Here is a 72,089-nt window from a genome sequence, read left to right as displayed (position 1 = left end):
ATTGCTATTTATAACTAATGTTTAAGATGAATTACCATCCCATCATGGTGCCTGATGTGTTTACATGAAATGAGGCTACAAGCGCATTAATGGCGTGTTTTTATACCCAGGTGTGCCTGATGTTTAATAGTAGGTCAGACTATTAATGACGGTTACCTTAGATAGTACAACTCAGGCCCAACCTTGAGATGAGCACACGTATGATTTATTGTTCACAAAGAGATAAGAACATTTACATTCTGTCACTCTTTATAAACCTCCGGACCCAAAGTAATATTTCAGTTTCTTTATCACAACTAATCTAATATTTAAGTTTATTTATATTCAGAACATGAAAGGGGAACAAAAAACTTTATACCTCTCTGCATGGCTTCCAGAAATTTTATAACTCACATTTATATAAACTTGTATTTATAAACATTAAACCCTATTTGCCAATATGTTTTTGCAAAGTGGCAGCATCCTACATGGAACAGTTTTGCACATTTTAGTATTATCAGCAATACCAAACTTAAACTGAAAAAGAAAAGGGCCATGGACAGACTCCTGCATTACTCCAGAAGAAAATGTTCCATTTACCAACTCTCTTTGTAATCTATCTTACAGCCAGTTCTCTATTCAAGTACAAATATTGTTTCAGACATCCATTAATTTAATCAGTAACCTTCTGTGCGGTACTGTATTAAATTATTTTCCATAATATAAGTAGATCACATTTACTGCCACCCTAATGTCAAGCTTTTTGCTCCCCTTCTTCATAAAAGGTAATTACATTTATCTGACAAGATCTAATGCATATAAAACCATGCTGACACACAATAGTGTAACTATTGAGTAAGCAAATCATGGGAACGGGGGGACAGGGGGGCCTGGACCACAGGGTCAGCTTCCTCTATAGCCACTTTTCTTCTGAGAGCATGTGTGCACCCACTCGCTAAGGCAGCGGCACGCACATGCGAGTGGGGGACAAAGGGAGGACCATAGAGTTTGCAGTGCGCGCTGGGCCTCTCCCAAGATTCTTTGCGTGGGGGCCAGGCAGCACTTTGGTATACCCCAGCTGATACATACCTACAGTATTGTGAATTGAAATGTAGTCCTGCCTGTTATCCCTTATTACCCCCTTCAAAAGCTTTCCTACCACCAATGTCAAACTAATAGACCTATAGTTTTCCTGTGAAAATGGGATCCCTTTTTTGATAATGGCACTGCATTAGCAATTTGCAACCATCTTGGTGCCAATCCAAATGACAAATTATTGTATAAAAATTAAATAAAATGGTTTGGCAATCACAGATCTGAGCTCTCTCAGGTACCCTTGGATGAATACTGGTCCTAGACTATTGATGAGCTTCTTTGTGAGTCAACCAGCCATCAATAGTTACATTATTAGAACTGTGTTTATTAAAAAAACAAAGCTTCATTAACTGGTTGCTCAGTTGTATATACAAATGTAATCTTAGGTTAAAGGTGCATGGGCTGTTGTCTCCACTGGTGTAGATTTTTCTGGTGCAGAAAAATTGATCCACTGCCTTCTAACCCCCTCTATTTGTATGCATTGTCAGCCACAAGATCTGGCTGTTTCAGTGCCAAAATCTACTCTGTGTTTGTAATAGGCATATTCTGTGCCAGTCAGTACACACAGAGGGGAAAAGGCAGCAGGCCTTGTACCACAAGCCTATCAGTTTAAGCTTTCTTCCTGCACTCATCATCTAGTTTACCTCCCTTTAAAACATAGTGGCACATTTATCAAAATGAGATTAGAACTTACCACAAAAAAATTCACCCACTTTCTGTTCACTCCTATGGGATTTTTATATGTGTATTTATCAGTGGGGGAAAGTTAGAGTTCACCATTTAATAAATACGCTTCTAAAAATCCCAACGAATAGAAAGTGGGTGAGATTCTCTGTGGTGAGCTCTAATCTCACATTTTCATAAATCTGCTTCTCTGCATTACAGTGAGGTAAACTGGATGATCTGCAGCTATGGATCCCACTTCTTGCTTAATTATTTTTACTGTTTACATATTTTAAGCCTATTGTTATCTTTGTGCCTAATAAATATCTCAGCTAACTGGAAAGCCCTAAATGCATGTTGTTTCTTACCAACTTCATTGCTAACCTTTCTATCAAACCATAGTGGCATTGCTTTGCTACTTTTTCCTTGCTTATAAGGCCAATATGTTGATCAGGCCCAGACTACCAATCTATGCAATTGGCCAATGCCCCAAGGGCTTCTGTAAGATGCCATAGACAGTCACTTTTATTGAGCTAGTGGGTTTTTTTTGGGCCTCTGTTTACTTAGAATGCCAGGGCGTATTTTGAATACCACTCCAGGCCTGATGCTGATACATTCATTTGTTAAGCAGGATTTTAAAAACATTCCATTTTTTTCTGTGTTTAACCCTGTGAAAAGCTTTTCCTATTTAATTGAAGAAATGTCCTTACTCTTCCAAAGTCTGTACGTCTAAAATTTAGTGTCTAAGTTACCCACTTATACAGTTTTCCCTGCAACATAATCTCAATGAAGACCATGTTATGTTCCCAAAATGCTCGCCAACACTAGTGCTGGATATATATTTGTTATTATTAGTTAATACAAGATCCAAATAAGCATCTTTCCTCGTAGATTCCTGACCTACCTGAAATAAATAGTTATCATTTAGCATATTTACAGACATGGCTACCCCATTACTTCAGTCAATGCCTGGATAACTGAAGTCGCATATAATAACAATGAGCTAGTTGTGAGGCCTTTTCCATTTGTAAAAGTATGTGGGCTTCATTCTCATTACTTTAACTTGGAGATTTGTAGCATACACCAATTATAATTTTCTTTGTAACCTTAAGTCCAGCTAAATTCTTTTCCCACAGGATGTTCACATACCACCCAGTTCTATCATTGTGTACTATAATTGGAAACGTCTTCAGTGCATGGCTTGAATTCTAACCAACTCCTATGCATTTCTGCATCCCTCTCTCCCCACTACAAAAGGGTGAAACCATTTAAATCCATGACCCAGTCACAGATTTCAACCCACTAGGTCTCTGTAATACCAATTACATCTTACATTTCTGTGCACAGACCCTCTTCCATTGAGATGCAATCTGGCATGGCTATATATATTGTCCCCCTGGGAAATTTCAGAACCGGTGCTCTGGGAACCAAAATCTTTCTTTCCTTACCCAAAACGTTAGAGACATTTAGCTCTCTAAGCTCCAGCTGTCTTGCTAAAGCTGCAAAATTTCTAAAAATTACATTTGAAGGTCTTTCCTCAAAGCAATACTCTCATAGGAAAACATGTTTATCTCAAAATGCATCAGTTAATAGAGCTTCTCCAGCAGACTCCTGCATTGAAATCCATTTTTCAAACGCACAGACAGATTTCTTTATATTTGATTTTGAAATTTCACATGGAGCTAGCCATATTCCTCATTTCCCAGGGTGCCACAGCCATGTGACCTGTGCTTTGATAAGCTTCAGTCACACTTTACTGCTGCGCTGCAAGTTAGAGCGATATCCCCCCCTCCCAGCAGCGGATTAGCAGAACAATGGGAAGGTAGCAAGATAGCAGCTCCCAGTAGATATCAGAATAGCTCTCAATAGTAAGGAATCCAAGTCTGGCTTGGGACTCCTCCAGTTACATGGGAGTAGAAGAAACAATAGGTTACCTGAAAGCAGTTCTAATGTGTAGCACTGGCTCCTTCTGAAAGCTCAGACTCAGGCACAATGCACTGAGATTGCTGCCTACACACCAATATTACAGCTAAAAAATATATACATTTGTTGGTTCAAGAATAACATTTTAAATGGTAGAGTGAATTATTTGCTATGTAAACTATGTAATTTAGAAATAAAAAGTACACCATAAAAATCATGACTCCCTTTAAGCATAGATCTCTGAACTCGGTCTGAAAGGCCTTCCATTTACCATTAGACAGAATGGTAGACTCATCATTTGCCATGTCTTAATTAATTTTAACATTCTTCACTCATACAGTATTTAAATGAAATTCTTATTTATTATGTAGGGAATCTATAACAAAAGAAGCATTAGACACACTTTGAATGCATGCCTATTATGTTTAGCCAATGAATACACACAGTAGCTTAATTAGATGAAAATATCCTGCTTTGTTGTTTAATTTATAACAGCAGCACAGCACTGGCTTGTTTATGAACGTAACCCTGAGTTGTTTCTGTAATTTTTATTGCAGCTACCCTTCTCTAGAAATTTCACATTCATCTCCTTCAGATGGGACTGACATGTTCATTTATCAAATCCTACCCTCTAAACATTTGTGTATTGACTTCTAAATCAAGTTTGTGTGCTTATAAAAGCTCTATATGATTTCCTTCTTAGGAAGGTCTATCTCAGAGCTCTTATTATAAAAAGTATTGTTTGGAGCATAAAAATAGGATTACTGGGTATAGTAAATCTCACAAGGCTTGAGCTTGTCAAACTAATGGACCTCCAACTGAAGGAGGGTAGATCCCAGTAAATCTACTTGGGAATGCTGGGATGTATACGGTAATTTACAGTTACAGGCATAATTACAATAATAAATTCAAATAAATGCAAAGTACAGTTACATTAAAGATTAAGTGAAAAGTGTCAAAGAGACAAGAGGAAGGAGGTCCCTGCCCATAGAGCTTACAATCTGTGGGTGGGTAACAGACACAAATAAAAGGATATTAAGTGCTGCAGTTTACAGTGGTTGACACTGCACTATAAGTGCCGGAATTAGAAGATGGATTCTGGAACTCTTCATTTCATACTGGGTGGTTCACAGATTTTTTTGTTGGGTTAGGAAATGGTTCGTACTAGTATCATGCACTTTCAAAGATATGAAAATATACATGCGTTAACATAAGAATGTCTCTACATTATCTGTGAAACCCATTCATTACATGACTAAACTTTCTGCTTATGCTATTGATAATGATAATACTTTGGCTACATTTGGCTCACTGGCTGAGAACTGCATAGCATTTTTTTAAGACAATATATATAAACTGTTATATATTACATACACCCAATAGGGTTGTTTTGCCACCAATATGGATTAATGCAGCCTAGTTACCATCAAGTACAAGGTATTATAATTACAGAAAAAAGGAATCATTGTAAAAAATGTTGAATTATTTGCTTAATATGGACTCTGTGGGAGATGGCCTTCCTGTAATAAGGCACTTTCTGGATATTGAGTTTCCAGATAAAAGATCCCATACCTGTATTTTGATTCTTTTTTCATTTCAAAATTTGATATTTAACGTTTGAGAATATAATCAATCTAAAGATGGAGCCTAACTATGAGAACAGCTGTCATCCCTGCCTACGCTTATGGTCTATGGATCCTGCAGAGCACAAAGTATTTATGCTAATTTTATATTTATGCCATATGGTGACACCTGGTGGCATTAGCCTGAAAATAGCTTTGTCTGTAGAAGTAAGGTTTAACAATTTAGCTTTTGTACCTGCTGCAAGTTCCTAACCTGTCTTTATTATCTTCTCTTTAACTCACATTTACCAAGGTTCTTTGTATTCTGCGGATAAGAGGAAGACAGGAATTCTTTAAATGGGGATTACTGTGAAAATAAGTTAATATAAGTTCTCATGAAAATAAGAAACTTTATAAATATAATCAGATAAAAACTTTGTACAGCTTCTGAAATAATAAAGTTACTCTTCACTATCCCACTCCCAGTAATCTGTCTCTCTACATGCAGCTTAAGGTGGCCATACACGGACCGATTTTTTACTTACAAACGACCGATTCCCGAACAATCCGATGCTATCGTTAAGTTATCGTATAGTTGGTGGTGTACGAACGATCGTCGGCCCACTAAACGAGCCGACATTATCGTCCCCAAAATCGATCGGCCAGGTTTAAAAATTTTGGTCGTTTAACGATAAAATCTGCCAGTTGGTGTGAGTGTCAGACATTTGTCTTTCAACGATTGTTCTCTGCGCATGTCACGATTGCCAGCAGCGGAAGTCAACGACATTCGATCGTACGTAGATGTACGATCGTACGTATTTTACGATAATGATGCGACGAAATCTTTCCCGAATTATCGTTGCCCGTGGATGGCATATCGTATGGGAACTCGATCGCCATACGATCGTTTGTCGATATAATCGTTCATCGCACAACGAGCGAAATCGCCTCGTGTATGGCCACCTTTAGTGTTTAAAAGTCAGTTAGCGTTAATACATTGTCTAGGGCTCTAGGCAGAGAGAGCACACAATGTATTTGCCAAAATGCCACAATGAAATCTATTGGGACTTTGGCTGTAAGGAAGAGACAGGTGGTAAAATGATTCTGGTAACAGAATAAACTTTTATTCTAAAATGCATTACTGTTAAGCTGTTTATTTTACTTCTTTTTTGTGTATATATTTCTTTGTCTTTCATAGGGTGAATAGCATTTGGTAGTATTGATTTTATGTAGCAAGCACCTGCCTATTGTGACAATCGCCTGATTTATTTCTGTTATCTCTCTTCGGGGAAAAGATATTGATTCCCTTTCACTATATGGAATTAAGGGATGATTACATCCTAATTGAAAAGTTTTCCTTTAGGAATAAGAAAATTGCCTTTGTTAATCAGAAGAATTGGGCCTGTTGTGTACATTCCTGTATAGCAATGCCTATAGCTGAAGGCATACTGAAGGATGGAAAGCATGGCGTGTGGCATTTGTTAAGGGATAATTAGTTTTTCCCATGGGCTGTTGCTTCCATAAGTGTATCCTCATGGGGGTGGGGGCAATGTTGGATAACATTTCAGTACCCTTCATTTGTGGGGAAAAAAGGATCTTGAGACTTTAGTTATTATGCAATATTTGTCTATAGTGGCTCAATAAAAACAGGTTGAAACTTTGCGGTCACCATATCATCCATATAAAGGAACTGATATATACAAACTTGCCACATCAAAAGTGGCAGGTAGTATTTGCCCCTCACTATAGGAAACAGACAATAACATCTGAACCCTGCCCTTACTGCCTGCTACAGGGCAGGCAGTTAATACAGGGCTCTGTTGCAAACTGTGCAAGTTAGGGGATGGGTAGGTGAGGAAGTATTCCTATGTGCCACCCCCCTGATGAATACTGCACCCAATTTGTGTACCTTAGTACGCAGCCCTCCTATTATTTCTAAGCTAGGAAGTACAAATTGCCGTCAATATTGCAACATATTTACTGCTTAGAATCAGAACAATGGCTATGCCTGAATTATTAAGTAGAAGACTGCTGTGCATATTGATGCCGCCCCCCAGCATTCTGCTGTGCCCAGTTCAGAATAGGAGGCTGGACAGACCCACTGTTGGTGTGGAAACTATTAGGTATCAACTACAATAAAACTGGCACACTAAGCACTGTTTTTTTGCCCAGCCCCCCTGGGAGTTGCACCTGGCAGTCATATTGTAAAAAAAGAGAATGCTTAGTGACTGTGTTTTGCACTTTACACTATTTCCCCTATTGAAAATCAGGTCCCTATTTGCCTTCATACATATGTGTGTGGGTGAGTGTGAATGTACACAGTCTTGCATCAAATATATTTTACAAGCTTTAGAAACAGGTTTCCTTATGTAGTCTGCAGGTTTATTTTTTCCTCTGTTGCAAAGCTCTTCTGCATGAATGTTTGGCTTAATTGCAGAACCATGAGAAGGACAGCAAATAAATGAAAGGGGCTGGAGGCAAAAGTTGACGCATTCATCATTTTTTCCCCTGTAATAACACAGTGCTTCAGATTCATTAATAGCTGGGTGTCATTGAAAAACACATGATTTAAGCAATGTGCTAAGGATACAATTTACTGAAATGATAAGAACACTCATTAAAATGGTGGCTCATATCTGAATTCAATGGAAATACATTATTTCAACTAAATGAGGCACACTTTGTTTCACATCATCTTCAATGTGCTAGAAATCAATTAAAATGATAATAAATCCACTAAACTATAGTGGATCCATAGTAATTCTTTTTTACACATGTTTATCTTTTTTTTTTTTTTTGCAGTTTTTGAGTTATAAAAAGCATTATTCCTCAGCTTTCTCAAACTAAGATCTTTTCCAATTGGACATGGCTGACTGATGCTTTAAATAAGCCAATCAAAGCATAGGAAATGTGACATTGACTGGAGTGCGTTGGTTGCTGCTAAATACAAATGTTAGGTTAAGCAACCCACAAATTAGTTGTTAACTATATAATCAACTACGATAAAATAACATTATAAACTATTTGTGAAACTGCTTTATTAATCATCCATTACAGTTTAGTTTACTGAGCTCTGCGCCTTTGTAAAACTATGTTGTATGTTACAAGAGAAAAATGTGCAATGCATGGTAACATGATAAATCTACCATGCAAGAGAGTAAAATAGCTCATAAACAATTGCAATGGATCATTTTTGACATATAAATGTTGCAGAAACCCCACCTCCAAATGACAAATAACCCCCTTAGCTTCAAGGGCTGAGCAAATAGAGTTACACTTCTGCAAGTGGCATGGTTGTTCTAATTCTTTGCATCTTTGGACAAAGATGTTAAATGCATTTCCCATATAGTTTTAATTTCAAAATGCTTTTCTTATAGTTTTAAATATGTATTGTTATCAAAAGCAGTATTGGTCTGGCTGGTTACATTTTATGAACTCCTGACTTGTGAAACAGTGATAGTGATAAAAGCTGATAACCTAGAGGACACCTGACACTTGCTACATTGTTAAAAGGTTTTTTTTTGCCTTAGTATGATGTAGCCATTGACATTATGAGACAATTTGCAATTGGTTTTCATTTTTTATTATCTATGATTTTTCTGTTCAGTAGCTTTCCAGTTTGGAATTTCAGCAGCTATCTGGTTGCTAGGGTCTTGTTTACCTTAGCAACCAGGCAGTGGTTTGCATGAGAGACTGGAATATGAATAGGAGTTGGCCTAAAAAGAAAGATAAGTAATAAAAAGCAACAATAAAATATTAAGCTCACGTAACAATCATTTTTAATCTACTGGGGTCAGTGACCCTCAATGGAAGGCTGGAAAAAAATGCAGTGCGGAAGGCTAATAATTAAAAAAGTATACAAAATAAATAATGAAGACCAATTGCAAAGTTGCTAGGATTGGAATATTTTATAACATTTGAAAAGTTAACTTAAAGGTTAACAGCCCTTGAAGACCCAGACCCACAGAACAGAAAGGGAAGAGAAAAAATTCTGCTCACAATGGTAATTACATTTACAAATACAAATAAAATAGAAACATTGTAAATTTAAATGTGTAATGTGCATATGTAATATAAATGTTTGATAAACATATACTGAAAAGTTGCTCAAAATTTTATTTTCTTCATTGTTTATTAAGCAAAAAAATCTATTTTTGGGAGTAGGACCCCTTTAACTGGTACTTGTAAACGTTCACTTTTGTGCCAAAAAATTAACACTTTTTTTGACAGCCAGCAACATGAAGCTCCCAGGGTTGTTTTTACCATATAGACATCCTAACGCCTAGGATGGTGCCAGGCCTAAATATAGCCCTGGAAGTTACTCCTCATGTCTTCAGCCAAAGCAATTGGTGGCTCTTATGTTGTGATTGACAACAGTTCCTATCAATCAGGATCACTATGATAAGAGGTGACCACACCATTCCCATATGATGTCACTGTGGCATTGGAAGGAATAAAGATGCCAGAGAACAGACAAAGAAAACCAAAGAGTATTCCATACCTTTCGTATAGCTTGTGCAGAGATATTGTTCCCAGCACATGCACTGCCCTGGACAGGAACATTAAAAATATTTGAGGTTAAGGCCTCATGGATCAGACTCACACAGCAAGCAAAAACTCACTTTTCATAGTTGAAATGAATGTTAAAAGTATATAAAGATATACATTCATGGATGTGCCTGTGGTTGAGAATGCAGCATACTCTATGCTGAAGCAACTCTCCTATTACAGCCTTAAGCAGTTCTGCTCAGTTACACTAATGCATTCCCAGTTCCTAATAGAACTGTGTACTGATTAAAAAGATTTGAATTCATCTGAGTTCCCTTTTACCGGGCTACTGTTAGGGTAATTTATCAAGGCAGTTCAATGGAAATATTCAAACAAAAAAACTGACATTTTCATTAACACCATGTATTCAACAAACAGTTCTGTATTTTCCTTTGCAATGTTATATCTTTGCAGGGTCTGGGAGCCCTTTGCAGCAGCTAACAGTGGCTGTGCCCATCAGGTGCAAAGTGGCAACTAATAAATAGGTATACTGTATGCAGCAGTGGGTTTTGCATAAATTGATGTTATTTTTCTAACTGTGTATTTTGCATCTGTCCAACCAGAATGCAGGCAAGTCAGCAACTGCCTTGTACTTACTGTAATGGAAAAGCCATATAAAAAACCGCAGTCAACAAAATGTGTGTGATATTATTAAATGAATTCTCTCTGGATCTGCCGGTCAGGTCCTCATTTTTTTAATTTCTCCCACACACATTTTGAAGAAGTGGTTTATATAATAATTCCTCAGAGGCCATGCATTTGCTGGCAGGGTGAAACTATGCTGTCCTTGTTATTTATATATAGCAAGGAAACCTGTGACATCAATATGCATCATTTATGGGTTTTTGTGAGACTGACCCTCTGTGAAAATAAGATTTACTGAGAGATATGTTTCTGTTAAGCAGCCTGGTGCCAGAAGGAAATTGCCATCACAACAGAAAAAATAAATTTATTAGGCAGTTAGGGATTAAATGCTACGGGGCTAATACCACTGCCTCTAGCTAATGGAAGGATTCATGTAACTATATCAGTGTGTCAGAATTAAAAATGAACACTACAGAAACCCCAAAATTACACTTCTCAGTATACACACAAAATTATTTTTCACACCAGTTCTGATTTTCATCTGACTTTTTAGAATGTATAATTTGCACCAAAACAGACACAGGGGACAGACACTAGAAATCAAGATACAAGCCTTGATTTACACCTTCATTGTTCATTACAATCACAGAAAAATCATTTCTGAGAATAAATATACATTTTCTGCCAGTGATTAAGTTGATGGTGAAGAATGTAAACATCTCAGCTTCCCCAAGCAGAACCCTGATCTCTCAGAGGCAGCTAATGATTAGATTCACAGACTCATAACTGGTACATCAAAAGCTTCAACTGTACAAAATAAACAGCCAGAATGACTCATTTTCTGGGCATGTGGATACTGAATGCGCAGGATTTCTTCTTTCTCCTGCCCTAGGGTCAGAGTTTAGATATGGTAGGAGATGAAAAAGGAATATATAGTAATTATATCATGAAAAAAATAATGTTGTTCAGTTGTGGAACTAGAGCAAGACTATGGTTTAAGACAGGTGATTCATGAAGAAGGGTAGCTGGTCCCCTAATCCACCAGAGCTTTATTAGATGCAGCATAGGTAGTATACCTGCTACCTATGCCATACTGATTTCTGTTAATATAGTTATACATGTTAAAAGGACTCTTTTTATGTTGCCTTTTGAAGAAAGAATGCCCTTCCTATATTTTTTATAGTTGAATAAAGCAAAAGCAAAGCCTTATTTTAAGGCCTTTTTTTGTCCCTGACTGTTTTCTGTTTTCTGCATAATAAACCGCTTTGCCTACTATTATAACAGCTAATACTACCACAATATACTGTATATACTATGGGAAAAAATCTGCCAACAATTTGGCAATGTTACAATCAGCAAACAAGATTTTCCACCTAATCTGTATTTATATAAATCTGAACAGTTATGAAACTGGAAATGTCATTGTTTTATCCCCATATATGGATACATGGTCTGCAAAAGTTGTAGAAAATTTAAAAGAAACTATGTGGGCATTACACAAAAATGTTATGCTAATAGTAAAGCCCTCAGACACACATTATTTTTTACCTCCTTAGACAATGGAATTTGGCTAGCACTTGCTTTCCCCTATTATAATCATTTCAGTGGCAATAACCAGAGTGCAGCAGACATGGGGTGCCAGTAAGAATCCTCATCCCCTGCTTCCTTCCTCCTGCCAGAGAGTGCTTCTTGATGTTTTTGCAAGTGAGGAGAGTGGTGGACAGGGCGTAGAGCATTGTGGCAGGAGGCCCTGATATCAATTTTGCTGTTGCTGTTGTGCAAGGATTCTTCAGCTACAGTTTGTTTTAATTGTGGGCTATGGGAGGACGGTTTCCTGAGTGGGAGCACACAATCAATTATAATCCAAACATCTAAAAATGGATATTCTGCTCTTTACATGATCTTTATATGAACACAAGATTCTTAACTGATCCAATACCATGGATGAAAATAAAGCAAGGAAGCACCCTAAATAAATAAGGGAAAGGGAACTCATGGAGGCTAAAATTGTACTAATATTTGAAATCATTCCCAATAAAGAGGGAAAGACATTATGATACATATGGCTATACCATTTCCCTACTAAAATGAGTAGTGTGCAGAATGCAATGTGTATACCAGATGCTTTGGTAGTACATGCTCCACAGATCCAGACAAAACTGGTGGGTTTATTTCTGCTGCACCTCTAATAAAGGTTGGTTAGATTCAAATGCGGCCAAACAAATAGACAAAGAAAAGGCTCTAGTTTACTTTGTTGACATAGCAATTTGATTTTTTTTTGTTCCATGTGTGCCTTTTGTTTCTTCTTTATTTTCCAGACTGCTACCCCTTAACTTATAGAAACACTGCTTCATACATGTTCTATTTTTGGTCATGTATGGCTCTAGAGCCATTAACAGCCTTTGCAGAAGAGTTTCTTCATGGGACCCTATTACTCACGCATGCATAACAACTGCCTCCAGCAGACTTCTCCCTGCTTTAAGTTCTCCCAAAAGTGTATTTTGGATCTCACCTCTCAAATTAGGATAGCCACCCCAGTATTTCTACAAATAAAATTTCCATATGCGGTATTCATTTGCATGTTTATTTAGTTTCAGCAGTGAAAATTCTCTTCAATATAATGTTAAGACTTGCAACTGACATAGAAAGAGAGTGATTTATTCACTATTTCAGGCCCCAGGAGATATTTATGCAGCACTACTTTAGGTTACAAATAAGATTACATGATTGCTCCGCCCCCAAAGACATTAAGATTTATCCCCCTGACAACCGGTAGGACTCTGTACTGTAGTCAAGCTGGTTCCCATGTTTACAGTTTGTATGGTCTCTAGCTCTGCTAAGCATAACATTTCCCTGGAGCTATTACCAACACATTCAGAAAGAAATGAAATCAAGCACATGTTGCCAAGTAACCATCTGTAGAAATTAGAAATACATCGGTATTTCATTATTTTTCCATGGTGGTTGGCTATTTATTACATTTATCAAATAAGATGCATTTATATGTTTGAAATGTTATGCTATAGGCGTGGTTTGCTAGTTCATTAAATCACTAACAAAATCTATACTCAATTAAAAAAGATTTTATTTGAACAAATCTATCTCTTATTTATTATTTATAGTTATTTTATTAATTTATATATTTTACCTCAACCCATAATTTAAAGTTAAAAATAGATTCTCCATCCAAAAAAGTGCCAAGGCTAATTCAAGCAATAACTGGAGGAGAAATTTAATAAGAGCTTGAAAACAAGAAACTAACTAGACAGTGTCAATTAAAATTCTGTACCATTTCTGAAATAATCAAGTTACTCTTCCCTATCTCCCCTCACAGAAATATGTCTCTCTGCATGCAGGAGGCAGAGTTTCTTACAAATAACGGTAAAACTATGAGGTATATTCTGCATGGAAGCGCTGGCTACCTGACTTTTATGTCAGCCAGCCATGTGTTGGTGCTATTTAAAATTATATATATATACAGTGGCTTGCAAAAGTATTCGGCCCCCTTGAACTTTTCCACATTTTGTCACATTACAGCCACAAACATGAATCAATTTTATTGGAATTCCACGTGAAAGACCAATACAAAGTGGTGTACACGTGAGAAGAGGAACGCACATTATACATGATTCCAAACATTTTTTACAAATAAATAACTGCAAAGTGGGGTGTGCGTAATTATTCAGCCCCCTGAGTCAATACTTTGTAGAACCACCTTTTGCTGCAATTACAGCTGCCAGTCTTTTAGGGTATGTCTCTACCAGCTTTGCACATCTAGAGACTGAAATCCTTGCCCATTCTTCTTTGCAAAACAGCTCCAGCTCAGTCAGATTAGATGGACAGCGTTTGTGAACAGTAGTTTTCAGATCTTGCCACAGATTCTCGATTGGATTTAGATCTGGACTTTGACTGGGCCATTCTAACACATGGATATGTTTTGTTTTAAACCATTCCATTGTTGCCCTGGCTTTATGTTTAGGGTCGTTGTCCTGCTGGAAGGTGAACCTCTGCCCTAGTCTCAAGTCTTTTGCAGACTCCAAGAGGTTTTCTTCCAAGATTGCCCTGTATTTGGCTCCATCCATCTTCCCATCAACTCTGACCAGCTTCCCTGTCCCTGCTGAAGAGAAGCACCCCCAGAGCATGATGCTGCCACCACCATATTTGACAGTGGGGATGGTGTGTTCAGAGTGATGTGCAGTGTTAGTTTTCCGCCACACATAGCGTTTTGCATTTTGGCCAAAAAGTTCCATTTTGGTCTCATCTGACCAGAGCACCTTCTTCCACATGTTTGCTGTGTCCCCCACATGGCTTGTGGCAAACTGCAAACGGGACTTCTTATGGTTTTCTGTTAACAATGGCTTTCTTCTTGCCACTCTTCCATAAAGGCCAACTTTGTGCAGTACACGACTAATAGTTGTCCTATGGACAGATTCCCCCACCTGAGCTGTAGATCTCTGCAGCTCGTCCAGAGTCACCATGGGCCTCTTGGCTGCATTTCTGATCAGCGCTCTCCTTGTTCGGCCTGTGAGTTTAGGTGGACGGCCTTGTCTTGGTAGGTTTACAGTTGTTCCATACTCCTTCCATTTCTGAATGATCGCATGAACAGTGCTACGTGGGATGTTCAAGGCTTTGGAAATCTTTTTGTAGCCTAAGCCTGCTTTAAATTTCTCAATAACTTTATCCCTGACCTGTCTGGTGTGTTCTTTGGACTTCATGGTGTTGTTGCTCCCAATATTCTCGTAGACAACCTCTGAGGCCGTCACAGAGCAACTGTATTTGTAGTGACATTAGATTACACACAGGTGCACTCTATTTAGTCATAAGCACTCATCAGGCAATGTCTATGGGCAACTGACTGCACTCAGACCAAAGGGGGCTGAATAATTACGCACACCCCACTTTGCAGTTATTTATTTGTTAAAAATGTTTGGAATCATGTATGATTTTCGTTCCACTTCTCACGTGTACACCACTTTGTATTGGTCTTTCACGTGGAATTCCAATAAAATTGATTCATGTTTGTGGCTGTAATGTGACAAAATGTGGAAAAGTTCAAGGGGGCCGAATACTTTTGCAAGCCACTGTATATATATATATATATATATATATATATGAATATATGCTACAAGTTTAAACCAAAGATTGGTTTAATTGGTTGCTATGGATACTGCAATTTAACACCAATATAATTCAGGAGTGTTGTATCTTTATATAGCTATACTGTACAGTTTGTTTTTGTTTAGTTATACTAATGGCACTTGCTTTGCGAAAACCTGTAACCTGGTACTTATAGAGGACTCTTTGCCCAGGGGTTTATTGCATATCCTTTTTTCTGTTCCATTATTTATCATATAATGTTTGTGATAATAAAACTGATAAATATTATATGTGTATTCATTTATTTGTTGAAAGCATTATTTATAATAAAGACATTTTTATATCTTTATTTTTAGACGAGTGCTGTCTGCCTAATCTATACATTCTGCTGGTCTTCACCACCATCTGCTAATGGTGTGTTTGGCTGATTCCTGCAGGGTTTGTGAGCACTCCAATCTGTTCCCTGACTGTGTATAAATGGAGGTCACTCAACTGACTGAGGCAGCTCCTCTAATCAAAGTTTGTAACTACATTGTAATAAATTTTTGCTTTGCCTAGTACTGTTGAGTATACTAGAGTTTTATAAATAAAGACTGGGATTATAATAATAGCGATCCACTTCAATCCAGACAAGAAAAGCACAAAAGAAAATACTAGTCCATTAAAGGCTTAAAGAGAAGGGATTAACTAGATCCCTAGATGACCTGCAATAAACTACCAGTGTCCATAGCATGCAGCATTATGCATTCTCTCTTTTGCTGTGTGGACATATAGATGAACCTTCTAGATAATGAATATCTAATGCTGCACGTTACCTTTTACCATAAATACTCTCATCTCATCTTTGTATATCTAGGCTATCTCATGTCATAACTACTGTTTATTGCCAGAAAGTAAATACAGTCACTCGAGTACCATGGAAAATACTAATTAAATCCAAAAAGCTTAATAAGAAAATACTTTTTTATTTTTACCACAGCACCTTTCACAAAGTATAAAAACTAAACACCAATGATGTATCATATTATAGTATATCAGTACCTAATGTTTTTCTGCACCACCATTTGATTTTTAATTCAGAGTGACAGATATGTTGCCCTCTTCCTGCACTGTGCTATAAAAGAATTCTATTCAAGTAGCAGAGACTCATTTTTCATGGAACTGTATTTGATTTATATTTGGTGCTACAGTTTCTATTGCATTTTTTGGGCCAGGCTATTCTTAATGCAGGGGCACTACATTAATTAAAACATTTAGTAGTTAAATGCACTGACAGGATGCCACCTGCTCCATATTCCTGCAAGCAAACATACGGCTGGCCATGGAGCTGTACACTGAAACGCAGACTAATTCTCACTGTGTCTGCCCACTTATATGTCCTCTCTTTGCTTCCTTTAGGTCATGCTCATCCAGTCAACAGTAGGAAATGACAGACATGGTAAGTTATTGGGCTATATCTGCGTGTGTGGGTGTTGGTTAAAAATGAGGATTACAGATGGCTATAGGGAGAGAAGATAGGTAGGGCAGGAAACTATAACTAGGAATACTGGTAGACTATATATTGCACTGTATAGTGTGAACTGGGGGCTATGTAATGAAAGGCACTATGTTTGTCAGGTGCAGTTGCCCATAGCAACCAATCAACTTGTAGAATTTACTGGTCACCTGTTTAAAAGCAAACATCTTATTGGTTGCTATAGGTTACTGCTACTGGGCAAACTTAGTGCCTTTTATTACATATGGGGGATTAGATTTTGTTGATTCACCATCCCGTTCAGGAGCAGGAGGCATACATTTTCCTGACAGGAACAAGCCTTGGGCTACAAATTCCCAGTAGATGTAAGGCTGAAGAGAAACATCACAGGCACAACTCCAAAAAAGCAACATCAGAGGCTTATTCTGAACTGGGATGGAGCAGTATCAGAAGTTGCTGACCTACAACTTCCTACAACCAGGGACATATGGGGATCCTCATAGGAGAATAAATTGCAAATGGAAAGTTAGCCCTTTCACTTCCATTAAAGTAGAAGGAAAGGTAAAAATCACTGGGGGGGGGGTCAAATGTAAGGCGCACCCCCCCCCCAGTGACTGTAATTGCTTACCTTTTACCCTGGGCTGGTGCTCCTGTCAGTTCTTCTGTCTATCTTCATTCTTCTGGGGCCAACATATGCGCAGCAGGGTGAAAATGCTGGCTTTTTTGTTAAAGTTCAGCTTTTCACTCTACCGCGCATGCACATGTGGCATGAAGACAGAAGAAGGAAGAGGATCACTATCTCTCGCAGCTACCCTGGACTAGTGCAGTTTTCTTACAGGAGCACCAGCCCAGGCTATAAAGTAAGTGATTACAATCAATGGGGGTGGGTGCCTAACATTTGGCACCCCCCAGTGAATTTTACCTTTCCTTCTCCTTTAAAGCACCAAAGGTGGCCTTACATCTAATCGGTACACAATCATTTGATGATCAGTTTGCCATACGATATGCCATCCATGGACAACGATTATTTGAAAACATGTCATTGTATTGTTGACATAAAATCCAAAAAAGATCATACATCTACGTATGATCCGTTATCCTGCAGAAGCAGTATTTACCCCGTCTGTCCTAAGCTCTGGGGGTGCCTTACTCCTGCCTACCCCATGCCCCCATGTGTGCAATACCCTACTATACCAGTAGTTCTGGGGAGATTTGCCAGCATTTTGGAAATGGTTGCAACTTGCTGCACTATTCAAAAAACATGTGTTATTAAAGGTAATGTAATATGCAGTATTCACATATGAGCGAACCCTGCAATAAGCAAATTAAGGTTCCACAAAGAACGTTTGTGTACTTCAGTATACAGTATGTTTGTTGATTGCCGCTGGCAATCATGACATGTGCAGGGAACAATTGTTCAACAACAAATGTCTGGCATTCACACCAACTGGCAGATTTTATCGCTGAACGACAAAAATTTTTTAACCCAGTCGATCAATTTTTTGGTGGGGCCCAATGATCATTCGTACACCATCAACTATACCTATGAGTTAACGATATTATCGGATCGTTTTGCATTCGGACGTATTAAAGTAAAAAATCGACTTGTGTATGGCCACCCGAAGAAGCAGATGTAGGGCTTGAGAAGATCAGGGTAAAAAAAAATATTTTTGTCTCTAGCTAACAGAAACTGGGTGAATATTTAGGTTCTGACAGGAGTGTTAACATAAGGCGGAGTTTCTGTTAACTGAAACTCCTAGCATCACTCACAGAGTAGATGTAGTAGTAGACAGTAGGCAGGGATATGTTCCTATACCACAAATTCTATCAAGCCCTGCAGGGAGAAGGTAGTACCAGAAAGTGCTCAGTGTGGATAGTGTACCTGAGAGGAGCAAGCACAACTTTATCAGTAGGTCTGGGAGATTTAAAGATTTAAATATTAAATAAATATTGGTGCTCAAATCTATGATTTCCAAGAAGAAAGAAAAAGGAATATGGCCTCAGTCAAAGCTTTCGCTAGGTCAGACTCTCATTTATGTCATTTATGCCTTACTGGAATTCAAAGTCTTCTTAAACTTGGAGACCCAAGATTCCATTTGATGCAGTAATGCTAACAATATGCAGTATAAAAAAATCTTATTGCAAAATCACCATAGGGGTCATTTACTTTAGAGAAGGGAAATAAGTGAAGAGCACTAAGGGACGAAAGAGCATGCTCAGTCAGGCAACATTTCTATCACCTGTGTGGCTACGGTTTGCACCTTTTGTCAATTGGAGAAATTGGGTACAGATCGCAGAACATTCCATCAGGTGGGCAACAGGCCAGCCCTATCCTTACCACCACCCTAGTGCCTCCCACCCCTCTTGAATACATCGCTGTAGACCGCACTCAGCATTATATTGGGGGGCAGGGGGGGGGGGGAGCCACTGGTCCATGATGTTGTAAAAGGCCCCTTATGTATTTATTCACATAAAGATATGCTGCATTTCTGTGGCTGAACACTGATTATAAAGGAGTATAGCTAATGTCAGCAGATGCATGACAGACAATAAATGTCAAATATAACATTAACTGTATGTGGTTTTCTGGATACCAAAAATGATTCCAAATAAAATGAAGTTCACTACTGGGACTGGAACTAGCTTTTGATGTGAAAGATCTCATTAAAAGGCATAGAGCATCACTCGTTCTTTACAGAGAAACCAATTTTCTCTCCTATCAGTGAAGTAGGTAACTAACCTGGTGTGAACATTTCCAATTTTATATTGGATAAACTGTTCTATAAATCTCAGTTGTTGAAGGTGGGATTTGGCTCTCCTCGCCTGCAGCCATCGGGAGTTCTAATACAGAGTTAGAGAGAAAATCAATGTAATCCACTGTAATAATTCTTTTTCTGTTGGTCTACTTTTTAAGAATTTACTGAGTATTGATGTATTTTGATTCTTAGACAGAGATATATTGCAAGGGAGAGGCGTGAAAAGTTATACTGACTTCTTTGTGATTCATTGTGATTAATTTAAGTAGCATTAATAAGATGAAGAGAAGATATATATAGATGAAAATAAAGGGGCGGGTGTGTATTGGGAAGCTAATAAGTATAATGAGGTACTTGAAAGAAGAAAGAGAAATGAATGATTCCCTTACAGGAGCCTATATAAGAAAGCACAGGAGCCAGGGACTTCCTCTTTGGCCTGATAACATCAAGTGCAGGACAGACTGTAGCTGGCCTGGTCACTTTGTAGGATGCACCCTGCTTAGTCTAGGCAAGTAAAGAGTTCAGTACCAGGTTTACCTTAGAGATGAGAAGTAACTGTACCGGTCAGTAAGGGCAGCCTGTGGCTCTGATAAGTGTTTGGGGTAGAGCCCTATGCAAAGGGATTGGAGTGTTCAGGAGTACGTTAGTGGGAACTTAGTGGAGCTGTAACGAGACAGCTCTGGAGTAGCTCGTACACTATATGCTGGACACTGCATACCTGATGAGATGTCTACTGCTTACAGCAAATGCTTACCCAGTCCCCTTTCCTATGACAGAAGTCTACCAGTCGTGGGTAGCCCTGTTACATACGTGCACATGATCAGCTTGTAGGTGTTAACAAAAGGTCCTCTAGAGACTAATGGTCAAATGTAAAGATGGTTCTCTCTGAGGTGTATCAAAGAGTAAAAGACACCTCCTCACTGGAGACGTAGCATGTTCGGTGCTCCTCATGTAACAACTGGAGTATGCAATGCAAATTGCGGGGGGGTTTTTTGCCAATGTACATGTATAACATAGTGTCTAATGTGTAGTTTATGGATCTTGTAGAGGTGGATTGCAGAATGTGGTGCATAAGAGATAGAAGTAAATTTCTGGCACTGATCAACAAACATTACTTCTGCTGGTTGAAAAAAACATCACCAGAATGCAATAATGTCCATTTGAAAAGGACTATCATACCGTTCATTAAAGAATAATATAGCTCTGTGACAGTAGTAAGGGTCAGTTCCATTTCTGTCTCAAGATCCATATTGTCATATAATCTATTATCTAATCTATTATCATGGATGCAGATAAAAGATCACAAGATTATTAAAAGAGCTGGCAAACTGTCAGTAATGCAGAATGTTAACTACCTATATTGTACTTCTTCCTTCTGCCTTTGTAAATAGAGCATACCAAAGGAATTTTCAAGTAATAATGTACCAACAAATCCCAGATATTCTTTGCTCTTCTATATGAAAATAAGCCTTTTTTAAATAGGACCTAAATTAAGTCTGTGACCTAAATTTTACAGAGTCAGTTGGTACATTGCAGATGCACCAAAATAATCGGCAGCACACATCACTTTAATGCTGAATGCCAGGAATGACATTTACCAATGCTATTGCTCCAGGCAAAACGCCACCTGGCAACTGCAACAACGATAAAATTCTGGGAAAAATGCTGTATATGCAGCAGTTGTAACACAGTAAATGTAATGCACGCTTAAGCTGCAAGACTAATGATGATGAGCCCAATCAGCTACTGAAAATAAATGCAAAGGTAATTATATGTAAAATATTAGATCTAAAACATAAACCCAGCATTCAGTGTCCTTAGTGGTATAGATTACTTCATATATTGCCTTCCCTCCCCACCCCAAAAAGAGGGATTGTTTGTCCGTACATTGTACGGACAAACGGACAAACAATCCCTCTTTTTGGGGTGGGAAGGCATTTCTTAGTAGCTGAATGCACAGAAATGTCCTAATGTCCTATTTCTACATATTGATAATGGGTGAGTGCAGAGGATTTTTTGCGGTTGTTTATACTTCATATATTGGCAACATGATAAAAAGTGTGTATATAAAACCCAGATTGGGATTGCAGACTCCAGCAACAGTGTGCTTAATTCAAATAAAGTGGAGGGGACACTCCTTGCCATGATCACCTTGGTGACCATTTTGCTATAATAATGGCGCCCCATAGTGTTTGTAGTGGGTACCCAGGAGCCCATTTAATACAGTAAAATGGTTTTTAAAAAAGATAGTAACTAAAACATGATATTTAGTGTGAGAGAAATGCTGGGTTAGAGGTGGAAGGTGTGTATATTTCTCCCAGATTTCTCTCTTATATATATTAAGCTCCAGGGAAAGCCGGTAAAAAGGGCCCTGGAGTGAATGGAAGTGAGCGGGTGGGACTTCCATTCACCAGGCTATCCAGGTTTTGGTGAAGCCTGGCTAATTAGTGGCCTTGTTAGGCTTCAGGGGAAACCCCTTTAAACATGGTGTCTGCAGAGTGACTCACTCTCTCCCTTCCTGGGGAACTGCCTGCATGCAGAGCCGGACACAGTGAGTAACCAAACTACTTTTGTTTTTTGTAGAGTTGGATGCTAGATCCTCTCTATTGCATAGAGAGGGAGCTGCTGTATGTTTAGTTAGAGTCGGACAGGCTAGGATTTACTTTTATGTTTTGTTTTCTGATATACTCCTGTGTGCCGGTTATATGTGAATAAAGCTGATTGCGGTCAGCTTAAACCTATGTGCTAGGTGTGAACTGTTGTTTTCTGAGACCAATCTGATCCCTGCAATCTACCTAAACCCCCAGAGACTGCACTGTTTGGTCGAGTTGCCTTACATATGGTGGAGGTTGCTTTGGCAATAAAAAAAAAAAAAAAAAAAATTTCGGATTGTTTTTTTTTTGTGGAGATTTAAAGGGCCAGAAACCCAGTTTCAGCTTTGCATTATAAAGTGTTTTGCTGCAGGGCATGATGGACGACGTTATCAAGGCCCTGATACAGGCTACGGCTGCTCAGCAAGAGGCCACCAGAGTCCAGCAGCAACAGCTGATCGCAACCCGAGAGGAACAGCGACAAGACCGGGAGCTCCTCAAAGAGGTAGTGCAGCAGCTAGCTGCAAGGAGTGTTGCAGCACCTCCTACAGAAACTGCTAAACCAACTGCTATACGAGCCAGCTACTATCTTCAAAAGCTAACAACAAGTGATGATGTTGAAGCGTACCTTTCCACTTTTGAGAGGATAGCAGAGCAAGAGGACTGGCCTAAAGAGCAGTGGGCAGGCCTGGTGGCGCCTTTTCTCTCTGGGGAACCACAAAAAGCCTATTTTGATCTGGATCCTGTAGCCGCTAAAGATTATGACAAACTAAAAGCTGAGATTTTGGCCCGACTGGGGGTCACCCTCTCGGTCCGTGCCCAGCGTGTTCATGAGTGGATGTTTATGGCAGAAAAGCCTCCACGCTCCCAGATGCATGACCTAATTCATCTAACTAAAAAGTGGCTGCAGCCGGAGACCCTAACTGGGCCACAGATCGTGGAGCGGATAGTGATGGACCGGTACCTTAGATCTCTGCCTTCTGCTTTGCGCAAATGGGTAAGCCATGCAGACCCAACAACTGCAGACCAGCTTGTGGAAATGGTAGAGCGGTACATTTCTGCTGAGGACCTACTCAGTTTTCAACAAGTGGAGCGCACCTTGGCTCCCAAGGGGAAGCTTCCTGCATGGAAAAGGGACCTACGACTGATAAGAGCATGCTCCAACGTGGAGAATCTACAGGCGCTAGGCCCAGACACTACCAAAATGTGTCAGGAGGGACCCCTCCTCGTAGAGGACCTAATAAAGAATTGGTGCGGTGTTTCCGGTGCCATATGCTGGGACACTTTGCTGCAGACTGCAGCCTAACTGATGAACCAATGCAGTGTGATACTGCCTTAACAAAGAGACGTACGTCAATGTATGCTCAGATTGTGTGTATTGCCCTTCCAAAGACAGGGAATGATAAATACCTGTGTGATGTTATTGTGGAAGGAAAGCCAGTGAATGCATTATTAGATTCTGGTAGCCAGGTTACTCTGATGAAATCTGTGTTGGTTGAAACCCCTCAATATGGGCCTGATACTGTAGGGGTTACATGTATACATGGGGATACTCGCGAGTATTCTATGGCTGAAGTGGAAATCAAAACTGCCTACGGGACATTAAGGTACCCTGTAGGGTTGGTTCCCACTTTACCACATGATGTAATTTTGGGGAGAAACTTTCCACATTTCTGGAAATTGTGGGAAACTGACAAGGTTATGGACCAGTCCTACTTAAAGGGAAGCCACCCTGACTCCGGTGGTAAAGTGTCTGAGGTTGTACCGGAAGGTGGCGCTACTATAGATTTTCCCTTTTCTGTGTTAGCAGGGGAATCTGATGAGGTAGGCATGGAATCCCAGGTTGACCAGACTATACCAGGTGGGGAAGACCATGTAGACCCGGTTGAGGAAGACAATGACATGCCTGACCTGGAGATTAGGAGGGATAATTTTGCTTCAGAGCAGTTAAAGGATCCCACACTGTCTAGAGCAAGGGCCAATGTAAAAATGATAGATGGGAAACCTATAGACTCTGACTCTAGACCCTCTTGTCCCTACTTAGCCCTCCAAAATGATCTGCTATATCAGGTAGTAGAAAAGAGAAATGACCGGGTGGAGCAGCTGGTTGTCCCAAAACCATACCGGCGTATGGTACTTGACCTCGCACATAAACATGTGATGGGCGGACATTTAGGGGTAGAGAAGACAAAGGAGCGAATTTTGCAACGGTTTTTCTGGCCAGGACTACATGGTGAAGTCGAGCGATACTGTAGTTCCTGTCCAGACTGCCAGTATTCGGCTCCTAGGCCGCATTTTCGTAGCCCTTTGGTCCCTCTCCCTGTGATAGAGACACCATTTGAGAGGATAGCTATGGATTTGGTGGGTCCAATAGTAAAATCTGCCCGGGGACACCAACATATATTGGTAATCATGGATTATGCTACCCGATACCCCGAGGCCATTCCTCTACGTAATACCTCCTCTAAATCCATTGCTAGAGAGTTGGTAAATGTCTTTAGCAGGGTAGGAATCCCAAAGGAAATACTCACTTACCAAGGCACCCCGTTTATGTCCCGGGTCATGAAGGAGCTGTGCAGGTTGTTTAAAGTGGTCCAACTTCGCACTTCTGTATACCACCCCCAGACTGATGGGTTAGTGGAAAGGTTCAATAAAACGCTCAAAAGTATGCTTAAGAAGGAGGTAGACAAGTATTGGAAAAATTGGGATTACTTGTTACCCTATTTAATGTTTGCCATAAGGGAGGTCCCTCAATCATCTATGGGGTACTCGCCGTTTGAGTTGCTATATGGGAGGCACCCAAGGGGCTTGTTAGACATAGCAAAAGAGACTTGGGAGGGACAACCCACCCCCTTTAAAAGTGTCATTGAGCATATAGGCCAAATGCAGGACAGAATAACCGCGGTGATGCCCATAGTAAGAGAGCACATGGAACAGGCACAAGAAGCCCAACAGAGGGTGTATAATAGGGGTGCCAGAGTACGCAATTTTGCCCCTGGGGATCATGTACTAGTACTAATACCCACCGTAGAAAGCAAATTTTTGGCAAAGTGGCAAGGACCCTTTGATATTCTTGAAAAGGTTGGTGAAGTAAATTATAAGGTTCGCCAACCAGGTAAAAGGAAACCTGAGCAGGTTTACCACGTCAATCTTATAAAACCCTGGAAAGAAAGGATATCATTGTTCACCAAGCCTACTTTATCTCTAAGGGCAGAACCCCTAGTGCCAGAGGTTAAGGTGGCAGACTCCTTGTCAGACACTCAGAGGAAAGAAGTACAGACCTTTGTAATCAAGAATAGGGATGTTTTTTCTGAGAAACCTGGACGAACCTCTTTGGTGAAGCATGACATCATAACTGAACCTGGGGTAAGGGTTAACGTAAAACCTTATAGGGTGCCGGAAGCTAGACGAGAAGCCATATCTCAGGAAGTTAAAAAGATGTTGGAGTTGGGAGTCATTGAGGAGTCACATAGCGATTGGTCCAGTCCCATTGTCTTAATACCAAAACCGGATGGGAGCTGGCGCTTCTGCAATGACTTTAGAAAATTAAATACTGTCTCCAAATTTGATGCCTACCCTATGCCTCGTGTGGACGAGTTAATTGAGAGATTAGGGACGGCTAGATACCTGACAACCTTAGATTTGACCAAGGGCTATTGGCAGATTCCCCTGACGAACCAAGCCAAAGAGAAAACTGCTTTTAGTACTCCCGAAGGTCTGTTCCAGTATGTAGTGTTACCGTTTGGCTTACATGGAGCCCCGGCGACCTTCCAACGTACCATGGACCAAATCTTAAGGCCCCATAGGCAATACGCAGCAGCGTACCTTGATGACGTGGTTATCCATAGCTCAGATTGGCAATCCCATCTACCTAGGGTACAGGCCGTGCTTGATTCCATACGAATGGCCGGTCTGACAGCTAACCCAAAAAAATGTAGCCAAGTATTTGGGGTACAACATTGGTAGAGGGCTAGTTAAGCCTCAGCTTAACAAGGTGCAGGCAATTCAAGACTGGCCTAGACCAGTCACAAAAAAACAGGTTAGAGCTTTTTTGGGGATCACTGGTTACTACAGAAGGTTCATAGCTAACTTTGCCACTATAGCTGTCCCTCTGACTGACCTTACAAAAGGGACCAAGTCCATAATGATCAAGTGGAACTCTGAGGCAGAACAGGCCTTTCAGACCCTAAAAAAAGCCTTATGCAGCCAACCAGTACTGACAACCCCAGACTTCACAAAGAAATTTATTGTGCAGACTGACGCATCCGATGTGGGAGTCGGAGCAGTACTGTCCCAAATCAGAGAGGGTGCAGAGCATCCTATAGTTTTCCTGAGTAAAAAGCTGAACATCCATGAGAGAAACTATGCTACAGTAGAGAAGGAATGCTTAGCAGTGAAATGGGCGCTGGAGGAGCTTAGATACTATCTGTTAGGCCGCCAGTTTACATTAGTTACTGACCACGCCCCCCTTAAATGGATGTGTGAAAATCGTGAAAAGAATAGAAGGGTGACAAGATGGTTCCTGGCCCTTCAGAACTACAAGTTCACAGTGGCGCATAGACCGGGGTCCCAGCTGGGGAATGCAGATGCCTTATCCCGGGTGCACTGTCTTGAGGCTAGTTGTGTTCCGACCCCTATGTCGAAACAGAGGGGGAGGGTATGTGAGAGAAATGCTGGGTTAGAGGTGGAAGGTGTGTATATTTCTCCCAGATTTCTCTCTTATATATATTAAGCTCCAGGGAAAGTATGCCAGCAGTGAAAGAGTGTTCTTTCACTGCATTCGGCTTTTGGAAAAGCCGGTAAAAAGGGCCCTGGAGTGAATGGAAGTGAGCGGGTGGGACTTCCATTCACCAGGCTATCCAGGTTTTGGTGAAGCCTGGCTAATTAGTGGCCTTGTTAGGCTTCAGGGGAAACCCCTTTAAACATGGTGTCTGCAGAGTGACTCACTTTCCTCTTTTCCTGGGGAACTGCCTGCATGCAGTATGGAGAGAGCCGGACACAGTTAGTAACCAAACTACTTTTGTGTTTTGTAGAGTTGGATGCTAGATCCTCTCTACTGCATAGAGAGGGAGCTGCTGTATGTTTATTTAGAGCTGGACAGGCTAGGATTTACTTTTATGTTTTGTTTTCTGATATACTCCTGTGTGCCGGTTATATGTGAATAAAGCTGATTGCGGTCAGCTTAAACCTATGTGCTGGGTGTGAACTGTTGTTTTCTGAGACCAATCTGATCCCTGCAATCTACCTAAACCCCCAGAGACTGCACTGTTTGGTCAACACATTTATGCAGCAATTTACAGTTACTGTATATTCCATGCCAGTAGTAAATGTTCTGCTTTTGCAAAGAAAGCTCTTCCAGTTGTTAAAGGGGCACCTGACACTGACTCTTACATGATCTCTACAGCTTTCAGTTGCATAATAAATCGTGAAAAAATAATGGGTTTTTTTTTTGCGACAAAACAAACGTATTTTGCCACACAAAAACGAATCAAGAAAATAAACATCAGTAAATGCCTTCCCTCAGTGTACAACTTTTCTATAAAAAATGTTAATAACTAATCCTACATAAGGTGTATAGGAGTAACTCTATGTAAGAGATACACACTATATAACAGCAGATAATGTGACTGGCATATAGAAGGATGGCATAAAAGGCTAATGCTAAATGGAACTGATTCTCGGCCTGCGAATGAATTTGCAAGAATGCATTTCGGTGCCAAAATCCTCTACTTGTGCCTGCACCCCACCAAAACAGTGGCTCCAGGTGCAGTCACAGAAGGCTGATGCCAGCAGAGGGGCTGATACTTGACCTTTATCTGCAGGCCAAAAATCAGCCCTGCGTGACATTAGGGTGGCTGGAGCCAATGCAGTACTGTAAGCTTTTCCGTTTTAACGAAAGCAGTTTGAGACACATCCCGCCCACTAAGCTAGGCTAGCACTCAATGTCACACAATGGGTATTATTAGCAGGGAGAGATGCCAGTATTCATATTTTTGCCGCCTCTTGAGAACGCAGAGAGCCAAGGATACTTTGTTCTTAATATAAACTCATGCAGGGTGACAGATGAAGTGGGACAGCACCACTGGGAACAGCTTTCTTGAGCCCCAATGAAGGCAATCTCTTAAAAAAAAAAAGTACTGTGCAGCATATACAGTAAAAGCTATTGGGTAGGGTAGTGTGTGAGGAGATAGAGTTTTTTCATTGAATAAACATAGTGAGTATTCATTTAGAAACATTTACAAGATTATCTTACAAATAGAATGCATAAAACATAGAAGCATACAGTATTAAAACGAGTGAGTTGAATGAATTTCATACCATATACATAAAGATCTGCTATGTATATGCAAGCGGTGAACAAAGGTTTATATAGGCAAATGGCCCTCTGACCAATGACTGGGTCACAAGAGGTAAGACCCCTTATTGAGTACTCAATGTATATTCCCTGGCTCCAAGAATGTCCATTAATATTAATGTTTTTCAAGAATGTACATTTTTAAAACAAGAATATATACTTTTATATACAAAAAATATTTTAACATGTATATAGAAAAACTGACTATTAAAATATTGGGCCATGGAATGTGTATTGATCACTGATTTTGCATGTAGTATTTTTAGTGAGATTAAAAAAGTGCTTCCATTATACTTGAAATTTATTCTGGTGTGCTCCCACAATTTCTGTGCAACAGTGCATGAACCATACCAGCCTTATGTGAGATGGCACAAGGTTCAGCTCAATCTCTAGAATAAAGATGTGAAAATCCCAAGGTGCTGTATTATACATCCTTAAGACTCAGGACTGTGCCCCGTGCAGGAATAATATATGGTTTGTGCTATGCTGCCACCATGTGACCAAAGATGGAAGATAATGACTTCAATACTGTAATCCTCTAGTTGTTTTGATCAAAACTTCCAGTTCCAGTACAGCAACTGAAGGGTCATCAGAAATCTTGGGGCCCTGCACAAATTATTTGACTGGAGCCCACCCATGAACAGTACCAACAATTCTGACCATGCGCTACATAGAAGATCAACTAGCAATTTGGTAGCTTTTTCTAGAACAAAAGGTTTTACTTGATGGATGTATTTATTTTCAGTTACTATAATACAAACTCACAAATCATATTACTGAAAAGAAGGGGTGTAACTATAAAGGAAACAGACCCTGCAGCTGCCCAGTAACTACAGGGGGCCTGTGGGACTGATAAGCAGCTACAATGTATGTTTATGGAAAATATCTTGTTCCCAAAGTTTAGGGGCCCAATGATCTTGCTGAGGGTACAATAACTAGTCATTCCACTGCTGAGAACTTCACATAGGTGATAGCTTATATAATTCACTAAATAGATCCCAATATCAACAGCTGATGTTACTCTATAATAGGTAGTTTAATTAATGTGTTGGTAGAATTTATCTTTTATTTTTTAATTCATAGGTCAGTGGAGTTTGCCCTAAGATTAAACCTTATATACCTGTCTGCCTCGTCATGCTGCCCCATGGGCCAAATTTGACCAGGCTCTTGGCAACAGCCCAGCATTTCCCTCCTAACGGTGACCCTGTTTGCCCATGGCCATTAATGTATTATTTACAATAACATCTATATCAGTTCATTTGTTGCTAGATGGCAATAAACTTACATACAACTATAAATACAACCACTAGTACTAACTGTAGATATTAGTATCACAATAGCCTTGGATATTCTGATTGATCAAGAACTCATCCAGGCCCCTCTTAAAGGCATTAACAGAATCTGCCATTACCACATCACTAGGAAGGGCATTCCATAACCTCACTGCCCTCACCGTGAAAAACCACCTACGCTGCTTCAAATGGAAACTCCTTTCCTCTAATCTAAAGGGGTGACCTCTGGTGCGTTGATTGTTTTTATGGGAAAAAAGAACATCCCCCATCTGCCTATAATCCCCTCTAATGTACTTGTACAGAGTAATCATGTCCCCTCGCAAGCGCCTCTTTTCCAGAGAAAACAACCCCAACCTCGACAGTCTCACCTCATAGTTTAAATCTTCCATCCCCTTAACCAGTTTAGTTGCACGTCTCTGCACTTTCTCCAGCTCATTAATATCCTTCTTAAGGACTGAAGCCCAAAACTGCACTGCATACTCAAGGTGAGGCCTTACCAGGGACCTATAAAGGGGCAAAATTATGTTCTCATCCCTTGAGTCAACGCCCTTTTTTATACAAGACAGCACTTTATTTGCTTTAGTAGCCACAGAATGACACTGCCTGGCATTAGACAACTTGATATCAACAAAAACCCCTAGATCCTTCTCCATTAAGGATACCCCCAACACACTACCATTCAGTAGATAGTTTGCGTTTATATTATTTCTACCAAAGTGCATAACTTTGCACTTATCAACATTGAACCTCATTTTCCAGTTTGCTGCCCAGTTATCTAATTTTGTCAAATCGCTCTGCAAAGCGGCAGCATCCTGCATGGAACTTATAGTTTTGCACAATTTTGTGTCATCAGCAAAAAATAGAAACAGTACTGTCTATGCCCACCTCCAGGTCATTAATAAACAAGTTAAAAAGCAAAGGCCCAAGGACTGACCCCTGCGGTACTCCACTAACCACACTGGTCCAATTAGAAAATGTTCCATTTACAACCACTCTTTGTACTCTATCCTTCAGCCAGTTCTCTATCCAATTACAAATATTATGTTCTAGGCCAATATTCCTTAATTTGATCATTAACCTTCTGTGAGGTACTGTATCAAACGCTTTAGCAAAGTCCAAGTAGATGACATCAACTGCCATTCCAGCATCGAGGTTCCCACTCACCTCCTCATAAAAGGCGACTAAATTAGTCTGGCAAGATCTGTTACGCATAAAACCATGCTGGCACAAACTAATAGTATTGTGAACTGCAATGTATTCAAGTACCCTATCTTTCTTTTGGTCTCTATCTGTACCTGTCAGTAACAGTGCACTCTCTCAAAAGAATGCTCTTTTACAAGGAAATGGGCAGAGACAAATGGAGAGATCTGATAAGAAATGCATACTGAGCATGCAGAATAAATCACTCAATGAGAAAGGGGTAAAATGGGGCAAACAGTTATCTTGTGAAGCAACAGACAGGATCTTTTAAAGACACTAAAATAACAGCATATGTTCCGCAAAAATTGGCTCATTACCAGCTTGTCTTGCAGTAAAGCAGCTTTAGCAATCTTTTATAACAAAAATACTAATGTATTTCTTGCATGAATTGGATCAACGACACCTTTTCAGATAGGGATATCCTAAATAAATTCTTCTGCGTTCATGTATCCAAGTATCTCCCTACTTCTTTTAAAATGTAATTAAATATTTTGGCCACTATGTCTGTCATAAAAGTGAATGCGTTTCGTCTGACGCTGCCATTCAAAGTTTCCAGCATTTTAAAAGCTGGGTTCTTTTTGGTTTAAAGGCTTTACATTTGGGGGTGTGACTACAAAGTGGGAGCAGACAAACGCATTTTCAGCATGGCCATGCTAATTCTCATTACACCCCCCTCAGCCACTAACTTGCTGAACTTTAAATGGACGCTAATATGTCTCTTGTATACGTAATGCCTCAGAACCCGACACGACACGACGCCCTATATCTGTTTAAGCAACGTTCCATTACACTATGTTGTATTATAAATCACAGATTGCAGTATTAATAGCTATCGTTTAATCCCAATACTTCGTCTCCCACAGACTATCAGTCTCGATCAGTTTACACATTTCGCCTACAACAGACGTCACTTCCGCCGGTGAACCAATCAGATCTGCTGTATGCAACGGTTGCACAGCAACAGGCGGAGTCTACCAAAGTGAGAATTAGAAGGGGCAAAAAGCTAAGACAAGGAGCCGGTTTTCAGAGGGGGTCCGGTGAGATTTATGTTGCAGTTGTGCGGTTAGGGGAAGCATTTATAGCGGGATGTAAAAGAGGGCGAAAAATATTTAGAGCTAATAAACTGGTAAAGCGCTTACATCTTACCCTACTGCGGTGTTATATACGCAAAGGTAGATATGATTCGCAGGTTGTCGGTATGGAGTCCTGATGATTTTGCACCATCATCCAAATATGTATCGTCAGTAATTTATATGCTCATAGCACACACAATGGCGCCAGTGTAGGGAGTGTAATGGGGGTATTACGTTTTCCAGCAGCTGATAGTTGACAAACAGAGGCTCTTGGCTGATTCTGTAAGTGTAAGCTGTAGGGCCCTCAGTTTAGGGATTCTATTTGTTGATTCTATAGTGCCTTCACTGTCAGTGTTCTATGTAGTTATGAAATTCACTGTACATGAATAGCCACACTCATGAATTACATTACAGCCCAACTTGTGCAGGTATAAGTAGGTTTTTTTTGCTTGATGTTGGTCATTGACCTGGTTAGTTACATATGTAATACACTATGCGGTAATGACAAATAAAATTATGCTTTCAAATTGGTTTTATTGGATGTGTAATGAACAGTTTGGTTATGACATGCCACGTCTTACAGGGCTTATTGCTGGGGGTTAGCTACATATACTAATAATATACGTAGTAATAACACTGCGCTAAAAGTAGGTAATAAATAAAATGTATATGTAATACTAATGTTCCTTCTAAGCTATGCATTTGTGGATATTTAAATTACGATGTCAGGGCACATGCATTAGAACCGCCCTTTTACATTATTGAGGCCACTAGAAAATAATGGGGGATGTCATATCCTTGAAATGTATTAATCATTATATTTTGGAGGGACCACAAAATAAAAAAACCTAAGTAAGGGATGAAAAATAAAGTTTTACTGTAATAAATTGTGGTGCGCAAAAAGAATTTTGTATGTAAAGGCATAATTTAGAATTTTTTTAGACTTGCGCATAGTTTTTATAAAAGTGCTCAAATAGGTTTAGGAAGTAGGCACAAAAGAAAGTTTTTGCACACACAGCCAAGAAAAAAAGGAAAACTTGGTCACTGAGGCTTGTATATTTATATTGGCGTCAGATGGTATAAGAAGTGTAATTTCTAGCTGTTATTGTTTGTTGGACCTACTTCTAATAAAAATTATAATTTAGTTTCTTCACAATAATGATGTAACTGAAATATATTTTACCTTTCCTCCTACAGTAATGGCAGAGGTTCACATCATAGGGCAAATTATTGGGGCTAGTGGCTTCCCCCAACACAGCCTGTTTTGCAAATGGGGAGTACACACAGGTAAGAGTCATCATTTTGCATTTTAAATGGATCTATATATCAATTGTACATAAAAAAAACACAGTTTTGTTTTTTTGTGGAGCTGTACGCTGTTGAAAATGTGGTATATGCATTCAGTTGGCCCCACTTTTATTCTAGTACAGGTATGGGATTCCTTATACGGAAACCCGTTATCCAGAAAGTTCTGAATTATGGAATGCCCGTCTCCCATAGACTCCATTTTAATCAAATAATTCAGAATTTTAAAACAGATTTCCTTTTTCGCTGTAGTAATAAAACAATACCTTGTAATTGATCCCAACTAAGATATAAATAATCCTTATTGGATGCAAAACAATCCCATAGGGTTTAATTAATGTTTTATTGATTCTTTAGTAGATTTAAGCTATGGAGATCCAAATTACCCTTGGTCCCGAGCATTCTGAATAATGGGTCCTATACCTGTAATATATTTTTAAGTTTGTGATGTGAAGAAGAAATATATGCGTCAGGTGACCCCTGTATTTATTCTAGTAATGTGAAGTGAAGGAGAAGGCTGTGTTTGTATAACTTAAAGCCCATTTTTGGCTTTACTTTACATAAACAATATAAAAGAGTCTTAAAGGAAATGTTAATGTTTTGAGAAAATCTTGATATATAAGATACTGGTGTGGCTCTATCTATTATTAACCATATGATATTTCTATTTGTAATAACATCGTTCCCTACCATAACATTTAGGTGGAGCCTGGAAGCTACTTTCTGGGGTTGTGGAAGGCCAGACACAAGTAGATCATCCACAAAATGATGACATGGCATTCTGGTCTCACCCTATTGACATGCACTTTGCTACTAAAGGATTACAAGGTAAAGTATGATAGAATAAAGAATAAAATAAAGAATCTGTTAAAATTATTGTAATCACATTGGAGCCCCTGCACAGGCTCCCAACCCTAACCCTACCCATTCAAATGAACACACTTTACCTACCAAAGGTGCAAAGTACATTATGTACTTTAAATGCTTGTATTTCCCCCACTTAGGTTGGCCAAAACTTCACCTTCAAGTCTGGCATCAGGACACATTTGGTCGTAATGAACTTTATGGTTACAGCTTCCTCCACATCCCTTCCACCCCTGGTACTCACTCATTGCTTAGCCCAACCTGGCGACCCCTGGGAACATGGCAGGAGCAAATATGTCAGATGTTTGTTGGCGGCGGCCCACAACTTAAGTCATCCAGCCTGATTTATGGAGGGTCTGATCGCTACCGTCTGCAAACAGTGGCCATGGGGCAAGTACATCTCCAATTAACGGTCATACTCAGGAACTTTGAACGATACGGGGTGGAGTGTTCTTGATTTTGCAGAGTGCTAAGAACTTGTTCCTGGTTTTCCAAATGATTATTTTTGGTGCCAAGGACATATGCACTGAAATAATCAGCAAGACATTTTATGGAATTACTTGTGAACACCTCAAACAGAATCCTGCTCAGTATTTAATGAGCCCCTTTTCTCAACCCTTCTTAATAAACCTGATACTTCATATCTCTTCTGTACCATAATCTGGTAACATTTATCCTCCTCCCCTTCTACTAACATCTCTTACACTTTCCCAAATTGTCTGTTACTTCTGATATTAGCCATTTTCCTCATTGTATCACTTTTTTACTATCCTTGCTTTGTTTTCAGCCCTGTTATAAAGCACACTCCCTTTCTCTCCTTTCATTTTCATAATACCTCATTCACATCAATCACTTACCAGAATACATTTATATATAAAGTAAATTGAATGTTTTTGTTTTTAAATACTTTTCAGGCTCTTTTGACGATTATCTTAAATCAGTTATAATGTGAATGTGATTCCAATGTCTCTGCTGTCAGCTGTGCTATATAAACCATGCACAGAAAATTGCCCTGTTTGACATAGGTTAGTTATCTGAGAAATTGTAAAATGTGCCTGCTCTTACTAAATGGTTTTTACTGCAAATATGTTTTTTAGATAAAACTATATTTTAAGAAAAAGAAATGGTAAGCGAGTATTCTTTGCTGTAGGAAATAATGTTGCAATTTGTAAGCCACAAGAAGGCTCTGTAGGTAACTAGAATTATGCTATTATTTAAATATTACAATTAACGGGGAGAACCCATTTAATAAGGATTTAAAAAAATATATATGCTAAAAGTTGGGTAACAAGTAGCGTTAGTCAGTGAGTAACTAAACAAGCAAATATGAATTTGGCTAGTAAATAAACTACATAATTATGGAGTTATGTAATTAAAGTTGCAGAGATTGCTACAGGTTTGCTATAGATCTAATCAGTTGGCATTTACTGGTCACCTGTTGTTTATAAAAGTTAAAAAACATTGGTTGATATGGGTTACTGCACCTGGGCAAACATAATGCCTTTTTTACATTTTGCAGTTAGTTTGTAATCCACAGGATTCCTTAGTCCTTTATCTTGTGAGAATTCTACGTTTTTTTTTTTTTTTTTTTTTATAATGCTGTAGCCAAAATACATTTTTGACCTGCAGGGATGTCATATTAGGTGCAGCAAAACAAGTGATACCTGGGATTTTTCCCAGTGCAGTTTCTTTAAGGGAAAGACGTGGCAGAAATGACTGTAGCTTGTGCTAATCTGCTACAGTTGGCACAGTTAGTAGTGGACTGTGGTCACCAGTGATTCTTACTGTAAAATGGGATCTTCCATTCTTTATTTACGTCAATAATTATGTGCTTTGGCATTGGGAAGCAACCAAAGACTTTTTTAGCTGCGATCCCAGGTATTACCACAACCAAACAGTCTGATGTTATTCATGAACAATTTTCCATTAGTGACTCTGACTAAATTTTATAGATAAATATTTTGTTCTGTTGCACTTGTACTAGTGTTAAGCAAGATCTTAAACAAATATTCCTTTGACCTTAGTTATGACTAGTTATGTATAACTAGTTTTTATAGCAGCGACCAAGAATTTATATACTGTATGCATATGAAGGATTTCATTTATGCACGTCTAAAGAAAAAGAATTTGCTAAGAAATCTTGACTTTTCCACCACTCATCAAAGTGACTTCCCAATAAAGTAGAGCGTATACAAGTTGACAGCTATATATATATATATATATATATATATATATATATATATATATAGCCTCCATGTTGCCCCTTACTGGTGTCACTGGTGGAGCCGCATTTATCAGGGACAGATCTGCATATTAATGAAAATTATACTGTTGGAGTAATTTTTTTCACTTTGTTGCCATAATTTTATTCTTTTCTGGTGTGTTATGTTTATTTTGACATTTTATTGGGCTGTGCTACTTTAATAAATGTGTACCACTAAAAGGCCTATAAGCTTGGATGCATTATCTGGCAAATGTATATGAATCCTGCATCCCTGCTTTTACTGTTGTCTTAACAAATACAAATAGATAATTTGCACTCTGCTCAATAATAATGGATGTAAAATCTGCTTAAAACATACAACACAATTGCCTCATATAAGGAAAAACAGTAAAATTAGAAACTGTAAGTGGTGTATCACAGGTTTACAGTGAAATCTGTGACTGTGTTTTTTTAAGTACTAAAAGGGTAGACTGCAATTGAATTCATCTGTGTGCTATATTTATAGTTTTCGCTCTCTCTTCGAAGAGACAGGCAGTTTGGAACATAAAAGATATTAGGGGTAATTTAAGCAGGGCAGGGTTCACATGACACTTCTTTAATTTTCACAGGTCTCTGAAATGTTGCATGGGAAGACATTTTGAAAAATTGTTTTCAGATTCTTTTTTTTACAATTTTTCTGTGTTTTTTTCTGGAGGGGGGCCTTTGTTGTCCCACAATTTGTTATTTATTTTTGCATTTGCAGAAGGTTTCTTACAGAATAACTATATTTTGATTTTGTAAATTCCACAAAAACGTTTTGTCGGTGGCCAAGAATGATTTTTTTATTGCATATTTCATCTGTAGTACAGTCCAGTTTTGCGAACTTTGCTTTTTTAACATTTAAACAATTTTTTTGCACAAAAGCCTAGTGCATTATTTCAGACATGCTCATTTTTAGTGCAGGGGAACTATATTTCATCTCCTGATCATGTCATGACCCAGCCCTGGGTTTCCTGGCACTGTAACTGTTAGATCAGCAGATTTGCCCTGATGTGTTTTGAGAGATCAGCACAGTTTTGCAGAAAAAAAAAACATCCAGAAATTAATGGCAGTTTAAAATACTACATCATCCTCTTCTAGCTTTGATAGGTGGTCTTGGCTTTCAGAGCTTTTACCTTTAATGTAAAAGCAGAAAAGGCTATATAATTTTTTTTTCTATCTTGAGAAAGGTCCAGGAGTTGTTACCGAACAGTCATATTTTTTTTGCACTAATAAAGGATATTTTTTACTTGACTTTGCAAGTGCTGTGTTCATTCATTGTCTAATATTTTTTTTCTATATATATGCAGAGACTAAATTAAAATAAGGTATTAACTGCATTACTACTTCTTGCCAGGGAATGGTGCATTTTTCTTTTTTTAATATGCCTTTTTTGGCATAAATCCCCTTTGATGCTTAAGAGTCCAGAGGCACTCCAAGTCTTGCAGAAAGTGCTGGGATTTGGAAAGGCTTGTGTACTACAACTCAGAGGCATATTTAGCCAAAGGAATACAGACAATTGTAAGATCTTTAGGCTCTTTTCACTTGTATAGGACTCTGGAGGTTTCTTCTGTGGAATAGTGTGTTTTCATAAATATGCCCCAAAGTATTATTGGAGTGGTTTGAGGTTTTGCAGTAGTGGCAGTTAATACCAGGAGGTGTTTATTAGAGCAACTTGTCACCCTTGGAGAGTGACATAGGGTTAGTCAGTTTCTAGGAATAAGATCAAAGGCAGCAACTTCCAGCAAGCAACACATTTCGGTTCATTAACTGTTTTTAATGAACAAGGCTCTATTTTTTCTAGACAAGTAATAATAATCATCCTCACGGCCATCAAGCTCATTATTGCCTGGTAAGGTTTTCATTACAGGGAAACTATACTCCCTGAAAATTGAATATATTTTACATAAAATAGCCAATATTTCAAACATTATTTCATATATCTTTATCATTCTTATTATCATTATCATCACATATTTATAACACCCGAATAAAGCTTTTTTTGAGTATAAAAGCTTATTTCTCTAGCTCACGTAAGGACTAGGCTCACACACAAACCCTGGGTGCTCATACTGCTAGTCAATAGGCAGAGGTAAGTCTTTACTTCCCAAGGTTAATAACTGCATTTGTTCCTGTCAGGTGTTCAGTGAGTAAGCACACACAACATCACAAATGGGGATTATGTAAAAAGACTTTTTTTTACTAATAAGTCACCTATTTAAATTGAAACTATATGCTGTTTTCTTTTTTACGTAGTTTAAAAATAAGTAGTTAACCATGACATTATCATTATACCACAGCCTTTCCTTACTATAACACAGCATGTTTGTGACAAGGGACAGGAGGAATAACTTTAACGAGATACTGACACCAGAAACTAAACTTTTTTTATGATAACATTGTCTTTGCATGCTATTTATAATTTATCTTAAAAGTATTTGCCCAGTGCTTTTACATTACCTATCTGATCCCCCATGTTCCTCTATGAGGGGGCTGCCATATTTGTGCAGCAGGAGTCCGTTAGCATTAGGAGCTGTAACTGACAGGCTGAGAAGGGACAATCAGGTTGACAAAACAGTCCGGTTTAAGAACTTCAAGTAACAATTATGTACAAAAGTAGCCCTATCAGTGAAAAACGATCAACATGACCTATAGGTACATGTTTTATGTACATTCATATTTTGAAGAGTAGTTTTTTTGTGACAGTATCACTTCAAGGAAGTGTTGGATTTCTTTTTAGCAAGTGAGAAAATATAGGGTTATTAAAAGTATCTGTAGTACAAGTTGATCCAGGGACTGGTCCAATTGTCATTTTGAAGAGATTTGGGGGTGCTTCGGGCGGTTGACTTTCTCAGGACTGGCTGGCAGTTGGAAAGGTTACATGTAGACATAAGGGGTTGTAATTGATGGACGTATGTCTTTTCTCAACAAATTTACTGTTATGGTTGAGTTCTGGGAATCCTAGGGAATATTTTAACCAGGAAGTAAGTGTGAATTTATTCTTCTTCTGCTCTTATTCAGTAGGTTATCTCTAATCTTTCACAACAGTATAATAGTGTTAAGCAGAAGTTACATTCTAATCAGCTTTTTATATGTTGTAGATCAGACTTCCCCAAGATCTGGTGTTTGCACTTGGGGGGGGTGTTTGCACTTTAACGGCACATAATTCTAACAGTACTTAAGCTGATATGCTAATCTAGATTCTGTTGTTCTTTTCTGAAGTGATTTCATTTGCTTGCCTTTCACCCCCCCCCAAAAAAAAAACCAAACATTGTGACATGTATTGCAGGGGCCACACTAATGAGAATCTGAGATCTCTGTAACATATAATGCTGGAGCTAATGTGTCACCACCACATACTGCTGGAGCAACTCTTTAATGAAGTACTAGGACCACTGTTAAATAAATTGTTGGATGCACTGGGGCCACTATGATATGCATTTGTGGAGACTCTTGTTACGAAATGCTAGTTACTGAAAAGTGGGTGGTTATGTGAGTGGGTATGGCAAGAAATTAGTGCAGATCAAAAAAAACCAAAAAACTTCAAAAATACATTTTAGCCCTTTATAAAATTAAAAGCTACATTCTTAAATGGCTTCACAAATCCCTAAAATATTTTTGTCAGTCCTTTTATTATTTAATTTTTTTTTCACTTGGTAATTGGCACCCTAAAGTGAGCAAATGCTCAGATTAATTCAGCTCTTTAGTAATTACCAGAAATGATTTGAAAAGCTGGAAACCTACTGACTGTAACTGGTCAAGCAGAAGGAACATGCTCAGCTCCCACGCAATACCCTTAAAGAATGTCATTTCAAATTCAATGTTATATCTTGCAGATTGCTTGGTCCATCACCTACTGTTTTACAGTGCAACACTGATAGACATACATTTGGCATTAGTAGGGACAAGGAGTTTGTCAATTTGTCTTCCCCACTTCTCATGCATAGGTGAATTTAGCAAAGAATAGCATGCCAACATGTTACTCGTGCTTCAGCTTTATAATGAGCACTAGTAACAGCAACAGGCTTAAAAATTGTGCAAATACATTTAGGGGCAGTTTTATCAAATGTGAGATTAGATCTCACCGCCAAAAAATCTGCCTACTTTCTATTCATTCTTATGGGATTGTTATAAGCCCATTTATCAATGTGTGAAAGTTAGAGTTCTCCATGTAAGGAAGAAGCACACCAGCAGAACGGCAAATGCCTTTAACACATTTATTGCAGAAAGATGTGGCAAAAGCTTTCAGGGAATATCCCCTTCTTCAGGTGAAATGGGGCTTTGAAGCAGCTGAGGAATTGAATGCACCCTATGGAATTATGTAAGTTGTGTGCCAAAGAATTAATTACTGCTGAAAGTTCACCATTTGATAATTATTCTTTTAAAAATCCCTTAGGTATGGCTAAAAAGTGGGTGAATTTTTCTGTCGTAAGATAAAGCTGCCCCTTGGGGCAATGTCCCACGGGAAGATAAGTCAACTGTGATAAATCTCTGCTACCGCAGGCAAAAAGCCTTTTCACTTGGAAAAACCGAAACGATGCGCAGGCCTTTCCACGAGCGATTCCCTCCTATTCCTATTGCCAGTGGAAAGACTTCTGGGGCGATTAATTCCCCAAAAGCCCATAGAGTCTCTTTTAAACAAGCTAGGCATTTCCTATCGCTACTTCTACCACTTGGGTTAAATAATAAATAAATTTTATACAGAAAAGTGCAGAAAGAATTTATATTAAGGGGTCTATTCACTAAAGATTGATATAAAATAACGCATGCGTTATCACATAAAATGAGGGGTAATGTCTCTTCTCTAAATGCAGCAGCAATCAGAAGTAATGCTAGGTACTGAAGAGTGCTGGGGCACAGGCCCACATTTATTCCAGTCAGTAATGTATGTATAAAGTTCACCTTCTTTTAGTTAATGGCCTTCATTCCCTGTATTTTATTCTGTATTTCACTTGCTTTGTACTACTTTTAATTTTTTTCTCCACCTTTCCTTTTCTCCACCTGTGTTAAATGCCCCCATAGTATGATAAAGCAAACCCATACAAAGTCATTACCTGGCAGCCCGAAATGTAATAAAATCGCTAACCTTTTCCTGAGAACCATCTCTACCAGATAGCCTGTAAAATAGAGGCCCGGTAACAACCACTTTAAACAGGCGTTAATCCTATTGTGCCCTGTTGCATGAATTAATAATATGCCTCATAAAATATAAAACTTACAAAACCATAACCTTTAATAGAGCTACCTGCATAAAACACATTTTCAAAATCAAGAAGATATAAGCATACAAGGCAAGAAGGCACAAAGAAAATATCAGTGTATGTAAATGTTAATTTGTATGCTGCTGCTTCTCCGCAAACATATGGCCTGTCTCACAATGCAACAGATCATCTGCCCAAAATTAAGCAAAAACTGTTGCTTTTTCAGGAAACAAATGGTATGGCCCTAGAGCTGTTGTAATAGCAAATGAAGTACATGGTACATTCACTTTCACTGCTGCTATTGTTCAGCCCTTGAGCTATTGCAATTCCCAGTGGTGTACTTTTAATTTGGCTGCTGTCCTTAAAACCAGCATAGCAGAAACTCAGAATTTAATGTGAATACAAGCTGGTGCTTTTAAGCAAGAATATTGCAGGGCCTTAGTAAATAGTACAATATATTTTCTTTGTATCAAATACATCCAGTTCATCCCAGTTGTCTTTGTTTAGGCAGGTTAGTCCTAAACTGATGGCTCCAAAAGATGAAGGGCTTACTGGAATCTGGGTCGGGTTTTGGCCATATTGGGGACAGTTATGGCCATCTGTGTCTCAATTTTTTACTTAAACAGGACCTGTCACCAAGACATAAAAAGCTGTATAATAAAAGTCCATGAAACCCAAATTTTCTTTTTATTAACGCATCCATTCCCATTATAAGGGCATTTAAAAATCCCAGCTGTCAATCATATATTGCCTGCCCTGCCTCTATGCCTTAGGCATTGAGGTGGGGCAAACCATAACTTTAAAGTTCCATTCAACACTTCCTAGATGTCACTGCACTTCTCATATACTCCTCCTTCCTAACCATCTAATTGTGTAGCCAGTACAATGGCCTGGGCATCTGGTCCATAAACCAGGTTTTGGGATGATGCAACGCTTGCCTTACTAACAGTGTCCATAAAATGACAACTGCCTGCTTGCTGTGATTCCAAGGCTGAGGAAAATAAAATTAATATTTATATAGTGTAAGTAAAATTTATTTTGCTTTATTAACACAATATAAATATATTTTGAATTCTTAGGGTGACAGGTCCCCTTTAAAAATTTTTACTTAAAACGTGTTGGGAAGAATGGTTTGGCAGCTGCAGCTAAGCACTAATATTATCAGGACCCAGAAACACCATGATACATATTGAAATGCTTTTAGTTTGCCAACTCATTTTAGACAAGCAATATACAGAGCCCAAAACCACTACTTTCAGTTGAGCTGCTGCTTGTAATAAATCATATATCTGCTCCTCAGAAATGTTTTAGTGTAACATGAAATACACAGAGCTTGGTTGCTATTTTCTAAGCAATCATTTATATATTCAGTCTGACTGATAATTCTACACAAGAAAATTCAAGTCACAGAAGTGCAGAACATAGCTAGGAACATTTGGTTTATGCACTATTTTCTAAGGTAGCCTATTGTCATGCCCTAGGGACAGAGCAATATTTACATACTGCAGGACACTAAGATAATAATAACTGTTAGAACTAAACAGGAGACACAATTTAAAATTAAATTCAGTTTAGAATCTGGTATTTTGAACAGAATATAAATATAATACCAAGAATGCATTACTTGAATCTATGAGCTGCTTAGTAAGGATTGGGCAGGTAACTTCATTAATAGCTTTAACTGAATGCTGCTCATATGGGAGTACATTCAGATGTCTGCATAGACAGGGCACTGCATAGACAGGCATCACAATAGCAAATGCTCTGGAGTTGGAGCAAATGAAATGCATTTTGTTAAAGCCTCTTAACCATGTCTGTACCATACTTTGAAAACCAAATTGTACAATTTAAAAAATATACTATATATACAGAACTCTAGTATTGGGGGGAAGTGAAATGCAGGCCGTAAGGTTCAAGCCAAGTAACCCTAATTGCTGACTAACCCTAACCTAACTGCTACCTTCCATGCCAATTCTTAAAATATAGGAGGGCCCAGGGGGCACCCTTGTTTGGGAGTGTTATGGGTGGTCCCATGTGATATCAGGATGGGGTGCCTCTCCTTCTGTATATAAGACAGTGGGATAGTCTTGTTGATTCTATTCAGGAATGCTGTAAGTCCAAAATCTGCGGCACAGCAGAGCTTGATTCGGGGAAGGAGACCCTATAAATAAGGATTCATTCCGCCAGTGAGTCGTCAGTTTGAGTTACTTTAGAGCTGCCTAAGCTCCACCCAGGAGCCTAGAGACCCAAGTCCTTAGAGTACTGCAACCTAAATTGTAGCGAGTAACCTGTTGCTATTTAAATATTCAGTCAGATTCGTACTGTATTGCCAAATCTTGTTAGATAAAAGTTATTAACTCTTTAAGAACCAATGACAAGCATTCTGAGTAAAACTGTACCAGACCGTCAGTGTACTAAATTTAAGTTAGCCTGTAATTGTTAATATTTTTCATTTCATTTTCATCAAACAGATACTGGTTGCCTGAATTAAAACACTTTCCCTTTTTAGACAATAGCATCCAACATGAATTAAAGGACACAAGTTGAAACCAGTAAACAATAATTTTAACATTTTATATTAATCTAAAGCTTTTAATAAAACCAGCTTTCAAATATTCTCAATTTAAAGGGATGTATAGTGTAATTATAATGGTGTGCAGTGCACAGTGCACAGGACTGTAGAGTACTGTATACGGTATGTACACTAATAAGTCAGGGAATTTTGTATGTGATTGCTGTGTTGCCTTAGTAGTCCAGAGAAAAGGGGGAGTCTGTGTCTGTTTCCTGTTGTATGATCTGATCCAGCTGCATCAAAGACTTTACTCCCATCAACCTTAGGCTGGAGAGAAATGTGCCTGCTCAGCCCTTAAGGTGGGGGTGGAAATGGGCAAATGTTATTAACCTCTTAATTGCCAGAGAGATGCAATAAACCAATATCCTCACCTCTTTTATAACCATATACATTGTAGATAAATTATGGAATACTTAAAGTAGGATAGCCAGAACTTCCTACAAAAGTGTAAGCAGTGAGATTTATTTAGAAAACAATTGGAAACTTCAATACCTTGCCTTGTCAAGAGAAACAAATTGAATTTTAACATAGAAATATGTTCATGCTGCATTAATTTCCTTTCATGTGACAGTAACATGTAGCATGTACAACTTCCAGCACCCTCTGACAGCTGATGGCGGATGTACTCCTGGCCTTCTCATATAACTACTGATTTTATGTTCCTTGGCCATGTTTCTTCTTACATGGGAATGCATTGAAATATGTACTTGGCAGTTGAAGGGGGTTTGACCCATACAGTACAATCAACACAACTGTCCCCTTGATAAATCTCACTGCATATAAACCTAAACCTATATGCTGATTTCCATAGGGCTGTTGTTTGTATGGCAGCTGCCAACATCCTTTGCAAGCCATTGACTTACAACAATGCCATACAAAATAATTAGCCCAGGGGTGTAACAGATGGAAAACATAAGAGTTCTGGATGAACTTTTGAATGATAGAACAGCAGGAAGTGAAGAGGAACTATGGCTCCACTTCCTTTCGGCTGACCTATGTCAGGACAGATACAAACTGATACACCATGATTGCAGGATTATCTGTCTAAATGTCTGTTGCCCCCGACTTGTCAAACATTCCCAGATGCTCCGGGAGTATGGTCAAGTATGGCCAAACTGCCGGACCAAATTTTGGTATGTGAAGTCTGCATTAGGGCAATATTGAAACCAAGACCTGAGGCTGTTTATACTAAATGCCTCTCTTAATTGTTGTACAGATACAGCTTTGAGATCAACTATAGCATATGTTGATTTTCAGTGCCCAGTGGCATAACTAAATGTTACTGGGCCCCACAGCAAATTCAATTTAGGGGCCTTAAACACTGTTCACCTATCCTACTAAGATACATTGAAATTGCTTGTTAATCAGGGCCTTACTGGGGCCTCCTACACTCCTGGGTCCCCTTAAAACTGCCGGGTCTGCTTACTCTGTAGTTACTCCCCTTGTCAGTGCAGGGAGGCCATATAGCATATAGCACACGTGTGTGTATGCTGCCTGTTCATGTAGAGTAGACACTGGTAGATTTTTTTAGTTCTATTTCACTATTATTGGTGTAAAGGTCACATTATTTTGCCTTATGATGTGAGACATGGGTATTGTACATTTGTAAATAAAGCAGCTGGTTCCGTGCACTGGTTCTATTGGTGTGTTTACCAGGAATGATTGAGTTCTCCTGTCTGAACAAACAGAGGGCAGGAAAAGGGAAGTGTTGGCATTTCCACCTCCCTGCACCATGAAAAATATTTCCGTCTGTCTGACTTGTAACCTGTTATTATGTCCACCCCGCACTTAATCCTTAATATGCGTGTTCTCCATAATGCGCGTGTAATATCCTACCCACTGCACAGTGACACAGTCATACAGGGAGAAAAAAGCTGTGGGGGTGGAGACAGTCAAGTCACCTAATCTCAGCCTTAAAGCAATACTTTCACTAAAATGTAAGCGACTAGTAATGATTACAGACATTTACATAGAATCTTCCATTTGGGAGAGATTATGTGTCCATAAAGGGTCTATATTAAGCTGCTGCATGCTCTAACAATATAGGAAGTGCTTTTGTAAGATTTTTCTACAAATCGTACCCATTTTGGGCCCCTCACTGCTTGTACGTTGTAGTTGTAAGTAAAACTCTCATGGAAATACATATTTTTTTTATTTTTCACTTACACATTAATTCCCACTGGTTATTAGTAACAATGTATGATAGGGCCTCATACATCTCGTTATGTAAGTTTCCTGAAGATGGTTCCTAAATCAATTGCATGTTAGTTATAAAAGTTTCTTCTTGTAACCAATACCTATTCATGTCATCCCTGGCACTGCATGATAACTTATACCTTTGGCACACTTGTAGAAAGTTTATCAGAGGGGTGCACTCAGCACAAGAAATTGTACACAAGAATAGGTCTGTGGGGAATAGTATTAAAGTTGTCCTGGATTTTCTTGAACTGAAAGATCCATGGATTAGAAAAATTCTGTAACTTGTATTCAGCAAGATGTGTTGCTTACAAAAGTGATCTCTTCCATGTCACCAGGGTTCTTACCACAGTCTGCTGATGAGATTGACAATAGTAGTGCATATTAGGGATACCAAAAAGGCCAATGATTATTTTTAAACCAAACACAATCTAAGGTCAGCGTTGTAGTTAAAACACAAACATATTGTCACTGCTTCATATGTGACGTATGATCCTGAAACATTTATACAAAATGAAAAAAATGACAAAAGACAAACTTCATGGTCTGACGGTGAAGAGCTGCAAATTATGAGATATCTTAGTCTGGACAGGTTAAATGTTATCTTCACTGACTAAATGGATCAGAGGAAAGCACATGTCATTCTAATACTCATTTATGCAACTCCAAGCTAACTATATAGGACAACCAAACCCATGCAGGATGCATCATCATAATAGGAGAGATTGGCTTAAAGGGGACCTGTCACTCTAAGAAATAACTCCAAATTATTTTCTATATTGTTAGTTGAGCAAAATAAACTTTACTTACTCCATCTTGGAATTACTCAATCACAGCAAGCAGGCAGGCACCATTTTGTGAGCACTGTTATGAAAGCAAGCTTTGTATCATGCCAAAATCTTGTGTATGTGCCAGTATAGGGGGGGGGGGGTCTGATGCCTAGGACCATGCACTGGCTACACAATTAGATGATGAGGGAGGGTAAAGTGAGATGTGCAGTGACATCTAGGTAGTGCTGAACAGAAAGCTAAAGTTATTGTCTGCAAGCAATATATGATTGACAGCTGGGATTTTTAAATGCCCTCATAATGGGTTTGGATGTGTTAATATAAAAATGAATTTGGGTTTCATGTTTAATGTGAAAAGGACTTTTATTATACAGTTTTTTATGTCTGGGTGACAGGTCCCCTTTAAACTGGGGAGATGTGAATCTTAGTGGCATATGAAATTCAGGGTAGAAAATGTTTATATAATAGACTTAATGAAGTAACAAGAAGGAGAAGGTGCCTGGAATACTTGTAGAATACTTGTTTCTGTTTCCCTGTTAACCATCGCCAGCAGGATTCTGGAACCCATGTACTGTACTAACAGGAGCAACATGCAATAATGGGGGCATCGGCATAGCATAATTGCACCCACTGCAAGCCAGTACAAACTTGTGTGGCAAAAATTTGAGGGGCAAAATTTTGCACTTATCAGCAAACTGCATCAAGCAACAGATTAAAGTTGGGACATAAGGGCTCTGGCACACGGGGAGATTAGTCGTCCGCGACAAAACTCCCTGTTCGCGGGCGACTAATCTCCCCGGATTGCCATCCCACCGGCGAAAATGGCAATCCCCCAAATGCCATCCCACCGGCAAAAATGTAAATCGCCGGAGGGATGGCATAAGTGGCGGCGCAATTTCAGTGAAACTGTGCAAGTTGCCTCGAGAGGAGTCGCCCAAGACACAGGAGATTTGTCGCGGGCGACTAATCTCCCCGTGTGCCAGAGCCCTAAAGCACAGGGTGTCCTTGTCTACAGTATAGACTATAGAGGCAGTATTATACAGTGGTGTGAAAAACTATTTGCCCCCTTCCTGATTTCTTATTTTTTTGCATGTTTGTCACACTTAAATGTTTCTGCTCATCAAAAACCGTTAACTATTAGTCAAAGATAACATAATTGAACACAAAATGCAGTTTTTAAATGAAGGTTTACGTTATTAAGGGAGAAAAAAAACTCCAAATCTACATGGCCCTGTGTGAAAAAGTGATTGCCCCCTTGTTAAAAAATAACTTAACTGTGGTTTATCAATTTCAATTTTCAATTTCAATATCAATTTCTGTAGTCACCCCCAGGCCTGATTACTGCCACACCTGTTTCAATCAAGAAATCACTTAAATAGGAGCTACCTGACACAGAGAAGTAGACCAAAAGCACCTCAAAAGCTAGACATCATGCCAAGATCCAAAGAAATTGAGGAACAAATGAGAACAAAAGTAATTGAGATCTATCAGTCTGGTAAAGGTTATAAAGCCATTTCTAAAGCTTTGGGACTCCAGCGAACCACAGTGAGAGCCATTATCCACAAATGGCAAAAACATGGAACAGTGGTGAACCATCCCAGGAGTGGCCGGCCGACCAAAATTACCCCAAGAGCGCAGAGACAACTCATCCGAGAGGCCACAAAAGACCCCAGGACAACATCTAAAGAACTGCAGGCCTCACTTGCCTCAATTAAGGTCAGTGTTCACGACTCCACCATAAGAAAGAGACTGGGCAAAAACGGCCTGCATGGCAGATTTCCAAGGCGCAAACCACTTTTAAGCAAAAAGAACATTATGGCTCGTCTCAATTTTGCTAAAAAACATCTCAATGATTGCCAAGACTTTTGGGAAAATACCGTGTGGACCGACGAGACAAAAGTTGAACTTTTTGGAAGGTGCGTGTCCCGTTACATCTGGCGTAAAAGTAACACAGCATTTCAGAAAAAGAACATCATACCAACAGTAAAATATGGTGGTGGTAGTGTGATGGTCTGGGGTTGTTTTGCTGCTTCAGGACCTGGAAGGCTTGCTGTGATAGATGGAACCATGAATTCTACTGTCTACCAAAAAATCCTGAAGGAGAATGTCCGGCCATCTGTTCGTCAACTCAAGCTGAAGCGATCTTGGGTGCTGCAGCAGGACAATGACTCAAAACACACCAGCAAATCCACCTCTGAATGGCTGAAGAAAAACAAAATGAAGACTTTGGAGTGGCCTAGTCAAAGTCCTGACCTGAATCCTATTGAGATGTTGTGGCATGACCTTAAAAAGGCGGTTCATGCGAGAAAACCCTCAAACAAAGCTGAATTACAACAATTCTGCAAAGATGAGTGGGCCAAAATTCCTCCAGAGCGCTGTAAAAGACTCGTTGCAAGTTATCGCAAATGCTTGATTGCAGTTATTGCTGCTAAGGGTGGCCCAACCAGTTATTAGGTTCAGGGGGCAATTACTTTTTCACACAGGGCCATGTAGGTTTGGATTTTTTTTCTCTCTAAATAATAAAAACCCTAATTTAAAAACTGCATTTTGTGTTTACTTGTGTTATCTTTGACTAATAGTTAAATGTGTTTGATGAGCAGAAACATTTAAGTGTGACAAACATGCAAAAGAATAAGAAATCAGGAAGGGGGCAAATAGTTTTTCACACCACTGTACATTCATAAAGGTAGTATTTTCCTAGCATCCTCCAAACACAGTCTGTCCGACTTTCAGATAGTAAAATGCCATTTATTACTCTGTTGGATACATTTTGCCAGACCCTAGACACATGTGCCCCCTCACCTCCCCCCTCTCCACTACCCCACACTATTTCTAAAATCACCTCCTCTGTAGTTGCCGCTGTTATTTTACATTTGGATAAACCTTTTACCTGTATACAAGCTGTTTGGGAAGAGATTGCTCTGATTATTTGATATAGTGCAGCACTATCTCTTCTTATACAGAAAGCACATCTGAGTAAAGTAGCAGGTAGAGGATTTAGGGCATGGAGATAAGTAGGAAATATGTAATTTTACAAACGTGCAGACATTTTTATTAATATTGCAACCTTCTAATAATGCACCCAAGGCTCCTGCCTCCCCTTCCTACACCTAATTTAGGCATTGCTATTTGCTATATTTCCTACTATTTTATCTTATAATTTTACAGTATAATTTGCTTAGTATATAATCTCCTTATGAATTCTCATTCTAGAGCTTCATATAAGCTTCCATTTTGCTACCCCCTTTGCACTGACCTAAACCCGCCCATACCCAACCCAAGACCAACCCTTGTATAATCCTGCCCACCACTGTATATACTCCAGCTTTTATTGCTTACATGTACATCACATACATAGCAGTACTGCAAATAGCTGGCCTATTGAATGTAGCAACTGGGACAGCTACACATTGCAGTCTGTCTGTTTTGGTACTACAGCAGAGCAGGCATACCTTCAACTGTTTTCACATATCTAATTTCTGAAGGAAATATTTAATGTGGAGTCTGTCATTACCTATACTTGTATTGTCTGCACAATGTTGTCTGTAACTTAAACATTTGGAGTTGTTTCTGTTACCAATAGAAAATATATTCACAACTTCTGTTTAGGGTAAGTTTTAAGAATACTAAGACTCTGCTCTGTATGTAACCTAAAGATTGTAGAAACAAAGCCAGTATTTTTGCAGAAACAATGTTAGAAATAGAATAGAAAAGGAGGTGCTGGATGACTACATTGCTGTAGTTCTGCTGGTCCAAACACCATCACTAATTCTTTTTAAAGTTTATATAGATTTAGTTAATGCCTTATATTTAAAGATGAAACCAATAATTAGCTCAGGCATGAAAGATTTGTTTGAGAGGGAGGGAAAAAGGATAGGGCTTACTATGTAGTGCTCTCCACCCCAAAGCGTAAGAGCATTTCCCTAAACCATTTCAGTGTGTGTGTGTTGAGAGTATTTTATCTCCCATATCCTGGGTGGAGCTTTAAGTTACAGCACACAGGAGGAAGCCAAGAGGGGGACGGTGAGAATCATGTTCTAGCAAGCAGGGTTACAAGGGCCGTCAAATTACATTTAGAGGGGGGGAGTTGACTGCATACAAGGCACATATTCTATAAGCTCTGGAAGCCAACCAGGATCTCCCACACTGCTCAATGCCACTGCTTCATGAAGACGGGACAGCAACTTTCAGAACTGCTTTCAGCTTTTCTCACCAAGAGACCGTTCCATCTCTTTAACATAGTCACACAGTGTTCCAGTTGTAATTATGTTTTCATTTAATGGTGGCAGCAAAACCTCTCCTCTTTATTTTTAGGCCGGCACATGGTACTCTGAGCGCAGCACATACAATGAATTAGGGCGTTTAAACTGACTGTAAGTCAATCTGAGCTGGTGCTGAGACTGCTGAAGGACATATAAATAAAAGGAAGCCATCCTAAAAACCTACAATCCAGAGCTACTTGACTTTTGTCGTGGAACACTGCATTATGGAGGTTCTTTGGATGCTGCCGGTGCTGTTGGTGCTGCATCTTTCCACTTTAACTATGTCCATGTCTACCTGTAAGACTGTGGATATGGAAGAAGTCAGAAAGAGAAGAATTGAAGCCATCAGGGGGCAAATTCTCAGCAAACTAAAACTGGACAGAACACCAGATGTAGACAGTGAGAACATGACAGTGCCGAGTGAAGCCATCTCCCTTTACAATAGCACCTTGGAGGTGATCAGAGAAAGAGCAGCCAAAGAAGAAGCTCCTGTGTGGCAAGAGCACAACATACAGGATTATTACGCAAAACAAGTTCACAGGTTCGAAAGCATAAATGGTGAGTGATTTAAAGCTACGTTTGAAATTCTAAATAATGTCCCAGCATTAGTAGTTTATATGGCTAAGCAGAAATACCAAAGAAGTTTTCCATCTCTTGTTGAACTATAACTCAAAGTGTTCTGATGTACTGAGGACTCAAGAACTGATTTATGGTAATGCCAAAGGTATTTCTTTTCTGCAGGTAAAGTGTTGTCAATCCGTAGAAACATGATAGATTGCCAGCCTTTTAAAGTGAAATCTTCTAAGATCATGACAAACAAGCAATATTATCACCCAAAAATGCAAATGCCCTTGTCCCCATGTTTTCTAGTGATAGTTCTGCATGTGTGCCATATTCACTACAGAATGTTGTGTGTGACATTACCATTACATTAGGATACTGACAGTTATTAGTTTACTGAGTGCCTAACATCTATTACAATTCTGTTTCTGTAAAGAAGTGAGGGCTTACTTACCAAAAACATAGGTGCTAATTTACATTAATGCAGTTCCCAGTAGCAACTAGGTATTTGCTTTTATTTCCCAGGGTGCTAATCGCAACTGCACTGGTGCAATTTAGCAACTTTGAATTTATAAATCAGCCATGTGGTTTCTTGTAGCTTTTAGGTTTTCCCCACTCTCGTTTCAGATTGGTGAGCTCATTTATGAACAGATAATTCCCAGGCATACCAGTCACTTTGCTTTTACTTGACTTGATGTGAATGGGGGTAGGCTGGAGGGCATCATTACTTGTGACTTGAGAGATATTCCCTTGGTGCCCTTCTAACATTGAGCTTTGTGGTTAGTGTGCAAGGCCAGCACAATGTGCCATAGGTAGAGCACTCAGGTTGCTAGTGTTGCTCCTGCATAGCTATGCAGGCAAGTTAATAAATTATTCCAGATCAAATGTTGTATTTATTAACTTGTCCACAAAATCTTAAGGGGTTGCAACTTAGTAGGAGCAAACTGCACCCATCATAAATAATTGAGCTGCTTTGAGCTCTATTTCCTTTCCTGATTCCTTTCAGTATCTTTTTTGTGCAATGCCTTGCAATATGATACTATGAAAGAAAAAGCCAGGTAATGAGAACACCTTATGCCTGTCAGTTCAGATGAACACTGGTAACAAAATAGGGAAGATGCTGTCACCTATTCTGTGACAATACAATAGCTAGAGGGCAGCTTAGCAGCTAGTAATTTCAAGGATGCTTTTCTGAGCAGAGATAATTCATTATTTACTGTAGCTTAAGAGACTCCACTTAATAACAGGAATGAGAACAATTATGGTCTTAGCGGAATGAATTCTGCACTTTCAGCTATATTATTATTCAGGATTGCACCCAGAGGGAACTGGACATGTGTATAGACATGCATGAGCACATACAACACTCAAAAGACATATACTTGGACATGGATATAGCCTGAATAGAAAGATATAAAATGTAAAGAATAAGAGTGTAACTGAAACTGCACAGTCAGCCTGTTTTTGGTTGTTGGGGTCAGTGACTCCAGCATTAGCATAGCATTTTCAGTACCAGGCCAAAAAGACACAGAATTGGACACCTAAAATTTATTTGTAAATGAAGTTGAGGACTAGCTGAGAAATGGCTTAGAATACTGTGCATGAAACCTGTTGAGTATTTCGGTTGCCCTGTATCTAAAGGATTGCTGGCTCCAATTTGCTTTGGGCTCCCCACATTCTAGCTTCCTAGGTGACCTGTTTCAGCTCTTGTCTTGTTCTTATAGAAATTGGCTTTATTCCATTGTAAGGAGCAGTGTAACTTTAAAAAACTTGCTGTAAAAATTTAGGAAATTCAACCAAATTATTCACAGTTACACAGTCGCAGGCCAGTCTGTTTCTCTGCTTCTCTTTGCCTTTGCCCAGTTTCCTCCTTAGCTTTTCCCTACTATTATCCCACTGACCCTTCAGTGTATCACTACCACTGTCTTCATCACTCTTTGTATATGTTTATTCCTTTCATTTTCCTCCTACCCCTTCTGTTTCTCTAGAAGGTGGTTCCATTCCTCCCACTCCCACTGTTTCCTGCTCCCCCTGATTTTATCACTTCTTTTCCTTTGCTTCTCTCTGCTACTGTCCATTACTGCCCATTCTTTTCTGCTACATTTTCCTGACACTTCACTAATGCTCCTCTCACATATCCTGGTTATTCCTATAACTTTCTTCTCTAACCTGACAGTGCTGTTTCCATTGATAGTTAACTGTCCGCCAGTCTTTCTTTGCTCTTCTTCCTTCTAGAAAAAACAGTAATTGTCAATGACAAAAACCCTGAGGGGTGCAAAGTATATGTATGTTTCCCCTTTACCTAATTTTAATAATATTATGAACGGTAACATTAAGGGCCAAGCTACATGAAAGCTTTGGTTGGATCTTACAGTGACAGATCACATTCTAAATACCAGATGTAGTTGTACATGTCTAAAATAATGTAATTGATACTAAAATCAGATCTGTAAATTACATGAAAGCTCTGCCCCCTCCGACCCAACATGACTGTTGAACTGATGCATTTTTATCCAAGTATTTATGGGGGATAGACTTTTGTGTATCATTGGCATACATTTATTTTTGGATGTAGATGCATGGAAAACAAAAAAACATCTAAATATATCTGATCAGTCTCATTACAGCAGGGAGGGTCAGATGTTGTAGCATCCCATAAGATGTCATGCAGTTGTGTGCAGATGCCTGATTCCTTTATGTGGGACAGATGAGTCTATTCGGCCAATGTCCTTCATGTAGTTTGACCCTTACATTTTGATAGAACATTGAAACTACAAGGCTGAAATATAAGAACTGTAATTAATTATCTTGCCATGGCTATGGCTTTGTGTCAGCAGTTTGGTTAGGACCAATTCTTGTTTCAGCAGAGCAATACCTTATTCACAACCAAGATCAAAGTAGAAGACCTTGACTGGCTAGCAGAGTTCTGACATAAATCCAGTTATACCCTGACTGGAAATCAGGCCTGATTGTTGGGCATCAGTGCTCTCTCTAATCCTCTTGTGACTAAATGGAAGCAAATCCCACATCTAGTGGAAAGCATTCCCAGAAGAGTTAAGGTGGGCATACACATTAAGATTTGCTCGTCTGGCGACCTTGCCAATATTTCCATTGATATACCCACCTTGGGTGGGTGATATCATGCTAGGGCCAAATGATCACATTAAAATGTAGGGATTCAAAAAGTTGGAGCAAGGACCACATCAATGAGCCAATGTGGTCCCCAATCCTACTAAAAAAAAAAATCAAACCTGTCTGATTTACACCTGGCTGATTTTTGGCCAGATATCGGTCGTATTGGGCCGTCAGCGGTCCCCATACATGGACTGCCAAAGGGCTTGAATTGGCAGCTAAAATCTGCCCATGTATGGCCATCTTTAGGCAGCAAAGAGAGGACCTGTTGCTCATAACTACCATTTGTTTGCTAATGAGATGCTAAACTGGTAAGTTTTTTTGGCTATATATTACAGGTATGGTACCCATTATCCATAAACCTGTTATCCAGAAAGCCACGAATTATGTGAAGGCCATCTTCCTTAGACACCTTTACAATGAAATAGTTACATAGTTACATACATACATAGGGTTGAAAAAAGACCAGAGTCCATCAAGTTCAACCCTTCCAAGTAAGCCCAGCACACACAACCTATACTTAACAATCTATACTATCACATACATAAACTATATATACAACCACTAATACTAACTGTAGATATTAGTATCACAATAGCCTTGGATACTATGTTTGTTCAAGAACTCATCCAGGCCCCTCTTAAAGGCATTAACAGAATCTGCCATTACCACATCTCTAGGAAGGGCATTCCCCAACCTCACTGCCCTCACCGTGAAAAACCCCCTACACTGCTTCAAATGGAAACTCCGTTCCTCTAATCTAAAGGGGTGACCTCTGGTGCGTTGATTGTTTTTATGGGAAAACAAAACATGCCCTATCTGCCTATAATCCCCTCTAATAACATTTTTTAAAGCTAATTTCCTGTTATATTTGTAATAATAAAACAGTACCTTGTACTTGGGATAAGAGTTCCCAAACTTTTATTTAAAGCATGTGGTAGGCTGGACTAACCTGGAATTTGCAAAACTCACTATTGGATTTACCTGCTATACTAAACTGTATGTGTTTAGAGATTTTTTACACAAGGTTACCTTTTACAAAAGTTTATGTTTATTTAGGTTAATGTTAAATAAAAGCAAAAATCCCCAGCACTCACAGTGTTCAGCAAGTGTCCCAGACTTTCCCCAAAGCTGACACACTGAAGTGATTCTTCCCTGCACGATATTGCTCATTGTAGGACTCACGTCATACAGAACAAGTTAAAAGAGGAAGTGCAGGAGAGATAAATTTAGACTGAGTAGAAGAGCAAAGGAAAGAGGAGGGGGTGGGGGAAACAGACTGGGACTCACACTGATCAGGCAGAGGGAGGGTTAAGCAGCTGCCGTGCTGCTGCACTAGGCCATGGTAATGCGCTACTGGCAGCAAATGTGAACAGAGCACTCTTATGAAACCTGTGAACTTGTACATACATATGGATCTGTTTAGTATTAGAGGGATGGTCCTCCTTTAAAGGAGAAGGAAAGGCAAAGTCATTTGGGGGTGCCAAAATGTTAGGCACCCCCAAGTGACTTCAATCGCCTACCTTCTACCCCGGGCAGGTGCCCCTGTTAGGAGAGAACAGCACCAGCCTGGGGTACCTGCAGCTCCTCCTCCTTCCTGTAGCGCCGCGCGCATGCGCAGTAGAGTGAAAAGCCAAACTTTAACAGAGAAATCAGCTTTTCACTCTACTGCGCATGCGATTGTCTGGGACATTCGGCAGCCCCACGAGTAGGAAGGAAGAAGCGCTCTCGACAGGTATTCAGGGCTGGTGCAGTTTTCTCCTAACAGGGGCACCAGCCCGGGGTACAAGGTAGGCGAGGTGCCTACAAGGTAGGTGCCTAATATTTTGGCCCCCCCAAGTGACTTTGCCTTTCCTTCTCCTTTAAGTTAGTTTTTAGAATGTTATAGAACGGTCAGTTCTTAGCAACTTTTCAGTTGGCCAAAAAACTGTTGGTCTGTAAGGCTACAATTTTATTGTTATTGTTACTTTTTATTCTTTATCTTTCTATTCAGAACTCTCCTATATATATTCCAATTTCTCCTTCAAACCACTGCATGGTTGCTGGGATAATTTGGACCCTAACAACCATATAGCTGCTAAAATTCCAAACTAGAGAGCTGTTGAACAAAAAGCTAAATAATTCAAAAACCATAAATAATAAGAAATGAAGACCAATGGCAATTTTTTTCAGAATATCACAAATAAAGTATTTTGTAGAGTATTCATTTAATGGTGAACAGCCCCTTTAATACAATTATCGACAGACAATGTTTCATTGACAGACACTGTTGGCATTTCTAAGTATATGATAACTTGTTCTGAACATTGTTTTAGACACTGTAGACAGGCCACTAGTAACGTGGCCACTAACCGACTAAGTTTTTCCGACTGGGTGGTCAGCGAGTAAAATAATCAGATATTGGGCAATTTGGCCATCCTTAGGATAAACATTATTGTTGTAATTTCCAAGCACAGACATTGTTATTTACTGTCCTCTTTCATCAGTCTACTAGATTATCTCTGATTGGCTTCATATTTAGCTTAAGGTGACCATACACGGGCCAATTTCAGCTGCTGATATCGGTATTTTAGAATGATTTGGCAGCTTATCTGCCCATGTATAGGCACCACCCTCAGGCCTCCCAGATCAACATCTGGCCTGAAATTGACCAGATCTCGATCAGGCAGATTTTCCATTGGATCTGAGACCGCATCGGCTCGTCAATGTGGCCCCTGAACTGAATGCACAAATGCCCGCCGTTTTAATTTAATTGTTTGGCCCTAGATCCAAACGATCAAATTAGCCCGATATCGCTCACTCGTAGGTGGGCATATCCGGAGAAGATCCGCTTGCTTGGTGAGAGCGGATCTTACAGTGTATGGCCAGCTTTAGCCTCTCTTTCCGCTTATCTAATGTTCTATTTCCCCCAATTCACATCCTTTCCAACAGCTTTTCAGCTGTGCTTGCGTCTGTAGTCTCCGTCCAACTGTTCCACCTACTGTGATGCCATTACTTACCCCTTACTTCTTTTATCTCAATCACAATCCTTTCTTGCAAAGTCTGCAAACCCTAAATCAGTCTTTCTACACTCCATAAGGATCCATCTGTGGCATCACATCTCCACCTCTTTCCTTTTCTGAGATCCACCCCACATTGTGACTATATATTATAAGTATTTTCTCACATATTTATCTCACTAAAGGTGAGAATTATTTTTGTAACCTGATGTCTTATTGAGATATAGAAAGGTATATGTTAGTATTCTTAGTTTTCACCCTGACAGGTTTTAGCCTTTATTTATGGAATCCATGAGAGAGTGGTGGATAAAGGTCCTAATACAGTTTATTTGACTGTCTGTCTGAGTCCCCTGCTTGGTCTCCCACGGGTTTGCAGAATAAGGATGGATTGTTACCAAAATGCCAGAATTGCCCTCATTATAAACACGCAGGAGCTACCGTCTGGAACACATATGCAACCTAATCCGTCTGGCACGCATGTACAGCACTGTTACTTTCTGGCACTATTTCCTTTTACACCTCCTTCCCAAAGTTTTAGTTAAATGTATGTTCAGAGAACATTTGTTTAATAATTTATGTATGGAAAAGAATTAAAATAGTTTTTATTTAACTTCCTGCATAAATTGCAATCCTCTGGAGAGGCGCTGGGGAAGACTCCGTTTAGCTTGGAAATCTTCACTCTGAAATTTCTACCATAAAATAAAACACTGAACATTTTCCGGCTGAAATGCTCACAACAGGCCAAAAATATCTCAATATCTAACTGCCTGCATCTGGCTTTCATCCCTTCTATTACTTAACCAACTGGCTTCTAGAATTTTTTTTCATTTAAGGACAATTTAAACAATTTTAAACAATTTTAAATAATTTAAAACAAATTTAAACAATTTTAAATATTTTAAAAAATGTTCATTAAAAATTATATGTTTGCTATTTCTTGACAACCAATGTTCTGTTATACAAAATAAAGGCATTCATTCTATAGTTCTATAGAGGACCATGAATGGCATTTAACCCTTGTTTATCCTCCTGCATAAAAACTAAACCCATGGTATTCAACACATTTTATCTGCTGTGTAAAAATGTGCCTTTTTGCCCTGCTTAGCTTGAATGGCTACACAGCACAGTGCTCTTTTATACATGTACTGATAAAATTGTATGAAAAGGTTTGTACTATTTTCAGTATAATTCTGACTGATATCTACCTTATGTACAATGAATATATTTCAGTTAACTGACTGGACAGGTTTGGAAATATCTTCTAGTGCATCATGTTGGCCAATGTATGGTTCATCTGCAGATGAGGAAGTAAAGAGGAGCCAAAGTTACTCTTCACTTCCTGTTGTACCAGTTGATTGGGCTCTTAGCCTTAGCAAATGGAAAAAAAAGAGATGGACAAACCTTGTACAGCCCCTTGTACATTGTCTACCTATTCAGCCGCTGGCCAATGAATCATATACCATACTGGATTTCCCATTGTCTCTTTATCTATTTGATTAAAAGTCCTATGTAAACAACAAAGGACTATACCTTTCTCAGTATTTTTTCCCAAATACTTTGTAGTTATTCAATTATTTTCTTTTTTATTGAGCAGCTACCAAGATTGGAATTCTATCAAATGACACGTTTTGCAATTTTTTTTATTTTGTGAAATTGCGTCAAAAATTTGTTGTGACAAAACATTCTCAGAGAAAAAATGGCCATTGACTATTCTTATTTGCTGTGATGCAACCCTTTGTGTGCAAGGGAGGGACCTTGCATCACAGCAAACAGACTCTGTACACCTCATTTTCAGACCTATGGGTGTCAAAATCCATTTGTGGTATGAAGACAGAAGTGCCTGCAAGAATGAGGTGCATTTCGAGCTCTGTACTTGCCAAAACTATTGAGAATTTTATATATAAACATAAAACATCTTTATTAAAGAGATTCTGTCACTGGAAAACATGTTTTTTTCAAAACACATCAGTTTATAGCGCTCCTTCAGCAGAATTCAGCATTAAAATTCATTTTCAAAAGAGAAAACAGATTTTTTTATATTTAATTTTGAAACTTGACATAGGGATAATCATGTTCTGGTGCCCCCAGCTATGAGACTTGTGCTCTGATAAACGTCAGTCACTCTTTAATGACACAATCAGGCACAATGACCTGAAATGGCTGCCTACACACTAAATTGGCAAAAAGAAAGATTGATGCAAAAAGCCTTTAACCCCTATGGCTTTTAAAGTACCCAAATATAAATCCAATAACTTTCTTGTTGGAGAACACACTGCTCCCAATCACCACCCTGTTTTGGTCTCGGCACATGGCCAGTGCCCATACAGTGCAGTTCACAAATCTGATAAAGCATCTCAGCACATTTACCAGCCTGAAAGCATGCTATAATGGTCTTGATGTGGGACTTGTGTTCTCCAAACTGTCTTTGAATTTTGCCTATATAATACACTGAACAAAAGCACAATGTGTAATCAATCAACTTTTAAGAATATGTCTATGAAGGTTTTCATTTATCCAGGTCATGGAAAATCTAGTAGAAGTAAATCTAGAGCAACTGGACTTGCTAAGTAATCATTGAAGACGTTTCATTACTCATCTGAGACAAAAACTGACCCGAAGGATCCAACACCAAAAGAAAAACAAAGCAATGCAGTATATGCAGTCCAGTGTAGGGAGGAGTGCATAGACCTATACATTGGGAGATAAAGCAACTGCTCACCAATTGAATGGCACAGGAGGGTGAACACTACAGGGCAGCACTCAGCTGTCTTTCTACACCTAAGAAACAAGGGACACTCCTTTGAGAATAGCAATGCTCACAGTTTGGTCAGGAAAGACCACTGGTTTGAACAAGGCGCAAAGGAGGCTATTCATGTTAAGGTGGAGAAGCCATCCATAAGCTAAGGCTCTGTGTGTGTGTACGCTGTTTGGAGATTTAAATGTATCTGATTATCTTGATCAACTAGAAGTTAGGCAGGTTATATATAGTCATTATGGTTGAACGTGATGGACGTATGTCTTTTTTCAACCCAACTTACTTACTATGTTACTATGTATCAGAGGAAAAATGGCCACCGGGTGAAAGCTGCTATTTGGTTTAGGAAAATTTGACGGTTCTAGAAAACAAAGGGGATATATGCAGTACAAATGATGCCATTTGGGTGGGCGAGACATGCCCAACTGATATGCATTGTAGGCAAATGTAGGCTTTGGTTTATTTAGATGAAGGAGGGTTTTACATATCAGCTGGTTTATGCAATATATTTTTATAGAGACCTACATTGTTTGGGGTATAGTTTTCCTTTAAGCCTGTCTTTGCTTGTGTGACTGCAGAACTGTAATTGGCTATCCTCCTTCCACTGTGCTTCTGGCAGGGACCATTAGGACACACCCACCCCTTGTACTGTAACAGATCTTTAGGGAGCTCCAATAAGTAAAGTAAATCCAGCATTCATTATTGCCTAGAAGATTAGAGGGATGTTTAGTTTATTTATATGTCTACTATAACAGTAATCATTTATGTAGCACTGTATAAATAAGTGCTTGGCATAATTCTAAGCAGTCAACATCCACCACAACACTATCTAGCCTTCTGCTCATGTATTCCATTCCTTTGGTAATAACAAGAAAAAAGACCATTCAAGACAGAAAAAAATAAAGACTAAATAAAGGCTTGGCCAAAATGGGTGGAATATTTTTGTCTTGACATACTGATAACCGCCAAAATCAGCTGATCAGCTTATTATAGTTACATAGTTAGTTACATAGTTACATAGGGTTGAAAAAAGACCAGTGTCCATCAAGTTCAACCCATCCAAGTAAACCCAGCACACTTAACCCACACCTACCAATCTATACATTCACATACATACACTATATATACAACCACTAGTACTAACTGTAGATATTAGTATCACAATAGCCTTGGATATTCTGATTGATCAAGAACTCATCCAGGCCCCTCTTAAAGGCATTAACAGAATCTGCCATTACCACATCACTAGGAAGGGCATTCCATAACCTCACTGCCCTCACCGTGAAAAACCACCTACGCTGCTTCAAATGGAAGCTCCTTTCCTCTAATCTAAAGGGGTGACCTCTGGTGCGCTGATTGTTTTTATGGGAAAAAAGAACATCCCCCAACTGCCTATAATCCCCTCTAATGTACTTGTACAGAGTAATCATGTCCCCTCGCAAGCGCCTCTTTTCCAGAGAGAACAACCCCAACCTCGACAGTCTCACCTCATAGTTTAAATCTTCCATCCCCTTAACCAGTTTAGTTGCACGTCTCTGCACTCTCTCCAGCTCATTAATATCCTTCTTAAGGACTGGAGCCCAAAACTGCACTGCATACTCAAGGTGAGGCCTTACCAGGGACCTATAAAGGGGCAAAATTATGTTCTCATCCCTTGAGTCAATGCCCTTTTTTATACAAGACAGCACTTTATTTGCTTTAGTAGCCACAGAATGACACTGCCTGGCATTAGACAACTTGTTATCAACAAAAACCCCTAGATCCTTCTCCATTAAGGATGCCCCCAACACACTACCATTCAGTAGATAGTTTGCGTTTATATTATTTCTACCAAAGTGCATAACTTTGCACTTATCAACATTGAACCTCATTTTCCAGTTTGCTGCCCAGTTATCTAATTTTGTCAAATCGCTCTGCAAAGCGGCAGCATCCTGCATGGAACTTATAGTTTTGGGATGTTCCAAACTACAGGTACATTCAGTGTTAGGAATGAGAACGGAAAAGAACTATGAGGAACTAAGAGGAATGGATAAAGTGGCATTGCTAGGAGAGAAACATCTTTCCCAGTACTGCATCTCTGATACTGAAAGCTTACAGCAGGAACTCCTACAGTTATGTCACTGTTTCCCTGAGACTCTCTGGTAATAATTATAAATGTGATGTCTGTACAGTAGGAGAGCAGTAGCGATAAAATGGATTGACATATTTCTTCCCTTCGTATTCCACAGAACTGAAAGAAAATGAATTTTTGTTTACATTTAATGCATCACATGTGAGGGAAAATGTGGGAATGAAGTCTCTCCTGCACCATGCTGAGCTGCGCATGTACAGAAAGAAGCAGACAGATAAAAATGTGGAACAAAGGATGGAACTCTATGCGGTATGATACAGGCTTACGTATTTTATTACAAAGGTTCAGTGAAACATTTTGTTGCTATTCAGGTTGGTTCTAGTGGTTTTTTGTTCAGCAATGGCTGCTTAAGAGCATAAGAGAAGCCCAATCAGACTGTCTGTGCAAATGAATACTTGGTGCCAATATTATTAGTAGGAGACACCTCAGATGGCCTATTTGATGCATAGCCAAAACTCACATACATACACAAATATTTTCAGTCTCTGTTACACTTTGATAGCTGGAGTTTCCCTGTTAAACCAGATAATTCACCCATTCCTGCAACCATTACTCATTTGAATAGGCAAGTGGAACAGACAGATCACAAGGGAATTGCTGTGAGTACAGTAGCTTTAAGGAATAGAGAGCAAAATAGGCAATGGAAACAGAAACCAGAACACAAAACACACAGAGCAAGGCACAAGAGAGAAAAGGGAATGTTTTGTATGCAAAACAACCCTATTGGATTTATTTAAAAGAGAAGGAAAGGCTAATAAAGAGTTAATCTCAAGCTGAAGGCATACCTTCAGTTGTCTGAAAAGTGCCCTTAAGTCTCCCCATATTTCTCCCGTTCAGATGATCAGAAGCCAGACAGGAAGAAAAAACGCTGAGCTGTGTAAAGAAAGTTCCCATAATGCCTCACTCCTGCACAGACACCCAGACCAAGTGAACATGCTCAGTTAGTAAGACTATGGGGCAGATTTACTAATCCACAAATACGAATGGGAAAAATTCAGATTGGAAACGAAAATTTCTGAAGATCGCTAATATCTCGAAAATGCTTACGAAAAAAATCGTATTACTCACGATAATATCGTATTGGCGATCCGAAAGTCACAAAATTTTCATAGTGACCATTGTAAACAGCGGCAGAGCCTTTCCGAATTTTTCGCACGGGCGCAAAAAAAACAATACGCAACAATATGCTCGGAGCCTTCGTATGAACGCTCCGAGCATTCGGGTCTTAGTGAATCTCCCCCTATGAGTCAGCTTCCTGCTGATTGGCTCAGATCCACATTCCTAAGGGGGGGAGTGAGTTCTTATTCTTGAGGAAGGGGGGGAGCAGCAGAGAGGAGAGAGCTGAAAGCTACGTGTCTCTGGCAGAGGAAAAGGACACAACTAATCTTTTTACAGAGAAGTCAGTGCAGCATTTCTGTGAGTGCTTATGGCTGTATTTACATAGACCTTTCTGATAAAGCTTACTTAGTTTTTACCTTTCCTTCTCCTTTAATGTTTAAATGATTTGTAGTAGACCTAAGGCATGAAGATCCAAATTACAGAAAGATCCCTCATATGGAAAACCCCAGGTCCCAATCATTCATCCCAAGTATTTACATGTCATCTGTTGGATTAATAAATCCTTCTACTGTACAGAACTGCAGAATATGTTGGCGCTTTATAAAACCTTGTTGATAGTAATGTTAACCTATTCTCACACAGGGTAATGGAACTGATTACTCAGGATACCTGGATAGCAAGTTCTTTACTGCAGTAACAGATGATGAGTGGGTGTCATTTGATGTTACAAAGACTGTGAATGAATGGCTGAACCATGCAGGTAAGAAGGAGGAGTAGGTAGATATTTTGCAAAATAAGATACCAAGAGTGAGCAGTACATTTTAGACTATACAACCTTTTTAGTTGTTGTCCAGAAAATTAATCCATCTGTCCTATCTACAGAGGAAAATGAAGAATTCAGGTTGAAACCTGCCTGCAAATGTTCAATAACTACACACAGCAAGGTTATAAGTATAGAAGGTAAGAGAAGCTATGATATCTTTTCTATCTTTGTGTACAAAAGAGATAATTCATTTTTTTAATAACTGTTTTGTTAGATTGTTTATTTTGAAAAATACACATAATTTAGATTTATTTCAGGGCTATTTAAAAACCACATTTGTAGTTTTGGAATTTTTTTCTTACCATAAAGCAAAGATTTTTGCAACGATTCCAGCATAATTGCGGTAGTTCGTTTTGAGAAATTAGATGCAATTAGGTGCAAAGTTTGTCAGAGTGGGGATTGTGTAATAATGGTTCTTGTGCTTGATTCACTGTGTGAGTCTGTTGCACCTATCAATGCAGGCAGCAGTAGGAACCCTGGAATTTCAGCCAGCTTGAAAGTGGCAATATCTCAAAGCTTCCCCATGCCAATAGGTGCAAATGTCATTCACATGTGACAGAATCCACAGCACCAGTCAGGAGAATATCTTCAATAATAAAAGGCCTTTATTGCATTTCAGCCAAATTCAGGACAGTGTGGGCAATGTTTCAGGTCTAACAGGCTTTTTTTCAAGCTCACTGTCATTCACATGTGACATACTTGTGGTTGCATTCATAAATTAGTTCCCCCGTGATTTAACTAGCCTGTGTGGCCATTTACAGAGTATATTAAATAATAGATGGGCAGGGTATCTCAATACCTAGTTTCTGATATATGTTTGCAGGGAAAGTATAGGCATCTTTTCCTGATGATTTTCTACTTAATCCCCAGCTTACATGCCTACCTAGTTCCTTACTATCCCTGCATTGTATTTCCTTTCATTCCCCACATCATATTCTCCCATCTCACTTTTGTTCTCCCACTCCTATTAATTCTTGCAACTCCCACAGATCCAATGAATCTGTGCCTCAGTCTCATCACTTCTGCATATATGTCAACTGCAAATCTTTGCCAATTAAGTGTGGGGCCACTTAGCTGGCCATGCCCACAAAGAGGTGGCACTCTCAATCACAAACCAAAGTGACCCAGAAATACAGGCCAGTGCTTGGACTAGAGGTTTGACCACCTCCCAATATCTAATTACAGTATAGATGAGGCACCAGGACAACAGGCGTCCTGGTCTTTAATATATATTGTTATTACCCCTGGGCCATGCAGCCTGGTTTGATGCCATGACTGTAGAAACTGTAAATATGTTGTGTTTCAAATGTAAGAGGGAAGAAGAGCCAGGTACCCTCCAGGATATGCCTTGTTACTCAAGTCTGACATTGATAAGCAGTATTACTAACCTCTTAACATGCAACTTTTTTTCAAGGGTTTTCTATTTTGCGGGGAGACTTGATGAATTTGGGTGGTGATGACCTCAAGAAACCCTACCTCTTGATCACGTCAATGCCAGCAGAGCGAATTGACACTGTCTCACACTCACGGAGAAAGCGTGGGGTTGGACAGGAGTATTGCTTTGGGTAAGTAAAGCAGATCCAATTTGTGTTTTTGTGGATAAATTGCTGTGTTCACATTGCTTTTCAATAGCTGCAAAACCTTCAGCATAGGGGGAAGAAAACTGGTGGTTCTCATCTTCTTATGGTCATGCTATATGAAAAGCATAGATATCATGTAATTAAATTATAGGGCAGGTAAGAAAATGACTCACTGGTCTTGCTTTTGCAGAAATAGTGGGCCAAACTGCTGTGTGAAACCGCTTTACATAAATTTCCGGAAGGATCTAGGCTGGAAGTGGATCCATGAGCCTAAGGGATATGAAGCAAATTATTGTTTAGGAAATTGTCCTTACATCTGGAGCACAGATACTCAGTACAGCAAGGTGAGTGTTGACGTGCTCAGAATGCAGTGATTATTTGAAAAAAAAAATGGAGCTCTTGAGCATCTTTACAGTACAGATATGGGACCCATTATCAAGAAACCATTATTCCAGAAAGCTTTGAATTTCAGGAAGGCCATCTCCCATATACTATATATTATTTCCTTTTTTTCTGTAATAATAAAACAGCACGTTTAACTTGATCCCAACTAAGATATCATGAATTCTTATTGAAGGCAAAACAATCCTATTGGGTTTATTTAATGTTTAAATTATTTTTAGCAGACTTTTCAGGTATGGATATCCAAATTACAAAAAAAACCCTTATCTGAAAACCCCCAGGTCCTGGGCATTCTGGCAACAGGTCCCTTACCAATGTGTAATAGTGATAGAGATGATAACATGTGAGGCATGCATCCCCATTCCTGCAAGTATTGCATAGCTCCACTCACTAATAACACAGCTTCCCTCAGAGCTAACACATTGTATGTTCCATGCAGCAGTAGTCTTTGTTTTTTATTTTTACTCTTTAAGTCTGGCCACCATAGGACACTCATTTGGCTTACTTGCATGGTGATCCAAGGGTTGCCATGACCAAGTGGTGACACTGTAATTTCTTAAATGTTTGACTAGCTGGGAACGTCTGAGAAAAGGCCTTAATAGTAGCTCATTTTTTCAGGTCTGTTAGGAGAAGGCTGGTGCCTCAACATATTGTAGCTGTTATGGCACATTACATAATCCACAGCCTCCTTATTTGGTGAAAATTGCTACCAACATTAATAATTACATTGAGCTGTTTTATCACCCTCCACTATATTATTACTAATTTGTGTTATTGCAAAACAAAAGGGAAACAAGGGGGATGATTGGAGAACATATGGAGAATAGTTTGGGTTAATTAAAGTATAGGGCAAGTAAAAGTAGAGTGAAGTAGGGAAAAGAAGAGTGAAATGTGGGCAAGAAGGCCAGAAAACCAGCTAGTTGCACTCTCTAGGGATAGGGAATAATGGATGTATTGCATTCAAATGGAGCACCCATTTCCATGGGATGAAAAAAAGGGAATAGAAGGCGAGAGCAAAGTGAAGGAGAAGGGTGCCAGATTGGATGGGAGGTGAGGTCAGATCAAAACAAGAAGGAGGATGGTGAGGGAAGCAGAGGGGAAAGAGAAGACTAGAAAGGAGAATAAAAGCATTGAAAAAGTACAGAAATAAAGGACTGGAAATAAGAAAGCAGAGGGGGCAGTTGATAAAGAGGGGACCTCTGCACAAATTCTGATAGGGGCAGCTGTTGGACTAGGGTATGTCCTTTTACAGGTGCAGCTGCATATTTTTGGCAGGAAGTTAGTAGCAATGTTACAGTATAGCTGCAATACCCAGTTTGTAGGGGCTTTTTTCAACACATTTTACTTAAAACACCAGCTTTCTTCTAAACCATTTCCTTTATTTCCCAGCTCACTCCACTCACTCCACTACAGTTCTGGCATAGATTCTTTCTCATACAAAGCCATGTGGATAGCTGCACTTGTGCACATCTTTTGCCTTTCAGCAGTTTGCCAGAAATACAAAATCAGGGACACATACCACTGGAAATTATAGATCAATGCAAATAATATTATTTTTCCCAGCTCACAATTATTTGTCATATCTGATAGATTTTTTGGGAATATAGCAGTCATCTATGTGGCATTAGTATTACTGTCAAGTCTTTGCTACCAACTGTACATTTACTGGCTTTAATTGCAAAGCTGATGGACCTAGTCTAACCTAGGAAAGGATTCATGTGACATCCACGCCAAATTCTATCCCCTCCTTACCTTAGATACCAACTATTAACTATAGAACAGGGAGCCCCAACCTTATTTACTCGTGAGCCACACTCAGATATAAAAAGGGTTGGTGAGCCACACAATTATGGAAAAAGTTCTTTGGGGATGCCAAATAAGGCTTGTGATTGGCTATTTGGTAGCCCCATGTGGATTGCTTGCCAGCAGGAGGGTCTGCTTGGAATAACATTGGGTCTCCAAACCAGAATTTTTAAAACAGGCTCCTGTTTTGAAGCCACTGGGAGCAACATCAAAGGGGGTGGTGAGCAAAATTTTGCTCGCAAGCCACTGGTGGGGGTTCACTGCTATAAAATATACTGTTACTACACTAGTCCTACCATGTACTTTACCAGTTCTTTTCCTACTTTATGGTGTTGACATGTACACTTCCCACTGTTTACTGCTACCATGCATTTATTTTTTTTCAGCATTCATTTTAATTTTTTTCTGTTATTCTGCTAACACTTGCTATCTTTCTTTCATTCAAAAATGACTTATTTTCATTTAAATTATCTTGGCAGTTCCGAAATGTGCATCTTATACCAGTTCTAGCTTGTCCTGTAGTACTAATCCTGGCTCTGCATGCCTTTCTCATCATCTTCTATTCTTGCTTTTGCAGCCTAAGAACTTAGCTGAACCCAAACATTTATTTACTTTGTACTTGGACTGTGTCCTTGATGGAATTGCATTCCCTGATGTTTTCTAGTACAAGTTTCTTACTCACTCACAAGTTTCACACTGTCCACTCTCAAGATAAATTCCAATATTTATTTTCCCTTAACTAATGCTCACTGAATAACAAATCTAGCTCCCACTGCTTCAGTTATTCTATACCGAAGTCTCTAATACAAGTCTTTCCAAAATTCTCCGGAAGTTGCTTCAGGTCTAAGGGTTATGCTTTTTTTATTGGAATTATGTTTTTATGAGGGCTGTCTTCTCTTAAAACGTTTAAAATATTATGAGTGAAACCATCTGTTCTTCTGAAGAGAACTTCCTATGATTATGTGCTACGTCCTATGTATACATCAAACATACATATTATATACAAATGCTGACCAAAACAAGAGGTGAAAAGGGCCCTGCTGTTTTTACAGTCTCAAGGGAGAAGGGGGAATGAGAGCCATTAGGTGTTGGGTAAGATGGGGTATAGCAAAGTGAGCGAAATAGCATTGGGTATTGCAATTTGCAGGTATAGAACAAAGGTATGCTTTGCAAGATGATGGTAAACCTCTCTAAAGAAATGCTTTTTAAAAGACCATTTAGATGGTGAAGGATCAGGATTGAGAAAAAGTCTGGTGGAAGGGAATTCCTGAGAAGGTGTGCAGCTCAAGCAGCTTAGGTTTGTGTATATTGGGTAAGTGATATAGGGTAGGGCAGAATTGGGAACTGCTTTGAATGTAAGGGTTTGCATTTATATATTATAAAATTATGCTTCCAAAATATCATAACATCTGATAATTAATATCTTGCAATATCGCAATTTATCAAGCTAATCATTTCTAATAGTATGTGTGTATTGATGGTCTATCTTATGCAGGTGCTATCACTTTATAATCAGAACAACCCTGGTGCATCTATCTCTCCCTGCTGTGTTCCTGATGTCCTGGAGCCACTACCAATCATTTATTATGTTGGCCGCAATGCCAAGGTGGAGCAGCTTTCTAACATGGTGGTAAGGTCTTGCCACTGCAGCTGAGAAAAGCTTGGGGGCAGAAAGCAAAGCAAAGACATGGTACAGAATCCTAACAAACCACCTTACTGCTGCCAGTTGCCAACATGGATACCATGAAGTCAAGTCATGAAGATCAAGGAACCCTTTGATTTTACATATGCAAGGCACAAATGCCGAAAGCAGTTAGAAACAACGCAACCCACACATGGATTTAGGATTCATCTACAACAATACACCCTTGGTTACAATATCTGTGTTTCTGGACTTCACTGTTCAGTTACTGTATCGATTTTTTAGCACCCCACTACAGCTTTTATGAAAGTGCTTCCCTGCCAAAGGTTATGGACATATACCAAGTTTTGGCAAAGGCAAAATCTTGGTTCAGGGTAAAATAACTCATCTGAAGCATCCAGTCCATGTAAAGGGGTTTTATATACAGTTACGGCAGAGAAATAAGCAGTACTCCCCTTGATAAATAAACCGAAGGCCATTTTACAAGGGACAGAAAAAAACACAACCCCATTCTAGAGTATCTTTGGTGCCTATTGCATTATCGTTCAACAAATTAAAGAGTGATCCTTATTCAATAGATGCTGCCTTTCAGGTCACAACACAAAAATGCCTTACAGTATAGATTAATACATTTAATGCTGAGCACAGATTAGAGAATCTCAACTCTTTATAGATTGTATATTTATTAACATAAATAATTGCTAAATAAATAAAAGCTCGAGCATGTCTTAAGGTATATTGACAAAAAAAAATATTAAAAACTGTTTTTGGTAAAACATGGGTGTTCATCCATGTTCATATCAACTCTCCCAACTTGTAGAGCTATCAATATGTTAAAAAGAAACAAAAGGCATTTATTTACAAAGCCAGAATACAGGAATCAATCAGAAAAAGGAACCTATCGCTGCAGCCTCAGCTACAGGGCAGACCTGTAGGACAAAACTGGATGAAATACAGAATACAGAGTGCCACGTACAGGTACCCACTGAACAAAGAAGGAGCTAATAATTCCTGTTTAAAAGGAGAAGTTTTTTTTTTTACCTTTTTAAACTGTATTATTTTATAGTTTTTTTTTATATTTAAAATATTTTGTTTTAATGAGGAAAAATAAAAAGAGGTACATAAATATGTTATGTGTGTGTGTATATTTCTATATTAACCTCCCCACAATTACATGATGTATGCAAAGCTGTTATTCAGTAAAAGTCACACTCCTCTTTCTATACAACAGAACTCACATACTGTACAGGAACCTTCGCTGCCTGCTGGGACAATGTGCCACATAACTGCACTAAAACGTTGTACTATATATGGCATCATAAATGGGCTTAGTTACAACAATAAATTTAATTAATAAAGTTATTAAGTACCCCTTTTCAGGCAAAGCAGATGCTGAGCACTGATCTATGGTAATAAGATTATAAAAACTAGAAAGGGAAGTTTGAGAACAAACTTCATGTTCGGTTGAAAAACATGAAGTCACTGAATGAAATCTGATCTGTTATTGGCTCCGCCCACTTTTTCTAACCTTGGACCACAGTTATATAGTGAAAACCACTGTGCAAAGTTTGGGGACCCT

The 72,089-nt window shown here is 39.1% G+C and overlaps 2 protein-coding genes across 7 annotated transcripts; both read left to right on the top strand.

Annotated features, from left to right (window-relative positions):
* The first annotated feature begins 22,170 nt into the window (after window positions 1-22,170).
* On the top strand, window positions 22,171-35,785 carry b9d2 (B9 protein domain containing 2). Of its 6 annotated transcripts, none has more exons than XM_002939390.3 (4): window positions 22,171-22,233; window positions 33,391-33,480; window positions 34,201-34,326; window positions 34,503-35,785. In XM_002939390.3, the coding sequence occupies exons 2-4, from the start codon at window positions 33,393-33,395 to the stop codon at window positions 34,817-34,819; spliced, it is 531 nt and encodes a 176-aa protein (XP_002939436.2). In that variant the 5' UTR covers window positions 22,171-22,233; window positions 33,391-33,392; the 3' UTR covers window positions 34,820-35,785. The 6 variants fall into 6 exon arrangements, with proteins under 6 accessions (XP_002939436.2, XP_004917152.2, XP_002939434.2 ...); XM_004917095.4 differs by lacking the exon at window positions 22,171-22,233 and adding an exon at window positions 31,996-32,099; XM_002939388.5 differs by lacking the exon at window positions 22,171-22,233 and adding an exon at window positions 32,049-32,157.
* A 15,543-nt stretch (window positions 35,786-51,328) lies between these two features.
* Window positions 51,329-71,638, top strand: tgfb1 (transforming growth factor beta 1). Its single transcript, XM_002939387.5, has 7 exons — window positions 51,329-52,181; window positions 63,299-63,450; window positions 64,903-65,020; window positions 65,143-65,220; window positions 66,498-66,648; window positions 66,854-67,007; window positions 70,364-71,638. Exons 1-7 carry the CDS (start codon window positions 51,848-51,850, stop codon window positions 70,520-70,522), a joined length of 1,146 nt encoding a protein of 381 aa, XP_002939433.1. The 5' UTR covers window positions 51,329-51,847; the 3' UTR covers window positions 70,523-71,638.
* Window positions 71,639-72,089: the final 451 nt, after the last annotated feature.

Source organism: Xenopus tropicalis, chromosome 8 (genome assembly GCF_000004195.4).
Source record: "Xenopus tropicalis strain Nigerian chromosome 8, UCB_Xtro_10.0, whole genome shotgun sequence".
Lineage (NCBI taxonomy): Eukaryota > Metazoa > Chordata > Amphibia > Anura > Pipidae > Xenopus > Xenopus tropicalis.
This window is presented reverse-complemented; position numbering and strand designations above follow the sequence as displayed.

Bases quoted from the DNA above. Each gene is read 5' to 3' on its own strand.
- b9d2 (XM_031891560.1), top strand. From the start codon at position 32,576: ATGAATAGCCACACTCATGAATTACATTACAGCCCAACTTGTGCAG. The intron at 32,622-33,390 runs GTATAAGTAGGT...TTCCTCCTACAG, and splicing joins TTACAGCCCAACTTGTGCAG to TAATGGCAGAGGTTCACATC. The intron at 34,327-34,502 runs GTAAAGTATGAT...TCCCCCACTTAG, and splicing joins TGCTACTAAAGGATTACAAG to GTTGGCCAAAACTTCACCTT.
- tgfb1 (XM_002939387.5), top strand. From the start codon at position 51,848: ATGGAGGTTCTTTGGATGCTGCCGGTGCTGTTGGTGCTGCATCTTTCC. The intron at 63,451-64,902 runs GTATGATACAGG...ATTCTCACACAG, and splicing joins AAAGGATGGAACTCTATGCG to GGTAATGGAACTGATTACTC. The intron at 65,021-65,142 runs GTAAGAAGGAGG...TCCTATCTACAG, and splicing joins TGAATGGCTGAACCATGCAG to AGGAAAATGAAGAATTCAGG.